General features: G+C 40.7%; 1 protein-coding gene across 1 annotated transcript; it reads right to left on the bottom strand.

The window, feature by feature from the left end:
• Positions 1-44,190: 44,190 nt before the first annotated feature.
• On the bottom strand, positions 44,191-46,614 carry LOC110971085 (cytochrome b-c1 complex subunit Rieske, mitochondrial). The gene is made up of 2 exons (XM_022221406.2): positions 46,346-46,614; positions 44,191-45,287 (listed from the first exon to the last, which is right to left on the bottom strand). The coding sequence occupies exons 1-2, from the start codon at positions 46,554-46,556 to the stop codon at positions 44,677-44,679; spliced, it is 822 nt and encodes a 273-aa protein (XP_022077098.1). The 5' UTR covers positions 46,557-46,614; the 3' UTR covers positions 44,191-44,676.
• Positions 46,615-72,089: the final 25,475 nt, after the last annotated feature.

Below are 72,089 nucleotides of genomic sequence, written 5' to 3'. Positions count from 1 at the left end.
TTATCTTTGTTAGTTCTTAAATTTGTTTTACACTTCCCACTATGTCTAATTTTATCCTTTGTTCAATTTTACACTACAACAGCAGCTCTCTCCTTTCCCCCTCCCCTCTCTGTTCTCCTCAGCTGGGTGTGTGTGTGTGGCTCTGGAGACGGTTGGCAGGTGCAAACTATTCCAATCAGCAGGCCCTGAGCACAAGCAGGTGGGAGTGATCCAGTCAACCACTTCTTCAACCATATAAGCAGACTCCACTCAACAGTTAATGCTGGACTGTGAACCACCAACACATAGATTCCTGCCTGCTCATGCCTTCTCTTGGGTCCACCTGCTCCAAACCTCTGTTGTCTGTTGTCACTTCAGAGTTCTGAAACCCCCGTTCATCCCTCCTCTGCCTCTGGACCTTTCCCCACACCAACCTGGTTCTGACTGCTGCACTGCCATCTCCACCAACCTCTGCCACACCAACACTACATGCCTGCAACCCTTTATGCTGTAGCCTCCCTTACCCTCCTCTCCATAAGTTTCCCTTTAGCTGCTGAGCCAAACTGGTAGTTGCCTTAGCATTTCGTATTTGTATTGTTACTTTTCCTGTAGTGTTCTTTTGTAAAGTATAGTATTGCATTCTTTCCTTAGTGTTACCTATCATAGGTCTGTGTTTCTGGGTTTATTCTGTTTAGTGTCTCGTGTAAAGGGTTAGGGTCCACCAGCCCTCTTGCCACCTTCCATGGGTTCTAGTTGTGACGTTTTGTCACTTCCGTTTGTAGTCATTCTGCGTCTATTGCTGTTATCTTGTTTGATTCTTGATTTGTAAAATAAAAGCCTGTTATCTTTTATTCCCTGTTGCTGTCTCATTTACCCTGCACTTGAGCCTCATGGGGATTCGTAACAGCCAGTCCTTCTCGGCAGGTAAAGAACAGAAAAATATTAGCATCGACAGAAATACTCCGTGAACACTTACTAACGTTAATGTGGATCCAGTATATCTCAAATACAGTACGAATAATCCAATCTCCTAAACAATCATTTGATTATTTCAAAAGCTAGTCATTGTGATTTAAAAAAAACAGATCTGCTTTTATTCCATATGATTTTTATTTTTGTTATTCCAGTGGTTATTTTAGTTTTTCCAAAGTCAGATTTTTACTTTTTTTTATGGAACTTTTCCTGTTCAGTGAAGAAAATGATGGCACAGATAACAGACAATAAAAGTACGGTAGTAAAAATGACTAATTAGCTCGAATAGCATGTAATTCAAACAAGGGAACAGGGCAGTTTGGAAAATTAAAGAATAAGATTGAGGGTTAAAATTAAAGAATTTGAGAGATGACAATTCATAAATGTGTCACTTCATTCTTTAAAAAAAAACAAGCAAAAACTGAACATAATCCAGTCAGCATTTGTTACCTCAATGTATCTGGGAAGTTAATTCAGCGGTATAGCAACTAAGTTTCTAGGAAACAGGATTGAAGTTAGCCGACTGTATGTGGTTTGCTGCCATTAATTTTTATAATAGTGATTGTATTTTCTCTGCAATGCTAACTGTGAATGTAGGCCTTCCATACTGTAGTTCTACAATTTTTATATTTTGATTAAAACATTAATTAGTGCAAACCTAAAAACTTTCACCTAATCTGTGCTATATAGTCTGTAGCTTGCTGATCCTTGTATAATCCTCATATCCTGCATCATGAGGATGGGTTCATCTCTGTTAGTAAGTTACACTGATTGATGGGAAATGATTGTTTGAATCCCTGTTGAGAAAAATGGACCTCAACAACCCTTCAATTTCAGCTTCATCATGTGACAGAGCAGAATGAGCCCCAGCAGTGACATAACCAGTCCTGAGGCAGAAAGCCAATTTCTTCTTAGAGCTCAGCAAGCCCAGATGCAATTTGATGATGGGAAGATTTCTAAGAGGGAGTGGATGAGAGTTACTTGGCTCATACCAAAATTATGCTTTTCTGAAATTTACAATCATGGCAGCCTTTTTCTTTACCTCAGATTCTTGACTCTCTATACCACATCTCACTTTTGATCAGCTACCAGTTTATGATATAATGAATGGTGCATGGAAAACTATTTCTGCATATCCACATTTATAGTTGCTTTGGAAAGTATACAGTCCCCCCTCTTTTACCAGTTTAGTGCATTGTAAATTTAAGTTAAAATGGATCAATCTGGCAACTTCATAATAATTTACAACCAATCAACAACCATCAAAATTTGGAATCTCTCCTTTCAAGAAGTCTTTAGACTGTTTACTGTGGCACTCCAAATGGTGGTTAGACGTGGTTTCGAAAGGGAGACAGCTGTGTATACAAAGTCCCACAAAACTGCATGCCAGGACAGAGAACAATCCATGAAATCTAAGGAACTCTCTATTGATATCTGGAATACAAGTATGGAAGTCCACAGGTGATAACAAGAGTATACAACTAATATTAAACCACTGAGTGTTCCCAGAAGCACAGCCACCTCAATAATTGTAAAACTAAGTTTGGAACCATGCTTCCTGAAGCTGGTTGTCTGGCAAATTTAAGTAACCAAGGAGGTCACAGATAATGTATTTGCTTGAAAAGTCCTCTGCAAAGAGGAAAAACCCACTGAAAGGAAGGCTTGTCAACTCTCCATCAATCAGGCCTTTATGGGAGCCATTCTGATTAAAAAGCTTATGGCATCCTAAGAGTTTTTTGAACAGCATTTTGAAAGGACTTTGATCGTTTGAGTCTCAGATCTGATTAGTCAGAAAGTGAACTACAGTATTTGGGTAGCTTTTAGTATATCCACAGGCATTCATGATATTATCTCTAGATATCATCTCCCTCACACCTTTTGCAGTCATGCAGTCTCATATTATCACACACTTCCACTGCTATGCTTCACTGTCAGGACTAGGCATCACTGTGGTAGTCCGGACCAGGTTAATGCCTAACATGCTGAACCACTTTGGAGCAGAACAAAGTTATCTTGGTCTCATTTGACCTGAGAATGTGCTCCCAATATTCATCAGGTTGTTTTCTATCTCAATTACAACTTCATCAAGATATCGTCTCTTCTCCTGCCTTTCTGTTTTAGCTCGTATCGGATGTGGCCCATCTATAGGCTATAGGCTAACATCTCCCCTTTTTACTTCAGTTGCCTTCTGTGCACACCACACCTTCCCTCCACTGTTATGTCATGCTGTCTGTGAGCTGTTTCTCCCTTGGCTGGCTGTGCACTCCATATATGCCCCACATCTCCCCATCAGCTGTTAAGAGACAAGTGGAAAACACCCTACTGTTCAGTCCAGTGCACCGGTCATCACCAGCTGAGCTGGACCATCTTTATAAATCAAGGTTAAAGCCAACCCAAGGCAGAATGGCTACCAGGACCAGTCATAAAATCTATTCATCCATTTGCTACATAAACGTCATCCTGCAAAGGGTCACAGGAGGATGGAACTCATCCCAGCTGAGAGGTGGGGTGCAAACCTGGACAGGTTGCCGGTAGACCATAGGGCTCAGCCATTACACGCACGCACGCACGCACGCACGCACGCACGCACGCACGCACGCACGCACACTTCACCCTGCCTGTAACAATAACGTTAGTCTTGCCAAGTTAAGAAAAAAAGAACGTAGACTGTGAGACTATCACACATGATTTATGGATTATCTAAACCACTTTACATTAAGGCCATAAAAATTAATACCACTAATGCCCACCGAATGGACACAAAAATCTTGAGCTTGCAGAATTACAACAAGCACAACAGGTCACAGTTAAAGCAGAAAAAATTGGGATTTATGTTATATTGATTTACTGTTTGTCCTTATTTTCTCCTTCAAACAAGTTTGACAAACTTATAGTATGTTTAGTGTGTCTGATCGTCTGACTGCTCAGGTTTGGAACCTCTGTAACTCTTTAGCATTGTTGCCAGTGTTGCTTGAAATCAGTGGCTTTAGGGAATTGAGTGTTATCACAATAGATTAAACGGATGACCACAAAATCCAAATGACCACATTTGAACCTTCTGTGCTTTTTACCAAACTATAGAAACGTATACGCAAAAAGTCGGTTGCCCTTCTTTCTACACTGAGAAGTCTCAAAGGGAGTTACTACAGACAGAGGCCATTTAGATCCAAATGAAGCTGTCAGCAGTGGCGAACTGCCCATTTAATGCGGTCTGTGCAGCACACACTGCAGCAGTCCAAAGTGGACCCTTCAGACTCCTGCTGAGACTGGCCAAGGGCGAGTTAGTGCTCCATTATTCTATCAGTTCACCAGCTGGTGGTCCCTCACCTCCCCAGGCTCTTGGGCACCAACAAAGCTGAATGTTGCCCTGATAACATGCCTCTGCAGAAGCACCGCAGTATGCAACATTCAGTCACAACTGTTGATTTCATTCATATTTTTGACCCAGTCATTCATTTCTTTGATGTGGAGCTGTGTGGTGTCACCTGAGAGGACTCTGGGCTCTCAGGAGTGTGAAGGAAGCCGCAAGGTGACTGAGATGATTCTACACTCCTCCAAGTACACCAAATATGCACAATTCATAAGAGGACTTTCAAATTAGACATTGTGACAGTTCACTACCAACAGATAAAGAAAAATGCGATCAATTCTGGATTTGGTGAGAAATGTTTTTTCCCACTGACATCTGCACACAGGTAATCCAAGATGAGAGCTGCGTAATCAAATAAAAAATATTATCCAATCTACATGTTTCTCATCTTATAGCTGCACAATGACATGGCAGTACTAATGAGAACTATAGGGTTAGGGTTAGACTAATAATGATTGTGCTTCCAGAACCACTGGACCTAAAACTTTATTTGTGAAGGTCATGAAATCTTCTCTACAGAGGGCTAAAGGAACAGAACGCTCCTCAGAGTTGTGATGCTGTCAGCCTGGCTAAAGACCTGAAAAGAAACCTGTGCTTGTTCTTGTTTTCCTATATTAAATATGAATAATAAGCAGTTCTTGTCCTATGAATTGTTTTTGTTACATGTGATATGATAAAATTGCTTTTCCAGGCTAAATGAAATTCTGCTGAATTTGTAGAGTGCCATTATCTTTCCAATCTTTTTCTGCTTATGTATACACTGGGCTTTGCAAAAGTTCTGTTACACGGTTTCATGATCTTTAGAGACGTTTACATGTCAGAGTGAAAAATTCCATGAAATAAACTGAAAGTTCTACCTCATAGGCAGGTGCCCTTAATACAATTTTTTTCTCCGGTGAAGTTGTATCAAGATGGAAGTCAAAAGAGTTGAGATATCTGCTCTCCTTCATGCTGACCACAACAAGTCTGACAGAGCCAAGCAGTTGAACATCAGCCGGATGACAGTCCACAGAGTCACGGAGAGGCTCAAGAATGGTGAAGATCTTTCAGTGATCTTTCAAGAATGGTGAAGACCTGAAAGATCTTCACCATTCTTTAGCCTCTCCACGACTCTGTGGACGGTCATCTGGCTGATGTTCAGCACAAAGGAGAGCAGATATCTCAACTCTTTTGACTTCCATCTTGATACAACTTCACCGGAGAAAAAAATTTGTATTAAGGACACCTGCCTATAAGGTAGAACTTTCAGTTTATTTAATGGAATTTTTCACTCCGACATGTAAACGTCTCTAAAGATCATGAAACCGTGTAACAGAACTTTTGCAAAGACCGGTATATATATAATTTATTGCCTTCTTTTCCAGAGGGGCAACATTTACATTGGTTGGGTTAATCTGAGTTATACATTATGTAATATTTGTAGGAATGTGGGGTTGAACTAAATATTTCAACTTGTTAGTTAAATTTGTTACACCAAAATGTATTTCTCTGGAAAGCACTTTGGCTCAATGGTGGCTGTTTTGAATGTGCTGTAAAAACAATAATGCCTTTATTTGACAAGTAATGGATAAATTCCTTATTTATCGGGCCACAGTTTAACAAAAGCATGAAGAGCTTCCATGTCCACGAAGACAGATGAGGACATAAAGACAGATGTGGTTAATGCTTGCTTTTTGATTAATCTGTGCTGTTAGTAAAATCCTACTCACTTTCAGCCAGAAACCTGTGGGGTTAGACACAAAGACATGTTATAGTGGATTTGTTTAAGCATGTTTTGTCAAAAAATCCAAAGAGTTGAACTCCTCAGGAAAGAATCTGAAGTTATCACGAATACCATAGAAATGTAAAAATCTTCAGCTAAGGGAGATCTTGAAATGTGATCAGAAGCGTCACACCAACTTCCAGACTTACCCTGATATGAGATTATCTTTTGTCCCTTTACTGGCGTTTAGAGCATAATTTTACCTCTTATCTCTGCTGCAGACACCATTGATTTATTTGATGTTTACACTGATGGAATACACTGTTATGTCCCCTCCCACTGGAAGCAGCAGGGAATGTTTTTGACAATTCTGTAGTATCTTATGCTACACCCCGATCATAGCTGAGTTGGTTTTAAGTGGAATGTTCAATGTCGATGTGACAGGACCTCTGTGTGATGTGACAAGTGAGGGAATCTATAGTGCAGGAAAGATGACAGGAGATGTCAGATGAGCAGAAGAAGCCCTCGGCCCTGAAGGGAAGATGTCACTGTAGATTCAGGTGAGGAGCTTCCTCTTCGCTCGTTTTAAGACAAGTGTTCAAACTCTGCTCACCCTGTCGGCCTGCACCCCTCCAGACAGCTGCTCTCCACAGCACAAAGTCAGCCATGAGGAAAGGCCATACAGATGGTGTTTCAGCAGCCAATTCACAATGATGAATGCACAGCAGCTTCATGCATTTAAAGGTCAGTTTTATCCTATGGGAAAGTGTACCTACAAGCTGTTCCCTTGCTGGTATGTTTTCACTGCAACAGTGGGTTTTCTGTGGAATTACATTACACACACCAGACACTTCTTTTCCTGCAGCGTGAAAAGCTCTGCTCTTGCTTTGTGTTTGTTGATGTTGCAAGGACTGTTTGGGTTCAACATTAGCTGCCCTTGAATGTTTGAGTGATAAGAAATCCATCTCACACTTTATGATATTTTTATACAGTTTTGCACTTATTTGACATAAATTGGGAGCCACGGGAGGGGTAAAAGAGGTGGACATGAATAAGGTCTCTTTCACAGAAAACAAATCATGCAAGTCACTGTCCGCAAAAATGAGGGACCGCTTACATGACAGTGTTTCACCCGAAAACACAAAAGTATTTCCTTTGCCTTGTTGGGTTTACATGACAATAGAGTAAAAAAAAAGTCTGGATTTACGTTAGAACACTGGAAGGACTGAAAACGCTGTGGTGTGCATGCCAGACCAGTGGTCAACGATGTAACTTTGTAGAGGCACACCCCATGTGACCACTACTCATTCCTCCACAAACCAGAAGTAGTACAGCCGCCAAAGTAGAAGTGGGCTGATTTTCTGGTGTACTCCGGCTACTCATTCACACTGCGATGGCGGTTGTTGCGTTTAAGAAAAAATCCACTCGAAACAGCTGGAAAGTCAAGATGATATGTGAGATGATATGTGGGAATCACAGACCTAAACACCCACCAGCTCATGTTTCAAATCTCAGCAATACACCCACTGAAAAAAACAGCTCTGGTATTTGTCAGGGAATACGAAAGGAACAGTAAATATGGTATCAAACATGCTTTTAAATGAGGTGGTGGAGGTGGATAAACATGAAATAATTAAACAATATTTTACAAGAACAAAATAAAAGATGGAGGCCCCATCTGAACCTCAGGTGAGCTCAGTTCCACACACTACTGCTCTTAAACAATGTCTTCTGACTTTTAGCATTTTTTTTTAATTTATTTGTTTTTGCTTTTATTGTATGTCTCCTTTTTGTAGTTACATTCTAGTTCTCTAGTGTGACATTCTCAGCTCTGACACAACCGCAGCACTACTTGACTCTGTGGTCGTCTGGAAGGATTGCTGGCTGTACTGTACAAAACACAGCTGCAGGGACAGACGGAAAGATAGTCTGACAATGATTCAGCCACAGCTCAGCCTCAGGCTGTGTCTGTGTATGAACCATTTGCTGTTTGAGTGTCACCTCAATGGGAAATGTCCATTTCAGAATGCTCTTAGGGAGCTGTGGGAGGTTCCTTCTTCAGAACCAAAATACTGCCTGAGGCTACAAGATGTTCTGTTCACCTCCATCCAGCTGCAAAATCCTCCTGCCAACCCTTCCATCGGTCTTTTTACACATACACAATGTCATTTGAAGATTGTGCATCTTATCTTGACTATTTTTTCATAAAAATTAAGGCAGACCATCTGTGATTACTCGCCCCCTGCAGAAACAATATCAACTGTCATATCACTGCAGAACTGTTTGCATTGATCTTTTGTTTTTGGATCAAAGTGGTGAACCCATGTCTAATCCTGACTCATCATTCATGAAAGGCCTCCACTTGACTGTCTTTGGCTGCTGAGTTTTAGTGTCCTGACTGAGAATTATCTTTGGTGCTCTTCTTGTCCCACTCGCAATCAGCAGCCTAAACAATAAGCTCTGCCTCCTTTCTTCTCCATTTTTTGATGTCCCTCTCATTTACTGATTTTCAAAAGGCATCATCTGCAAACAAACGACAACAAAGATTTTAAATGCCAGTTTACACAACAATGGTTTTAGGATGAAACACAAAGATTTGTTGCATGGCAGCCTCCCGTTTACACAGAAACGGCGTTTTAGACGACCTAAGAGGGAAACTTTTGAATACAACACACCCACAATACTGATCCTTTCAAGATGACATGTAATAGATACAATAGAAAAGAGAAGTAAAAGAAGCAAAATACATGAAAGGCATTTTGTATGTTTCAGGGCTCTGTGTGGGCACCTCTGCTCACTAAAGTCACACAAACAAAGGCCTTTTAACTCTGCAGCTTTCATTCTGGACCAGTTTCTGTGCATAAATATGAAGGAAAACTTGAAACCAGTGTAAAGAGTAACTTTATTGAATGTAATGGGCTACATATGACTTATAATACGTAACCCCCCACCCCCCGGATCCGCCAAGTTATATTCCATTTTGTTTCAATAAAACATCAGTTTTAGAGGAACAGAAACGTGTGAGGCTCAGCTTTAGGCATTCAGGGCAAAGCTTTTGCAGTACTTTCACAGCTGTTGTGTTCACTGTTGCTCCAGAGATGAACATAAATGAGAAGCAGGAAGTTTTCTGGAAACAATAACAGATTGGATTTGGACTTGACTTATCCAATCATACTGATTAATGTCCCATAATTACAAACATTTGAGAGGATATACTCTATTTCTTGTGCTGGTGACAAAATTAGAGTTTGTGACCCTGTCTCCTGCGCATGGGCGTAACGGACGCGGGGTACGCGTGGGACATGTCCCCCGCACTTTTTTCAGCCGTTACAACAGCTAAACCCGTTATTAGCATTCAGTAACGTGTTTTCCCGAGCCGTCTTTGAATGCACCATGAGCGCATGCTAACGCAGGTGTTCAACAGGAGACGTGCTGCCGTGCTGAGCAGTGCTGAACGTGCGTCTGGAGTAATGTTTAGCAAACCAGCCAGAGCCAGCAAGAAGCAAAAAACTTTACACAGTTTTTTCCAAACAAACCGTGTAAGTTGTGTGACCTTGTTGGATGCAAACAATGTTAGACTTGTTAGCTAAATGATGACAAGGTAAAACGTAGCAATATATCAATATGTTAAGCTAGTTAACAATAATTCAAATGTGGTTGCCTCTGTTACATTACTGCTAATTAGTTTATTCTTGGAATAAACCCAGTCCTCTTTCATTTCTGGGCAGAAGATGTGCTCACAATTGCTCTCCATGTATTTAAGTCTTTTGGTCCCAAAAGAAGAGAGCCGGGAAAAAAAAGAATAGGCTATCTATGGTATAAATTTACAACTATTTTTTACTCCTTCTCTTTCTAATTCTATCTCAGAATTTTGATTTTCAGATTTTTTAATGATTATTTCCATAACAGAAAGAGCAGAGTCAGACAGGAGATGGACCAGAGGCGGCGGCCAGCAGTAATGTTGACCATGCAGGGTCTGCAGAGGTGAAAAAAATATATAAGTGGCTGAGAAAAAAATATGTATCTATGGGTTAAAGTGATTTTGAGGTTAAATTCTACTGCAATTTTTACTCTTCCTAATGCTATTTCAGAATTTTTCTTAACACATTTTTTAATGTTTATTGCCATAACAGAAAGAGCAGAGTCAGGGAGGAGATGGATCAGAGGCCAGCAGCAGGGACAAGGATGTAGGGTCTTTACAGGTAAGGAGAGATTATAACTTCCTGAAAATAAGATATCTATTGCAGGGAGAAACCAGGCAGTACTGATCATTTCATGTTCAGTGTTTGGCACCTCTGGCTACTTGTCCAGTAGATGTTCAAGGGACATTATTGTCAACTCAACTAGAGTTTGGCCACTAAAACTTTAGATTTTATAGTTTAAAGTTTTATACTTTATAGTTTAAAGAACTAGCCTAGTTGGTCCCCTGGTATTGTACTGTGGCTGTTAGGGATTATGTGGTTCTTTAGCCACTAAGGACGGTGCAATTAAATGTAAGAGAATGATAAATCGCTCTGAAAAATTTGTCCCCCTCACTTCTGAGATGGTGGTTACGCCCATGCTCCTGCACCATTTTTGTAAATTGCCCAGTATATGTTTGAAGTCCTTTAAGGCTGTTGGAAAAGCTCATGAAATTTGTAGTTTTTGCTGTTTGTTTACTACACAATCCTACATACCCTGAAAAGAGAGCCCCCTGAAAGCCACAGTGTAATTCCAATGCCAACTATTAAAATATTTAACAAATTTGACACATAAACAGAAAGGAAAACTATTTGAAAACAATAAAAGTTGCTGCAATGTGTGTGTGTGTGTGTGTGCGTGTGTGTGTGTGTGTGTGTGTGTGTGTGTGTAGATATAAAGTGTGTGAATGAACATGATGAAAGACAGTGATTGCATATTGAGAGCGACGATGCCTCCGTCATGTTTCCAGCCCTTAGTGTGAGTGGAGGAGGATCACTCCATTGAGGGATCATGACTGGCAGCATTAATGAGACTACTTAAGCTTTATACATCAGCGGCTGCTTGTGTTGAGCATGAAAAGGGTCCAACTGCAGAGAGACGCAGAGAAAAGCAAACTTCTATTAGTCTTTATTATGCTGTCATTAGATATCTGCTTCCACCTCAAAGCTATACAGACTCCTCTCACTGAGCTCTCATTTCATGTGACTGCACTGCTGTGCTGCTATGCACACAGTGAGAAGCATGAGGACTCACTCCATTTAAACTCCATCTGTCACCTCGAAGAGGACAGCTTCCATTTTCTTTTCAGTGTGATGTTTCTCATCTGAGAGATGCTCAGGGGGCTTCATGCTTCCACACTGAGCAAGGCTTGTATGGATGTACATAATCTCAAGAATCAAACAGGCACAGCTTGTTCACTAAGTATTCAGACCTCCATTCTTTTTACACACTTCATTGTGTTGCAAATTTTAGTATAAATGGATAAAATTGTCAATTTTGCCGATCTATCTACAATCAATAGCCCATAATGATAAAGTGAAAACTGTGCCGTGGCTCTAAATTCTGGTCAATAGAAACTTGTTTTCTTTAATAGTCTTGAAGCTGTGTGTAGAATTTGGAAATGGACAAAAACTGAGACATTAAGTCCAGGACCGCTCCGTATACCTCCTTGATAAAACTATGGCAGGGCTTAGGTCAGGTCAAGGGTATACAACAATTTGTCAAGCTTTGACTCTTCCCAGGAGCACAATAACTCAATAACTGTGAAATGGAAGAAGCTTCTAACCATCAGGATTCTTACAAACCAAAACCAGCTCCCAAGCAGTGCAGTCTGGATAAACTAATCTAATCAAAGGCCCAGAGACCTCACAGGGATAATCCCAAAACTAAACAAGAGACTTGTTTATCTTACACCAGCAGTTTTCAAAGTGTGAGGCATGCTTCCTCTGGAGGGCACCAGAGAACTTCAGGGGAGGAGCAGCCCAAGAAAAAATAATCAGTTAACTTCAGCAATGCAAAATGTGGCAAAATGGATCGATTTTTAATACAGTGAAAGATGAGACAGAGTCTGGAGAGCAGAAAGTATGACCATGATTAATTAGTTTGGATTTTCATGAACTGGTCCTAAAGATGGGCCATTGCCACAGTGTGTTCCTTTACAAAGAAATGCCAGTCAATATGTTTGGGGACCAAGCCAAAGGAGATTTTTGATAGGAAGCTAAAGGAATTGCAGTCACAGAGGAAAGTAGCTGAGACATTTAGCGCATAAAATGAAACACTATTTCTCCCAGCTGTTAAAGATGCATGGACAGTAATGTCTGAGAATACCATCCAGTGTTGCATCCCAGATATGTATCTGATGTGAAGTAGGAAGGGTGGGATAGTATTCTTTGAGAGTCTTTTCTTCAGTTGAATGACTTTACTGATGTCATCAACTGAGCTAATGGAAGATGTGTGCTACAAGACTTCAGTGTCTTGAATGTTTTGTCATTCTTTGCAGGTTTGCATCACAGCAGAAGAAATGTCACTGTTTAGGAATATGTAACTGATGGTGCAAAGGAAACAAAAGGCCAAGAAAGAAACCTGTTGAAACAGCAGCAAGCAGTGCCCTGCTGCTTTTAGGAAGCACTGTGTCATCCATTGTCAGGCCTTGGAGACCAAGAAGATGCCACAAGAGTTATGTGTTTCTGGATGAAACTGTAAAAATTGTAAACCTAATTAAGTCATGCACCATGAATGCCTCCATGCTCTTTGTCTTCACCAATAAGATTGGTTTTCACTTCCAACAGTTCCCAACCTGGGGCAAGGTCCTCATCTACATGTGTAATTTGTGTGAGAAGTCCTCTTCCTTGCTGAAACTACTCACCACTAGTGAAAGTCATGAACAGGGTTATGGTTTTGGCCTGTGTCGTTCATATTTCTAAGCAACTCTCTGCAGCACAAATGTCTTTTTGTCCTGAGTCAATTCTCTGGATTCTAGAAAATATTGGCTCATGTAGAACAGTGCGCAGATGAAATGTTCCCAACATTGGAACATTGTTGAAGAGACCAGGGCTTCAAATAGACTCCATCCAACAGGTGCTCATTACATTTTTGAAGGGGCAAATACCATAGGTGAGAAAGCCAATCTTGTCCCCAGTGACACCCTGTGATAGCCTAGCTGCGCTAGACCCAGCTCTTAAGACACAAGGGTCTAGGAACGCTCGACAGGGAGGGAGGCGGGCTAAAAGGTTGTCTTTCAAATCACTCTGCAGCAATTGGGTAGGTATACAACCAATCAGCGCAACGAATAGGCTGACGTAGTTCCTAGAGCGCCGGATTGTGGCTAAGTCCCATTAGCTTCCCAACCAGCGGAGCCAACTGCTATATTAAGAATTTGCCATATGGGGTGGGGTGTGGGGGTTTGGTGGGGGCTGGGGCGGGCGGGGTTGGGGTTTGGGTGGCAGGTGGGTCCGCTTGCCCCGGGCTGCCTGGGTCGGTTCTGGCGTGCTGGGGATGTCGGTAGCTCCACCCTCTTGTCTTCGGGGTCCGTGTGGTACACGGTGGCCCCGGTTGCTCTCTGGGGGCACTGCCCCGTGGCTCCTCGGCCTGTGGGGGGGTGCCCTGTCGGCTTGGCACTGCATTGCTGTGATGGCTGTTCTGGGCTTCGGGGTCTTTCACACTTGCATGTGCATGTTTGCTCAGGTCCCACCAGCTCCTGTCGAGTTCCGCTGTTGAGCAGTGATGGGACCCGCCGGAATGTGCTGAGACTCTCTCCAGAGTCTAATTTCACCCTAAACCCTCTCTCCTTTTTCTCTAGTATCTTCCTCTAGTATCTTCTGGCCTATTCCACTCTATACTAACATGGCACCCACAACTATGGTGTTTTGTCTGGCTAATTATTTATTTATTTATTTATTTATTTATTGTTTGTTTGGTTTTCTGTTCTCTTGTGTATGTATTTGCTTGTTTGTCTTATTGATGGGTAATTATTACTTGGGAATAACACAACACCTGATATTCTTCAGATGTAATACCACCGCTTGCTAGTCCCTGTCCCTGTCCATCCCCTCTCGTCCTGTCCACCCCTTTGTTTCCCCTCACATCACCACTGAGGTGTAGCACTGCCCTCCCTGGCTCTTAAACAGGGAAATGTAATAAAAAGTGTCAGCTTAGCTTTCAGGGAGGGCTGGTGATGGTCACACGCATGCACTAAATAATAAGATATTTGGCTGCAAGACCAAAATATGCATTAATCTCATAAACTGTTGACACCCGTTCCATGGAGTTAAACAATGAGAATAAATGCAGACACAAAAAAAAGAGAGAGAGAAAAAAAGGATTTGCCATATCCCGTCGGCATAAGTCCAAATACGTCTTTCTTTTCAATGAAACACTTCAGTGCCGTCCTTCGTTTATCTTTCAAGTTGAATTTTAGCTTCAAATCTTTAAGGGCTGTGGCCAAAGCCGAGTCGAAAGATAACTGTTTATTGTGCGCCGGTCGTTTCTGTCAGAATCGTGGCGCCTCTGTCGTCACTTAGTTACGCCCGCCTTCTGACTCTACACTTCATGGTGATTCGTCCGACCAGTTTTAGGAGCATCCAACCTCGAGCCTTATGGAGAGTAACTAGACCCACCCTGGCAGAGAATTAAATTCGTTGCCGTGGGTTGTCTAGCGCGGCTAGGCTAACCCTATGATGGACTGACCATGAAATAGAAAGAGGCCCTTTTCAACCAATAAACATGGGATTAACTATGTAATTGATTTGGTGAGGACATTGATGGATTCACTGAATTAATAACTAGATGTATACATTTCTATCAAGATAATATTGTACTCACAACAATTCATAGATATCAAAATATATTAAGTCCATCTTTAATGAAAATCCTGTGACTTTAACCACATACAACCAACATTGCTGGGATAAAAACTAAGGACAATGCAGGTGGACAGCTCCCTGCTATCCGAATCACTGACTACCTCACCGGTCAGTCATAGTATGTGGGGCTACAGGGCAGTGTGTCAGTCCAAATGGTGAGTGGAATCCCGGAAGGGGACTGTCCAGACTCTGATTCTGTTCACACATTACAGGACAGACTGTAAATATAGCACAAAGCCATACCATCCACAGAAGTGCTCAGTTGATGTTGTTATTGCTGGATGTATGAGAGGGGGTGAAGATGGTGAGTAAGAAGGAGTCACTAGAGATTTTAATAAATGGTGTGATGGTAAACATCTATAGCTTAACAGTTGTAAAATAAAAGATTTAGTGGACTACAGAAAGAACAAGACACCACTGCACCATATTTCCATTGGAAGTGTGGATGTGGACATGGTACCGACCTATGAAGACCTCAGAGGAACAGAACTGGGCAATAAACTCATCCATGAAAAGTACACAAGTCAACGGTACTTTTTTAAGAGGCTCAAGTCATTCAAAGTGCCCTGAGAAATAGAGACTTTTTTTTTTCAAAAAAAAGAGACAGTCCACTGCCTCTTTTAAATGTTGGACACATTGTGATCTGATGATGTTAGCTGTAAGACTTTGCACCAGAATCAGTAATTTCTTGATTGCCAAGTAAGTGTACGCATAGAAGGCAACTGTCATGGTATCCTTCTGAAAATAAATATAGTTGTCTAAAGTAATAGATAGTCAAATATAATTAATTGCAATAGTTTTTAATTAATGATAATAGTTATTATAATAGTGTTTGTTTACCTTTTGGTGACTTGGAGAAAATAACTACTACAAGTAACTACTAAGGATAACTCGTGTCTTCATTCTGTGTGAGCTGTTTGCCGTACAGGAAACCATTTAGGGAAATAATGCTATGCAAAAGGTCCTACTAACATGTCAGATAATTTAAATAAATACTGAAGTTATTGCTGCTGTGTCACTTGCAGAAACAGTGCATATCCCCTCTTTCCGCTGGAAGACAGTTTGAATCTTACTGCTGCAAGATGGTACAGGTGTTTAGGTGGAACAAAAGAAGGCAACATTCTACTGTACTTTCGTTAACTCAGCGCAAAACGATGTCTGAGAGTTTCATCAGTATGCGAGCTGGTAACACTGTGATACTGAAAGACACGATCTATCTATCTATCTATCTATCTATCTATCTATCTATCTATCTATCTATCTATCTATCTATCTATCTATCTATCACACAGTTTCACAGCAATAGCTATTAGCTCATTTTCAGAATATGTGTTAGACAGAATACATATTCAGTTTGTAATGCCTTTTACAGATTTCAGTAACAGTCCACAGATATTAGTATGAGAGTACTACTTCCTCACCAGGATTTCTTTGTGCTGAATTAAACAATTTGCATGTCAACAGGTTGGTGTACAAAGTCACTGACACTGCAGAACAGAAGTATCGCAGGTTCCCTCTGAGGGACAGTTTTCATGATGTAGGTCTCACTCACAGACTAAATCTTGAGAGGATGATGGCTGTGTGAGAGAAAGTGGAAAGCACAGTCACTGACATCTATAAATAAAAGATGCTGGTCTGTCAGCAGCACAAGGTATCAGCCACTGAATGGCAGCTTGGGGCTCAAGAGGCCACCTGGGATGACAAGATTAAACTACATACTCTAGCTTCATTTCAGTATGTTTAATAGTGAAACTTTTTTTTAAATGTGCACTTTCCACATAGAGGAAAATTCCGCAGAGCAGATGATGCCTCAGCAAATTCATTTCTTTCAGTTGTCTGGTGAGGCTTCTCATTGTTTTGCATTGTAGCACTTTGGAAACGTAATTCTATAACTATTAAACAACTTCATTTGTTTTAAATGAAAATACACTGAAGTATTTTAGTGATTAATGTCTCAGGTCACTGAGTTAAGGTCCTTACACACCGGGAGCGATGCGAATAAAACGATGCGAAATTGCAAAATATTCGGTTGCGAGTTTTGACGCACCTGTCCATACATATGAAGCACGATGCGTTTTTGCGACTTTCCGAAGGGGAGGAAGACGCGTCCCAGGTGGAAGCGAGCAGTCAAAAATGGAGTCTACTTCAACTTCAAGCGATGGCGAATTGCTACTCGTTTTAGTTTCAAAAAAGAAAAAGAAGCGCAGCACATGGGTGCACCCAATACTACAAAAAAGAAGAGAACTTGGTGAGTTCCACTGCTTGGTTCAGGAGTTTAAACTATACCACGGTCGCTTCAGAACTTATTTTCGGATGTCCGTCGGCCAGTTTGAGGTTCTTCTGAAACAGCTAGCTCCAAGTTTGAAGAAGCAAAGGACTAATTTCAGGGAGCTGATTGATCCAGAGCAGCGAGTGGCCGTGTGTCTGAGGTAAGCAACAGTTGTTTATAATGTACGTATTTAATGAGCGGAAAGTTCTGTTTGATTGTTCACAGTTCTAGCTGCGTGTACAAAAAACAAAACAAAACACCCCGCCATTCTGACAGTTTCTTTCAAAGCCTGCACATGTCTGAATCTCAGAGATCACCGATTGTAAGCAGAAATCCCGTGTCACTGACCTGTCACAGCAGCAGCTGGAGCGGAGCTCTCCACAGAGCCCGTGCGTCTTTGCGCACACTGGCATCATAAACAACTAAACATTAATTGCCAGATCTGCCGGAATAACAGCATGTAAGTTAGCACCGGTATTGGCAGCTTCAAGTTCGAGAAAACAACAGTAATTACTGCCAGAAATGCTTTTGTCAAAGAGCACTCGGTTCTTCAACATGTAAACAATTAGCTGGTCAGCCATGTTGAATATGCCGGTGAATGGAACGTCGCAACAACACGCAATCTGATTGGTCAGAAGTGGTCACAAAGAATGCGAAACTTTAGAAAAATCGACCATGATGCAAAAAAATAAATGCCGCAAAATCGCTGAGCGAGAAAACGTTGCCGATGTGAACGAGGGTATTGACAGGATACAGGTTCGAAAAAAAATATTGACGTCCGAAAAAAACGCACGTAAAAAACGCACCCAGTGTGTAAGGACCTTTAGTCTGACAACATTCCATAATCCTCCTGTTAGTGTTAAAACTGTTATAGACATGATGATTCTACTGCAGGCTGCACAGTGGAGTAGTGGTTAGCACTTTCACCTTGCAGCAAGAAGATCCCAAATCTCAGCCTGGGCCTGGGATCTTTCCGCATGGAGTTTGCATGTTCTCCCTGTGCATGCATGGGTTTTCCCCGGGCACTCCGGCTTCCTCCCACAGTCCAAAAATATGCTGAGGTTAATTGATTATTATAAATTGCCTGTAGGTGTGAATGCCAGTGTGATTGTTTGTCTGTATATGTAGCCCTGTGACAGACTGGTGACCTGTCCAGGGTGTAACCTGCCTTCGCCCGAGTCAGCTGGGATAGACTCCAGAACCCCCGCGACCCTAGTGAGGATAAAGCAGTGTATAGAGAATGGATGGATGGTTGCCTGGAAAATCCAGACTGACTTTATTTATGTATTAATATAAATACAAATAAAGGCAGTCTGGCATTGTGATGATAGTAGACGATTTCAAAAAGGAGGGGCTAACGAATGCAGCTTGAACGAGAAAGAACCAATCAGCGTAACACGGATGTGACGCACAAACAAATCGACCTTGAAGTCCATGTAGTCGAAACAACAATGGCATGCAGCCAAGAAAGCGTCGCGGTGAATGATTACTGCCGTTTTTGTCACAAAAATCTGCAAATACATGGGGTACTCTCAAGTACAACACTTATTTTTGAAAAGTCCTTTTTGCTGATTATCTACCTCTTGTTTGCCTCTGGGTAAACTTTCCACTGTATATTTAATAACTACTTATACCTATGTTATGTGATGAGCTGCTTCAGCTGCGTTACATTTTATACTTCCTGATGACTTTCTTCCCTATCGTCATCCCGTTTTGTCTTTTTTCTCTTACTTTGTTCTGATTTACCGGGTGGTAAGGGCGCTGCAGCTTCGTCCTCTCACTCCACCCGCTGTGTGGATTGAAGGATGGAAAACACACATTATTTATCCCCTCAGATGTTGCTGAGGTGCTGAACCAGTATTAATAATATTTTTTTGTTCATTTTGTCCATTATTGAGTAATGGTATGATGGAAATAATAAGTGTCTCCTTTGTTTTGTACGTTAGAGTGCAGCGGCCCTTGCTATTCCCGTTTTACACTACCTCGTTTAAGATTTAATTTTATTGTCTTGTTGTTTTCCTAAACTCAGGGAACAATGTTTAGTACATTTGAAAAGTCATGTAGTGTTACATGGTGAACTGACAGGGTATCTTCTTAGTACTAAACTGTTGTAGTGTGTAATTGCCTAAAAAATGCTTTGAATGTATCGCTGACATTGTGTGCCAGCAGCTCAGAAGTTTGTGCTTCCCTCCACACAGATGGATGCCCCCTCTGGAGTTTTCTCCTCAGGCTCTACGATGTCTGATTTTTACAACAACACTCCCGTGTTTGTTGACTTCTTCATTTTATTTGCGTTAAACCAGAAGTGCTTGCAGCGACATGTCGGTTCAGAAAAGCTTTATAATTGGCCTTAATGTGGAAAGTGTCCCTCAGACGCCCAAACCAAAGCTGAATCTGTCTGAGGGAGGAGCTCCACGTGGGAACGCAACACATGAAGAATGATTGTAGTGAAAGCGATGGAAGTGTTAAATCAGAGACTGAAGTGAAGAAGTGAATGAACACCGTGAAATGTTTCTCTTCTAAAAATCTATATTTTTGTTAGGAGATAATGTACTTCTGAGTACACTTTGTAGTTACTTTTTTTGTTTTGCTTTGCTGTAGAGTAGGTAAAGATTAGCACTTGTCTGCCAAGTAGTTTTGTATTAGAGGCCAATGTGCAGCGGTGACTGTGATGCTATTTACCCAAAGAGTTGTTTGCTAATTGAACTTTATTTTAGTCTCTCAACTAATCTCCGGCAGAAGATTACTGAGGAATGTGAAATAATCGTTAGACCAAAGATAAAGCGCGGCCTTGGAGATCAGTTGAGGTGACGTTCCTCAAAGCCTTGCACATGAGTGGCCTTGACCGGCGGCGTAGAGAGAGCAGAGAGCCGCGGGTTAAGACTCTGAGGAAGCACCGGAAGGATTCACAGGCGCTTGATGACGATTCAGTGACAATTAATAATCAATGTTATGCACACCAACCAAATTATCCTGTCGCAGAGTTCCTCGAAAACTGTTGCAAGCAGATGTCTGTACATTGTAGGGGAATATTATAAGAGATAAATACAGTATATTGTTTAGTATTCTGTGTTGCAGCAGTGCAGGTGTGTGTGTCGCTGTGCACCCGCTGATATTTCACCTTTTTTGTATTCGTGACATTTCCTCGATCAAAATATAAAGTATTTTTAAAATGTATGAGATATTATTCAAATATAATACCTATATGTTTATCCTTTTAATCTCTAACAAGTTGAAATTTATTGCTAGTTTTGAATTATTTTATGATATAAGAGAGATATTAGAAACATCAGTGGGTGCACAGATGTTCCCACATTTTAATCAGAGGATTCTGCAGAGGATTCAATCATGGGGATGAAAAGTAACACAATCACTTTTTCTTTATAAAAGCAAACAATGCAAACCAAAGAATTTTTTTTAAAAAGGTCACCGTTGCATATTGGCAAGAGATCAGTTTAAAGGCGTCCTATCCTAGTGTGAAATGTTGTCATTTTCACTATTCTCATTCACATTTTGTAACTGTATGATGTGTTTTTTTGTGAGAAAGCAGGATGAAAATGTTTCTTAGTCATCCTTTATTTCCACAAAATCAAATTTTTAACCTGTTGTCTTTTCAGGATGGATGTTTTTTGACACAGTGGAGTCGTGTTATCCTGGTAGACGTCTCCATTTTCACTTTTATATGTTCATATATTCTGTATTCTTCGAGCTTTAAAGGCCCAGTCCAGAATCTCAAGCCAAATCACTGTTCAGGTCTTATCATAAATACTTCAGCTTTTCAGGTTTTTCAAACTGAGATAATAAAACGCAACCAGTGGGGCGGTACAGATTCTGAGTTAGGTCTTTAGCAGTTCATGCAGGTACACAAGTGCTACCTTAGGTGTTCCATACAGAGATGAAACATACATTTTTATCTGCTGCTTTTCATCTCATAAATGTGTTACGTTGGAATTGTGCTGCTGTCCGAGCATGTGAATGAAAAGGGACAGAACACAGAGTCTGGTATGAGCTGATAAACTGTGCTCTTTGTTCTGCCTTTTGCAGGAATGTTTAATTAAAATGTGGTGTAGCGCTCATTTACAGTCAGACTCAGAGGGACCCACGGCCGCTCCACCTCCAGGAGAAAGCAGGTTTCAACTCTTGAAATTGATGAATGTATCTTTTTTGTAATTATTATGTTATCTGTTATTTTCTGTTAAATGTTTTTGTTACATTTTGTCTGTGTCAGCAAAATTTCTTGCCAGTTATTTTTTTTCCAAAAATGTTTCGTTAGGAGATTTTAGACGATGGTTAATAATGAAACAGTCTGATTCTCAGTTTAAATAAAAGTACAAAAGCTATCTGATGTCTGCTTCTTTTTCTTTCCAACATGTGTTGTGCTGATTAACCCTCCTGTTGTCTTTGTTTATGAGCACCAAAAAGTATTGTTCCCTTGTCTGAAAAAAATCCAAAAATTCTGCAAAAAAATTCATCAAATTTCTGAAAATTTGCAAAACCTTCAGGAAGAAAATTTCAGTAATTCCTTAAAAGTTTCCCTTAAAAGTTTTATTTTAAAAAAAATACTCCAAATTTGGCAAGAAAGTTCTTGTAAATATTTTTTAAAAATGAATAAAAATCTTCCAAAGAAATCCTAAAAGTATCTAAAATGATTACCTATATGTCAGTAAAACTTCTATTTTCTTTAAGAACCTTGACATAAAAATCAACCAAAATCCAGCGAATTTCACTGGATTTTGGTTGATTTTTTTTGTAAATGTTCTTAAAGAAACATTTTTAACATTTCTTTTATCCACCAAAAAATGTTCAAAGATTTCCCTATAAAGTTGAAAATCTGGACATCACAAGTTTCATTGTGAAAATAGATATTTTTCAACATTTTCAAACTTTAAAATGGGTCAATTTTGACCTGCAATTTTTATTTAAACTACATGTTTTTACACATTTATATGCAGTTCAAAAATGGACAAATGAAAAAATACACGATAAAAACAAATATACTGTTTGGCAACACAACTAACTCATGACATCATCTAACCCACAGAAAGAGGGGAATTTCAAATTAAATTTTAAAACAAATTAAAGAGCATTAAGGGGTTATGAAACATAAAAATACACAATCCAGACACAAATGGAATTACATTAAAACAAAAACATCTTCCCCAGCCTGTCAAATATCTATCCATCCATTCTCTACATACCACTTTATCCTCACTAGGGTCACGGGGGTTGATGGAGCCTATCCCAGCTGACTCAGGCGAAGGTGGGGGACACCCTGGACAGGTCGCCAGTCTGTCACAGGGCTACATATACAGACAAACAATCACACTCACATTCACACCTATGGGCAATTTAGAGTCATCAATTAACCTCAGCATGTTTTTGGACTGTGGGAGGAAGCCGGAGTGCCCGGAGAAAACCCACGCATGGACAGGGAGAACATGCAAACTCTATGCAGAAAGATCCCAGGCCGGGATTTGAACCGGGGATCTTCTTGCTGCAAGGCGAAAGTGCTAACCACTACTCTACTGTGCAGCCCGTAAACTTTATATATAGCTTTGATAAATTCATAAACTAAAAGTGTATATGTTTTTTATGCTGCTATTGTAAATTTCATAGGCTGACATATACCACAGCATACAAAAAACTGTATGTAATGTTATGTTACACATATATGTTTTAGGTAATTTTAGTCGCATGCCATATAAGTAACATATACAGCATGACAGCATAATTTCCCTGCAAATTACATAAACTTTACATGTAGAAAACCTGTACATCATGGTATATATTCATATATGAAAAAGATATGTTTCTAAAAAAGACATATAGTTAAAAACTACAAAGCTTATAGGAAACGTGTGGAAAACATCATTTGCCATGCACTTTCCTTATTTATCACATACATAATTTTTACTTGTTTCATACTTAATTTTATTTAACTATGCTGTATGAAAAGCAGTGGCGTATCCAGGACTTTTTTACCGGGGTGGCCTTAGGGCTGGGTATCAATCTAAAAGTTTCGATACTGGTACCAATTCCGATACCTTCACTTCGATACCGGTTCCTAAACGATACTTTTTTCGATACCAGTTTTACAATATATACTCTAACAGAATGATAATTGTATTCCACATTACTTTTCACATCTTGAGTTTAATTTTCCAGTGATTTCCAGTGCAAAAGAACATTTGCAAGCAATGTACAGTTCAGTACATACTGAGCCACCTTCGCCCCCGGACCCTTCCTGGCCGACCTGGAGCCGGTCGTGGCGCACCGCCACGGAGGAAATGCGCCTGGCGGGGGACGGCCCGCACCCGGCGAGAGGTCCCGCGAGGGGATCCTCCCGCACCGAGCGGCCGCCCCTGACCCGCCGAGTTGAATACCCCGGGCGGACTGCGCGGACCCCACCCGTTTACCTCTTAACGGTTTCACGCCCTCTTGAACTCTCTCTTCAAAGTTCTTTTCAACTTTCCCTTAAGGTACTTGTCGACTATCGGTCTCGTGCCGGTATTTAGCCTTAGATGGAGTTTACCACCCGCTTTGGCATATACTGCACCGCGCACTATTGGCGTCTGTGGCGATGGGCGTGGGAGAGCTCAGCTGCAGAGGGGAGAGGTGTGGAGGAGAGTGTGTGGAAGCAGCGTCAGGTTAATTAGCGCAGCTGGCACCAATTAGACTCACCTGATTCTCTCGGCAGTAACAGACTGAAGCAGAGGACAAAAGACAGACGGACAGAGAGGACGGGGGAACGGACGAGCGGAGAACAGCGGACAGGACGAGGTCCGGTGGAGCGGGCAGCTTACCGAACGAGATCCTGTGGAGAGCCGGCTGACGCCGAGACTGTTTACCGGCGGAGAGCCGGCAGACGTTGAGACTGTTTACCGGACGAGGTCCGGTGTAGCGCCGGGCAAGGAAGAGAGACTGTTTTATTTACATTGAGACGGTGTGGTGAATAAAAGACTTTGTTTGCATTGGCCGAACTGTCGTGGTTATTGTGCTGAGCAGAGCCGCAAACAGGTTCTCCTGTTACAGCGTCCATTTCACAAAAGTAGAGCCACATTTTAGACCTCAGAGGCATCTTTTCCCACTTCGACGACATGCTACACAACTGCAGTAAAGTCAATGTACCTAACATGAAACCTGTCTGTGAATGGGCAGCATGCTTTTTTCCAGCTTGCCGCAATCACGTGTAATGTTACAGCCAGTCACAGGTTTGCTTTATCATAATCACGTGATAAGTACCGAAACATGGAACCGAAAGACGAGGCTTATTTCGATACTCATTACTATCGAAACATTTCGGTCGGTGCCATTAAAGAACCGAAGTTCGGTACTCAGCCCTAGGTGGCCTTGATGGGACACAAAGTTAGTGTGGGGTGGCTATGGCATAGCGGAGTTTAATGCCATGTACGCAGCCGACCACAGTTCAAACCCCAGTACTTTGCTGCATGCGACATCCCCTCTTTCTCCCGTGATTTCCTGTCTCATAAGTGTTGAATAAAGGTGTCTATTCTGGTTTATTTTTAAATTCCATTTCCCATTATTACATGGGCGTAACCACCATCTCAGAAGTGAGGGGGACAAATTTTTCAGAGCGATTTATCATTCTTTTACATTTAATTGCACCGTCCTTAGTGGCTAAAGAACCACATAATCCCTAACAGCCACAGTACAATACCAGGGGACCAACTAGGCTAGTTCTTTAAACTATAAAGTATAAAACTTTAAACTATAAAATCTAAAGTTTTAGTGGCCAAGCTCTAGTTGAGTTGACAACAATGTCCCTTGAACATCTACTGGACGAGTAGCCAAAGGTGCCAAACACTGAACATGAAATGATCAGTACTGCCTGGTTTCTCCCTGCAATAGATATCTTATTTTCAGGAAGTTATAATCTCTCCTTACCTGTAAAGACCCTACATCCTTGTCCCTGCTGCTGGCCTCTGATCCATCTCCTCCCTGACTCTGCTCTTTTTGTTATGGCAATAAACATAAAAAATGTGGTAAGAAAAATTCTGAAATAGCATTAGGAAGAGTAAAAATTGCAGTAGAATTTAACCTCAAAATCACTTTAACCCATAGATACATATTTTTTTCACCTCTGCAGACCCTACATGGTCAACATTACTGCTGGCCGCCGCCTCTGGTCCATCTCCTGCTGACTCTGCTCTTTGTTATGGAAATAATCATTAAAAAATCTGAAAATCAAAATTCTGAGATAGAATCTGAAAGAGAAGCAGTAAAAATAGTTGTAAATTTAACCGCTTTTATACCATAGATAGCCTATTCTTTTTTCTCCTCCCTGACTCTCCTCTTTTGGGACCAAAAGACTTAAATACATGGAGAGCAATTGTGAGCGCATCTTCTGCCCAGAAATGAAAGAGGACTGGGTTTATTTCAACAATAAACTAATTAGCAGTAATGTAACAGAGGCAACCACATTTAAATTACTGTTAACTAGCTTAACATATTGATATATTGCCACGTTTTACCTTGTCATCATTTAGCTAACAAGTCTAACATTGTTTGCATTCAACAAGGTCACACAACTTATACGGTTTGTTTGGAAAGAACTGTGTAAAGTTTTTTGCTTCTTGCTGGCTCTGGCTGGTTTGCTAAACATTACTCCAGACGCACGTTCAGCACTGCTCAGCCAGCCCGGTCAGCACAGCAGCACGTCTCCTGTGGAACACCTGCGTTCGCATGCGCTCATGGTGCATTCAAAGACGGCTCGGGAAAACACGTTACTGGATGCTAATAACGGGTTTAGCTGTTGTAACGGCTGAAAAAAGTGCGGGGGACAGAGGGGACAGATGTGGAAAGTGCGGGGGACATGTCCCACGCGTATCCCGCGTCCGTTACGTCCATGTGACCAACAACCTATCAGATCTGGGGTGGCCGCATGGGTGGCCAATGAGATTTCAGGGGTGGCCCCGGCCACCCCAGGCCACCCCCTAAAATCGCCATTGATGAAAAGAATGCAAAAGTGGTAACTTTCAAGAGTTCATCATAGTATGAGACTTATAAGCACAAAACATATAAAACATAAAGATTTATTACTGGAATTGATGGAACTTCTTATGTTTTTTATATTTCTTTTCCATATGGGTAGTCATTTACCACATTAACTGTGTCTACACTGGATTTATCATTCATTTAATGGGATTTTCATTGGGAAAAAAACTTTTCTTTAAAAATAAAGGACATTTCTAAGTGACCCCAAACTTTTGAACAGTGGTGTTTCCTATATTGTGTCTCTTTGTGGTTGTTTTCTGTATGTCCTTAGGCTGTTTTGTGTCTCTGTATTTTCCTCTTACATCTCTAATTGCTTATTTTGTGTTTTTTAATTGTTGTTTTGTGTAAAAAAGATAAATTGTTCACACTTTCTGAAGCTGAGCTCCGATTTTCACCTTGTGTATTTTTGAATTCTGAAACAGAAAAAAAAACATTCTAAACAGAATTGTGTCATCAGGGCAGATCTGCAGCTTGTAGATGATCTGTCGTCATTCTCCAGCAACACTGAGAGACACATCCACATGTTTGGGACAAGAGTGATTTGAAGACGACCAAAACTTGAGCATTCAGCAACTGTGAGGACTAAGCTTCATCTCAACCTCTCTGAAACCAGGAAGAGAACATCAGACTGAAACATGTCATCGTGGCCAACCTCAGATATCTCTGGTGCATCAGGTAAATGAAGCTCAACACTAGCACGGTGATAAACTTGTCCTCTATGAAAATACACTTACACACCTAAATGTAGCAGAGGACAGAGCAGCTCCAGGTCACATTCTTTATGAAAATCCTGGAAAATCCTCGTCTGTTTTATTTAAGAGCAGCGTTTGCTACAGATTGTTGTTCAGATACAATGAAAAAAGTAGAACAAAATAAGAGCAAATTACAATATTAAAGAAAAAGACATCTTGTTCATAGTGAATCTCCAGTTTAGTTGTGTCTTCATGTGTACTTTTGCAGAGCTGTAACTTCTAAATGTGTCACTGCAGGGTTTTCACTTCACTAGTTAGTCACATAACATTTTATTTCATGTGTTTTTTAAGCATTATATCTTAATTTCAGGTAACTTCACATTATAGAAGATACTGTAAGGTGATTGTTTCTGTTTTTTATCTGAATTTGTAATGCCATTCTTTTTTGCCTGCTGCAAACACTGCTGTTTTTTTTTTTGTTTTTTTGTTTTGTTTTTTTTCTCTTTCTGGAACCTGCTCCTCTGAAAGTGGCTGCAAAGTTTGGTGTTTCTTAACTGTTTTTGCTGTATTTTTTTCATATTTTTGTCATTTTTTGTTGGCTGCTGATAGAGGTTTTTGCTGGGAGAATGCAGTCTCCTGTGTTTTACTGAAACCTGTTTGAATCAAAACAACTCAGACTCAGCTGTGGGTCTACCTGGCTTCACTCTCATAAGGTCAGACAGAGATGCTAAAGCTAGTGGTAAGAAGAAAGGAGGTGGTCTGGCTTTATTTGTTAACCAGGGATGGTGTAACTCCTCACACAGAACTGTTAAGGAGAAGCTGTGTTGTCTAAATATCAAACTGTTGGCAGCTGCACTTCGGCCATATTATGTTCCACGGGGGTTCAGTCATATCATAACAATATACATCCCACCCAAGACTTGGTTCCGTGTCATTTTTTGCATGACACTGTTGCTAGGATACAGACTCAACATCCTGAGCCACTTGTAACACAGTTTTTCTCAGTCACTTTGGTTCATTTCTCAGATCAGAATTGAAATTGAAATTGAACTACTTGTTCAATCTTCACATCATTGTGTCACTTGTGCACATCAAAAAAGCAGTTTCTCATTTCTCTGAACAAGCTGCAAATGCTTTGGTTCATCCATGCAAATGATCCTGTACAATCCTCTGCTGTTTTCTACTTTATCAGTTGCTTATATCATGTTGATCAAAATGTATTCTAACGGGTCTCCGTTGAATAGTCTCACCCTCCTCAACATTTAGGCATTAGTTCATCACATCAGTCTTTAGTTGCAAAATGATTGAACAAGTTGTCATAATATGTCAAGGATGTTTCTATACATTTCCATTAGACTTTTTTTTCTAAATCTGTCCTGATTGGTAAATTGCTCCCAGGTGAATCTGGACTTTCTCTACGAAGGGAAATGTGTGAAGGGTTAGGGTTTTCTGGAACTGCTCAAAGACACAAGAGAAGATATTTGTGATGTGGTGAGAATTTGTGGCTGAACAGACAGGAACGTCAGGAGGTGTTGGAAGACTGCACTGTAGTTCCTACAGCACAATTCCCTAAGGATATTGTCCTATGTTCACATTTCTGCTTTTGTTTTGTTGTGTTTTACAGACGTGGTCTGTCAAATTACAGTAAAAACAGTAAAAGTGTAAAAGTGAATCTTGTCCAGTCTATGGCAATCAATCTCCCACATACACTAAGGTGGAACTTACAATTTAAAATAGATGTCATCAAAGCTTTATCCATAGTTTACATCAGAACATCCTCACGGAGTACACTAGAATGACAACATGACTCAGCAATGTGACCATCTGATCCACACAATGACAACATTACTGGTCATTCTGATCCACTGACATGTTCATTGACACATATGTTTACATTTGAGAGATGAACTAAGGATTTTGAGCAAGAGACTGGCTTTTGCAGGTAATTCATGGTGTTTTGCTATTTGTACGAATTGTTTTGAGAAATGCACTTACTGTTTGGCAAATGTCGAGGATGATTGGAGAAATGTACCAAAGCGACTGAGAAAAACTGAAATATCAGGAGATTTCAACCATGTCGCCTCTCCTCTCACCTGACTGGATTTACACAGTTTTTTAACTGCCCTACCAGAGAAAAAAGAACCCTAGACCTGCTGTATGTCAGTGTGAAAGAAGCTTACAGAGCTACTGCCTTACCACCACTGGGCAGGTCAGATCATAACTTGATTTATCTGCAGACCTGTTACAACCTTGTTTGCTGAGACAGCCTGCAACTACAGTCATTAATGAGCAGTACTGGGGCTCCATTCCTGCTCACACTGCATACATCTGGAGTTCCAAATCCAGCACTGAGTCCTGCCCGACATTCAGGAAAATACTCTGATGACACTGCTATCATCGGCAGTATCAGAAGATGGACATGGAAGCTGAATACAGAGATCTGATAAGTGCCCATTCAGTGACTGGATCACAAAAAACTGCTACTCAACTGCCCTCAAAGGACAAAGGAAATGATCATAGATTTCCGCAGATCCAAACCCCCTCTTCAGCCAGTCAACACTTGTTGGTGTGGACATGGATGAGTGACATTCATTATTAAATATTCTAGGTGTCCACCTTGATAATAAGTTGGACTGGTCTACAAACATAGACAACATAGTCAACTTTATTGGCCTCAGAGACTTTGATCAATTAGACATGTGCAGTAAGAGATGCTGCACGATGTTTTATCAGTCTGTGGGTAGCAAGTGGTCCTGTTTCTATGCTGGCAGTCTGCTGGGGCGACGGCAGTATAAGAACAAGGATGCAAGACATCTGATAAACTGATTAAAAAAGCTGCTCTGTGGTTGGAATCACATTGAACTCATTGGAGGATGAGGTGGAGAGACGGACACTTAGAAAGATGGAGGCCATTCTGACAAACCGGATCACATTTGCCTCATGAGCAAAGAAACATTGATGGTGGACGGCTCCTATCCCTGCGCTGCAGGACTGAAAAGATTCAGAAATCTTCTTACCATCAGCAATTAGACTATTTACTTTTAAAATAAACAGATGAACCCCAGGCAATTGAATTTCCCTTCGGGATTAATACAGGCTATTGTATTGTTTGCTCTAATGTTCCATTTAAATTACAGGAATCAACTTGAAGTCAAGTGGTTTGACGTTTATCTGATCTCTCTATTATTTCAAATGTGTTTATTTAAAAGGGTCAACGAGACATTTCTCGCTAATGTTCATGATGTGTTGACTGAATGGTCCTCACATGTTGAACAATATTTTTCTCCACAGTCGCATCCAACAGCACCTGAGGTCCAGCTGGGTCAAACGCTGCTCAGCAGCTCGTTCTCGACTACTTGGTTCTGGACTTCATTGGTGAGGGCTGCTTTGGAAAAGTAGCCAGATGCTGTGACATGGACACCGAACAAGACAGTGGCTGTCAAGATCCTCAAAAAGACTGATTTGCCCAGGACACTGAAAAAGAGGTACAAATTTTGACTCTTTTTGATTATATTTCCATACTCAGGTGTTGATTCTCCAGCAGAATATGTACCATGAGCTGCTGATATTTTCTGTTGATATAATGTAGATTACATCCTCCTATTTTCTCCCCAGCTCTCCATGTTGAAAGCGATCAGTGTCCTCAATCCAGACCTCACTAATGTGGTCAAGTTCTTTGAGCACTTTGAACACATCGGGCACACCTGTCTAGCATTTGAGATGCTGGAGAGAAGTCTCTATGACCGATTCATGAAAAAAACTATCGACCATTTCTCTCCGGGAGATCCACCCTACTGCAAAGCAGGTTTGTTTGATTGTACTATAGAACCAATCCTCTATTTTTATGCTGATCAGTGAATACAACCATAGCCCTACCTCTAATCCTGCACTGCAACATGTGGTCGACTAAATCCCAAACCTGTCCATTCTTGTTTTGTCCCTGCAGCTGATGGTTGCTTTGGATGCCTTGAAGGGTCTTGGTATCCTCCACGCAGACATCAAACCGGACAACGTCATGTTTCAATATGCAGGACCAGCCCCTCAGGCGTCAAATTAATCGACTTTGGTCAAGCCATGTCAGCCTCCAAAATCCAGGCTGGGCTGGAAATTCAGCCATGGGGGTACAGGTGGGTTCCTCCTGAATGGCTCAGATGTTTTTCTGGATGAGAAGTCTAAACTTCCACCTGGTTCCGTTTGGCCTCAAACCTCGCCAACAGATGTCTCATATTGACTCTTGTCTTCCTTCCTCAGGCTCCAGAAGTTGTCCTCGGCCTCCCGTTCACTGAGGCTGTTGATGTGGGGGCGTCGGCTGCATCCTGGCCTTCCTCTACCTCGCTGACAACCCCTTCCCTGTTGACTGCCTCTGCTTCAGAACAATATCTAGAACCAAGTGGAAGTCTCATGCACAACATCACCTGATGTGAATGTGAATTTATGTGTATATTATATTTGCAGATGAAATGCATTGTTGACGTTTGGGTCTGCCTGACGACCACCTGCTCCACGCTGGAATAAACACCAAGTTCTTCTTCACTGAGCAGGAGGCTGCTGATGGTCCAACTTGGAGATTGATGGTAGAGTAACAAGTTTGTCTCAATTGTTGTTGGTGAAATATTTTTGTCAGCTATTCTAAAGAGTTTTCATACATTTGTGTTTTTCCTTAAGCACCAGAAGAATACTCAGATGTCAACGGCATTGAACAAAGCCATGGAGCCAACTCGGTGGTGCTGCCCAGCCCCTCTGGAGGAGCTGGTAGTGTAGGTGCTCTCTGCTGTGTTGTATAGCTTAGACTGAATAAGCTCCAGTTATTGATTTCTCTCTGAAAGGTGAGAGCTGATCAGCTAACCTGACTCTGTTTCCAAATGCAGATCTATCCGAGAAAAGGCTGTGTTGAATTTGAGGACAGACTTGCTTTTGTGGACTTTCCTGAAACAACTGCTGCCATCTTGACGGGGATCAAAGAATCTCTCCCCGTGAAGCTCTGCAGCACCCATTTATCACCATGTCCCACCTGCCTGTGAACCCTATCAGCATAGAATAGTAAGTTTACAACCAATAGTAGAGAACACATGAGGCTGGATGATCTGATGGAGTTAGTGATTAACTGATTTTTTATTTTTATCCAGTTTGATCACCTCGAAAGCTCTAATGAGCATCTGCCCGGTGGAGGACTCAGCAGACAAGCTGACATCTCAGAAGCCTCTAAACCTGGACTTTCCTGGACTTCTGATGGAGCTTTGACTCCAATGATGAAGAACCACCTCTCTGGTCCAAAGACGAAGAAACACTCCTCTGGTCTTCTGATGGTGAAAGAATCACTTGTCTCGACTTCCTAATGTAGTTTTTGACTCCTATGATGAAGAACCACATCCCATGTCTTCTGATGGAGATACATCCAGAGACCTCAGAGCCTCAGCCTCCTCTGGTTCTGGCAGAAAAATGCTGAACAGGATTCAGAACTTCTTCAGAAGACTCAGGGCTGCCTTTAGCTGCTGCTGGCGTCCCACAGTCAAGGACTGACTGCATTTACTTATTTGAGTTTCCTTTCTGGTTCCTTATTCAGTTTTGTTTTTGTTCTATATTTAGTTGACTTTGGGAACCTTATTTGAGCTTTGTTTCATATTGAGTTTATCTTTATGTTTCTTATTTGAATTTATTGTTTTGCTTCCCTGCATGCTTTATTGAATAAATGAATCCACATGCTGTTAAGCATAAGGGAAATACAATTTCTCACACAGTCTTCATTACCGCTACAAGTCAACAAGAAATAGACACCTGTTGTTTTGAGCAGCGATTCCCAAACCGTGGTACAAACACTTAAGGTGGTTTGTCTGCAGTATCAGCGATTAGTAGAAAGATTAGCTCAACTGAAACAACTGATGCTAAACTTTTATTGAACTATTTATGGGTCTGAATGAGCTTGAGAGGAAGGATAACAGTGAACTGTAATGATGGACAGATAAAAGGAATGCAGAGATGAGTAACTGAAATGAGTGGATAAATGGTTCAAATAGGTACCCATAGGTATGAGAGCTACACCTCCTGACCTGGTGTTTATTCTTACTTCAGCAATCTGTCTGAGGATTTTTATCTATGACCATTCATGAATAAGAATGCTAAAACACATATTTTATTCTGTAGCACGGCAAAAACAAGGCATCACACCGGGTTTGACTCGGTTCTACCAGCTTCTTTAACTCAGGACCTTCTCTCATTCACAGTTTGTTCATCGCGTCTTCCCAGCAAACAAAAATCTGTTCCTGAGGTGCATGTAAAATGCTTTTTTCTGTCCCTGCTGCCTCAAACCTTCCTTCAGTCCTCTGTCCTGCTGTTTGTATAGACAACCGTTAACTTACCTCGTCAGTCAATCCATGACAACTATTCCACAAATGTCTGCGTTACATGGAAACTAATGTCTGCTAAAGCTACAGTACGCAGAAATCTAGATTTTGTAATGGCCAAGTCAGAGGTCATGCTTAGGTAAATCAGTGATTGTAAATGAGCTTATATGGCTGTAACGTATGACTGAGGACCTGTCCAAGATCTTTCACCCTAAGTCAGATGGGAAAGACTTCACAGGATAATGAGATGTATCAGAACTTATACCCAACTTTACAAGTCACTGAAAACATAAACTCTAAATAAATAATGATGTCAAATTGGTTTTCAGAACAATGCTGTCCTGATATGAACATGAGCTCCACACAGGCTCTGGTTCACAGCTGAACTCCTAGTTAGTGCAGGTAGTTTATTTGTTAGAATGAAGTTCATCCTGAACTCTGAACACAGTGGTAAGGAGGCCTGTAAGGGTCAGGAGAGGAAGGCAACCTCTACATGCTCAGTGTGACATAAAACAATACCATCAGTGGATAAACAAGTTGTAAAAATTACAGCCACCAGAGCTTTCTGTGTAAAAACACTCCATTAAATATTTAGGATCATACAACAATAAAATAATTTATCTCTTAGGTAAAAAAACATTTATTACCTTTGTAGTTTCACAAGAATGCACTTAAAACCACAGTATTGTTACCAAAAAACAGACGGTCCAGTCTGTGAGACAGGAGAGTATTGTGACAGACAGAAATAACATACGAGCTCCATGCTGGGACTGAACACACTGGCTGATAAAAGACAGCATAAATCATCTAAAATTTGGCGTCAGACTGGATGGGAAAGAGGGTATGGCATGGAGGTAGCCTATAGAAATTAATATTTAAAATATTTCCTATCCATCTCTCTTCAGTCCAGTTAAAACATCTCTGCTCGTAGGTTTTGGTCATCACAGGTTGTGGTCATCAGTGTTCAGGCAGTGGAAGAAATGCCAACAGAAGAATGAGCTCATGTCGTCAGATCTCCTCTGATCCATTCAACCACCATTTTGGCGACGTCTCGTCCTGCATCCAAGACGAAGACGTGGCGGAAGCCGTTCTCACACAGTCTGAAGTCTCCATGAGGGAAGTTTCATTTGATGTCGTGATAGTACTGAACAGGGCACCAGTGGTCTGTAGCTCCGTCATAAAAAATGAGCTGAAACTGTGGACATAGAGTTTACTGCTGATGTGGATTTCTACATTTATACACATCTAAAGAACATGCCACAAGTAAACTATTCACTGATAATACAAGCAAGCGTCTGTCTTTTTATGTACTTAAAGACTACTAGCTGTTAGCTGGCAGCGAACTACAGGCAAGTGCAGAGAAATATTCCAATGTGATCATACAGGTGTGCATTTTCCCACCTTGTCCAGATTTTTCTTGATAGTTATGTTGTCTCTTTCCAGAACTTTCCTCATCTCCTGACCCCCCATGTACATAGCGTTGGCTACAAGCAGACACAAAAGTCACAGGTTTAATCTTTGCTGTTTTTCAGAACTTTCAGAAAAACAAAGGTTTTAAGATTTTGAAAATGAATAAAGCAGCAACTATCTGCCACTGTAGATAAAGTGAATCGCATCTTCAGGAGAGAATATGTCACGCTCCCTCTATATGTGCTGAAATCTGAGCTTCTATGCTTCCATACTGTGCACAGTGGATGTTAGTATATTATCAGTCAGGTCTACACAGCCCAAAATGAACACGTGCTTTCTAACGGACACTTAAACTTTTTAGCCGACGTGCTTTTTAAAACTTTAGCTATTATCTCACAACGCAGCACAAAGTCATTATAATGTTTATTTAGGTGGTTTTTACTAGTACTTCTTGTTGTGGGAGAGCTTGCTTTGTCACGCTTCCTTGTTTACTTTTTTTTTTCGCAGCCGCAAGGTTTGTTTCCGCGGGGTTTGCTCCACCCCTGCCGAGACGGTTTCACCACCGCACTGGCTCACGGGAAATGTAGTTCTCACAGTTCAAAGAAGCCTTTGTGCTCCGTGTTGAGCAGACTACCTTAAAACTACATTTCCCATCTGCTGTCGGCCTGCACTGTTTTTAACGGATAACCTGGGCTCAGGTAGCCTAGCCGCGCTAGACCCATGCTCTGAAGAAGCAAGGGTCTAGGCACGCTCGACAGGGAGGGAGGCGGGCTAAAAGGTTGTCTATCAAATCACTCTGCAGCAATTGGGTAGGTATACAACCAATCAGCTGTGGGTTGTCTAGCACGGCTAGGCTAGTTGCTTCCAGTTGTTTCTGTCAGAATCGTCGCTCCTCTGTCGTCACTTAGTTATGCCCGCCTTCTGACTCTACACTTCATGGTGATTCGTCCGGCCAGTTTTAGGAGAATCCAACCCAGGCGTAAACTAACCGTGACGTCACCCGTTGGTTTCAACGCTGAGAAAATGAAGCCCGGATTTTACTACTTCCTGGTCGCCGTTTTGGATTTTTTGGAGCCAGTGACGTATAAAGCGTCATCAAACAGGCTGGCCCGGAGAGCAACTAGGGGCAGGACTCTCTTATCCCACCCACATTTTACCGCAGAGGCTTCTGTTGCTGTCTATCAAGTATAGCCATGCCCCCTGGCTCCGCCAACTTTAACGATTTATTTAAAATTCAGTATTGATTTATTTTAAGATCGGCCACCTGATCTCTCATTTTGAGCATGAAAACTAACGGGGAAAAAATCCTGAGCTGTAGAAAATCAGTCTATCAAATTTTATTTTTTCCAAAAATGAATTGGGGTCTATGGAGCAAAAGCTTTTTGGAGCCAACCCTAGCGGACGGCGTGATATTGCAAGTTTTTGACACTTCCGGGTGGGGTTCAATTCTGGAGCCAGATGCTACGTCCACTGTATATACAGTCTATGATCCAACCTCGAGCCTTATGGAGGGTAACTAGACCCACCCTAGCAGAGAATTAAATTCTTTGCCGTGGGTTGTCTAGCGCGGCTAGGCGAGGGCTCAGGCATACTGCAGTAACCGTGGGGCTGCTTGCAAACAGCTGCCTCGTCGTTGGCACAAAACACCGGTCAGTTAAGTGTTTTTCTCAGTTTTTAAAACTTTGGCATCGTTAAAGGGCGGATAAATAATAACAGCCGCCGTCGACGGGGCACTAATTATATCTTCCGATGGTGTTTAGAGAGGTGACGTTAATAACAAACCTGGCAACTTAGTTGAATAGCAGCGAAACAGTCGCCAAATGTCGATATTTGATGTAAACAGTCGACGCTAAAGTCCGCTGCCGTGAAAAGATTATCGGTTCACCGCTGAGATCTCTGTTCCTGAGCTAAATGGGGCTGTTTCGAGAGTCAGGCCACGCTGGTTGGCATCATATGAGGGCTGCTAGTGAAGCTTCTCACCACCAGAGGCTGCTGTTTCTGCTGTTTGATTGTTTATACAGAAATATTTAAATGGAGAAGACAAGCTGGGAATGAATGACTGAACTGGACATTAGGGGATAAAGGCTGGCTAGAAATGTAACATGTAATCGGATACCTGACACTGCCTACTACACATCTTGGCCTGCCTGAATTTAAAAAAAAAAAATCATTATGGCATTTTTCAGATTGTGACATATTAATCTGCATTATCATTTCACAGCCACACACTCAATGTCTCAAATGTTCCTAATCTCTTCTAGACTCCTGTATATCGCTGACAGAAATGTCAGAGACATCAAGTGATGCAGAGTCGTCCTGTGGCTGGACCATCATCAGTAATGAGGTACAAATCCATACTGTTTTCTTTTGTTGTTGTGTAACTTCTTAAATTTGTCAGTGGCAGCAACATTTTATTACAATATAAGCTGTTTAGAAATAAGTTGAACACAACTTCAGTAAATTGTTGGTCATGTTAAAGAGTTTCCTCTCATCACAGGAGCTGTTGTCTCTCTTTTGTATTGATGAGACACCATTCCTTTGGACTTAGACAAACTTTATTGATCCTCAGAAGTAAATTCTGTTTAACAACAGTCTGGTAAACAACCAGACAACACACAAAATTAGGGTCAGATCCAAACTGTCCAGTATGTACAGTGGCTTAATCAGCCCTTTTTCAACTGCAACAGAGTTACACGTGAACTGGTCACCAGAAATCCCTGTATCTACAAGAACAGTTTGTCAAATTCTCTCACGCGGTGTTCTCCATAGTCAAATTAGTGTATAGAAACCAGCATTAAACAGAAGACAACAAAAAATCGTGTTGCATTTTTCAAGGTCCACAGCTTGCAGGAAGGATGGACAATGAAAAGTGGCAGAAGGTTGATTTTTCTGATGAATCATCCATTGAACTGCATCCCAATCAACGCAAATCCTGCAGAAGCCGCACTGACCCAAGATTCACCAAGAAAACAGTCAAGTTTGGTGAAAGAAAAACCATGGTTTGAGGTTACATCCAGTATGTGGTGTAGGAGAGCTCTGCAGAGCGGATGGAAACATCAACAGCCTGAAGTATCAAGAAATTTGTGCTGCACATTACATCCCAAACTATAAGAGAGGGCAAATTCTGCAGCCGAATGGCGTTCCTTCTCATACTTCAGCCTCCACATCAAAGTTCCTGAAAGCAAAGAATGTCCAGGAGCTCCAGGATTGGCCAACTCAGTCACCAGACATGAACATTATTGAGCATGTCTGGAGTAAGATGGAGGAGGAGGCTTGGAAGATGAAACCGAAGAATCCTGCTGCACTCTGGGAGCCCTGCAAGACTGTTTTCTTTGCCATTTAAGATGACTTCATCAATAAGTTATTTGAGTCAATGATGAGACGTATGGATGCAGTCCTCCAAGCTCTGGAAGTCATACACAATATTAATTCTTTTTTTGCAAGACATCATGACTTAATGTTCTGATGTTTTTATAGCATATTTGTGTATTCAGAATAAAGTATATGTATAATTTCAATATTATTTTTGTATGCGACAAGACTTTTGTCCAAGCAAAATCTGACCTTTCTGTCCTAATAAAATGCTAAAACTCAATGAATAATACAAAACTTTATTTTGGCATAATAAATATACTCTAGAGGGCTTTGTTATTCATATGAGCCATTTCTGATTCCAATCGATCAACTACAAGTCCAGTTATTTGTTGTTCCTACAACTTAAGAGAAGCAACAAGACTTTTGTCAGGGACTGTACAGCTGCTGACAGTCACACATGTGAAGTTTCTTTGAATGCTCTTGCCCTTCTTATAGGAAAACTGCTGAACAGATCATCCCAGAACTCTAGCCAGCAATATTTTCTGCATATGTCATGTTACCACTGACCATTTCCCACCTTATCCAGAAGGCAAGTGACCACAATTAACCAACAGCTCTTCTCCGTTCTGTCAATGAGATCACACTGATACAATAAAAGTTAGTATCAGCTAGTTGATTGATCTGTCCACATAAATGTCATGTTACAACCCAACAGACTGCATCAGACATGTAGCACTAATAACTGTTTTGATATGTAAGTTACATCTGCAACTTGCAGTGCTGTGAGAAAGTTTGCAGGTATCTTCAGTTTTTGCATATTTGTCACACATAAATGTTTTAGATCATCAAACTAATTTTACTGGAACAGTGGTGAACCTTTCCAGGAGTGGCCTGACTACCACCATAGCTCCAAGAATGCATCAAAATCTCATCCAGGAGGTCACAAAAGAACCAAGACACACATCAAAAGATCTGCAGACCTCACTGGCTTCAATTAAGGTCTATCTACATGATCACACAATAAGGAAGAAACTGGGAGAAAATGGCATCATGGAAGAGCTATAGGATTAAACCACTACTGACCAAAAACATTTACAAAAAAATATCCAATGAGCCCAAAGACTTTTGGGATAACATCCTGTGGACTGATAAGTCAAAGATGGAACTTTTTGGAAGACGTGGGTCCGTTACATCTGGAGTAAAGCTAAAGCTGAATTCCACAACAAGAACATGATACCAACAGTGAAACTTGGTAGTGGCAGTATGATGGTTTGGGGCTGCTTTGCTTCCACAGGACCTGGAATGAGACACAGAGTTGGCAGAGCCCACAGAGGAGACCGGTAAAGTACAGTGTTAAATGTATTAAATATATAAATGGACTTGTTTTATATATATATATATATATATATATAAAAATAAAAAGCAGTCGACTGATGTTTTTTTGTGCTCAGTCACTCCAGAGTTGGAAACGCTGGCTGACGAGGAGGTTCCAACCACAGCGTGTCCTGTCACCGTGAACGAAGGCCTGGCTGTCCCCAGTACATCACGAGACCATGGTACATCCAGGAGTGGTCGGGTCCTGACAGAGTCCTACAAACACAAAGGGACACCATCGGTGCCATAAATAAAGTGTGGGATGAGCTCCAGTAATGCACAACATGTGTTAGGTCAGCCCGGTCTCACGGGGATTCGTGAAACTGTCATGTCAGTTTTTGTTTCGGTTTCGTGCGCACCAACACGATGTCATGTTTTTCGTGCCGCTCACCACGAGCGAAACCCGCTGTGGTAATCACATCTGAAAGTGGTTTATACCGGCGGATTCATGACGATCTAAGCTGTCCATCGGCGTTTGCGGTGGCCGCTGCGGATATACAAGCTCTGTGCTTTCTGTCAATCCTGGCCGGATCATTGACTCACATGTTGTCACAGACTCTGTCCCCCACCAAACCTACCACCTCTGGACTGCTTCTGTTTATGGACTCTTCTGCTCCCCCCCCCCACCCCCGTTGTGGATTCTCCCCTCTTGGACTTTGTTGTGCTCCTGTCAATTTTTGGACTTTCCCCAGCCTGCCTTGCCCCTTGGTTTACAGTTTCCTCATAGTGTGAGTACCTCTCCTTAGGTCTGTTGTATTAAGCTGTTTTGTGTCGTAGCATTAGTATAGTTTGGTTTTTGCTCTGCCTCCCCAGTTCTGGTCTTGGTTTATAGAATAATTTGGATTCTCATTTAATAAAACCTCTTTCCTGATCATTAGTCTGCCTGTCTGTTTGTCTGCGCCTGGGTTCTCCAACCCCCGTAACACTTATAGCAACATGAGCGCAGTCAAGTGTGCCGATTGCATTTGGGAAACCGGACATTGCTGCAAATTTCCATTTAATGTTGGCCTGTTCACCCACAGTGTAAGGAAACCTGATGTATCGACTGGTCATATTTATAATGCCATTCAAAACAGCTGACATTATTGCACTGAGGGATGGTTGTGATAGCCCAAACCTAAAGGACATCATTGAATTGTATATCAGATCCAAAGGGAATTTCAACAAAAAAGGAAAAAAAATCTTATATATACTTAATGTAAGACATACCTGTCGGCCAATTCCCACTGGAAGGAGCCGGTGGCCAGAAACCCCAGAGTGGTCAGTACCTGGGTATGTACCGGGATGGCGTGGTTTCAGCGGGTGGGTTGGTCTAAGACAGAGCCCAGTTCAGCACAAAGATCCAAGAGCACTGCTCTAGGGAATCTAAATCGGCTTATTAGCCAGTCATCATCATGGGCCAGGAAATCTCTGTGGTCCCTAAAAACTCTCCATTCTGAGCCTACCATTTATGTGAGCTTCCAGCAATGCCAGCTCATTCATTGTGCCACATTATACACGGCTGTCACCTGCTATTTATCCGCTTGACCAGCGATTGGACAGATTGTCACATGCCTTTTCCCAATTAGTAATCAATCAGTGCCACTCATCGCTCTGTATCATTTGAAGATGAAAGTTTCATATATGGGGCTACATAGTGGTTAGCACTTAGGCCTTGTAGCAAGAAGATCCCTGGTTCAAACCCCGGCCTAGGATCTTTCTGCATGGAGTTTGCATGCGTGGGTTTTCTCCTGGCACTCCGGCTTCCTCCCACAGTCCAAAAATATGCTGAGGTTAATTGGTTACTCTAAATTGTCCGTAGGTGTGAATGTGATTGTCTGTATACACTCAACAAAATATAAATGCAACACTTTTGTTTTTGCTCCCATTTTTTGAGATAAACTCAAAGATGTAAAACTTTTTCCCACATACACAATATCACCATTTCTCTCAAATATACAGGGCTTAAAGTGAGAAAAAATCCTGAGCCTTAACTTCTAAGATCCAATTTATAGTGTCAATAAACGTATTTAAATGTGTTTTAAAACGCACTAAAACACAATATATATGAGATTCTATTAATTCAGAGCAAATATGAGGTCATCTGGTGGAAATAATGCCCATTATGATCCCACTATTTTATTGTTGCTCAAATGTAAAACCTTACTCGGCCAAAACTTAAGGCATTTTAGAAAGTGCCCCAAGTCAGATTTTTTTTGTGTTGATGTTTCAATACCACATCATTATAATTGCAAAGATTTATTTTAGTGTAAAGGGGAAAAATCATGAAAACCAAGTACATGTATTATTAATAACTTTTAATAATTTTTATCTCTTCAGTAGATTTAACAAGAACTCAAAACAACACCAACCACAACAAAACTGCTACAAAACTATGCTGCTTTCCTTCATACGGCACAATTTTTACTTACAACATTATCTCAAGTGTCAGTCTCAAGAGAATATTAAGTGCTTGGAGAATACTGTTTGAAAAAGTCATTTCTTTTTTCGTTTTTGCTTTGTTTGTGAATTTTCTGAACATTTTCTTTTTAACATGTTCAAAATGTTGTTTGTTGAAATAAACTGCAAAACACAGACAACAGAATTAACTTGTTTAATATTCTCTGGAACACTACAAGAGAATAAACTGTCATATGTCACTTGCTATACCAACTTTGTATTTAATCAGGTAATAAAAGTACTAGTATTAACTCTTTAATGCAATTTTAGTTATTGCCTCACAATATAAATAAGTTGATCATGACGCTGACTCTCTCAAACTCTGTAACTAGCAAAGAAATTCGGGCCTTCCTGATCTGGTTTATCTGGGTCCTGGCGGCAACGGACTGCTCATGCTGAAGAACTTCTACTCTGGCGTTTTCCTCTGGAGTCAGCCCATTTCTCACAAAGAACTGATTAAGAAGCCCTCTGTAGCACATAACCACACATACGCATGTTAGTAACTGCTCATTTGATAAACCTCAATAATCTGTGTGATTAGTTTAAATCATTTGATTTTCAAATTGAACTGACACACATTTTGTTTGTTTTTGATAAGGGAAAAAATGTATTCACTGTATAATTTGTTCAGTTGGCTTTCAATTTAAATGTTTCTATTTTTTATCTATATTTTGGGAAGAAAAAACGGTGAAAGCAGCCTAAGAACATTCTTATTTAACTACCTATCCATTATTCATTTCACACAACCCATACGTTCATTCTGTTCTTACTAACAATATTTGCTTGAGATTGGAGAGTTTTTGTTTGTGGCTAGACATCATTCGGATGCATAAGGTCAGAAAATCTGCTGAGAGCTATTTAACTCATTATTACAAACATCCTATATGTCCTCAAATAAAAAAGGTTAATATCACCTAAGCTACATTCAGTTTGTGCATATTTAACTAAACAGATGTTCTGAGGAAAATAATGGAACAAATCCGTATGGCTTGATGTTTGATTTTTTTCCCTTTCAAAATAAAAGCCAGCAAACTAAATAGCTGTTTCCTTTTTTCCTTTTGCCGTTGTAAAACACATAGAAAATGTTTAAAGATTAAGAAATCAAACAAAATCAACAACTTCTGTTTTTGTTACTTTTTTAAATTCAATACATAAGCCCGTTTGTTTTTATTTTGTGGCGAAACCATGGGGATTGTGGGACATGCACGCACATCGCCACTGACGCACTTACGCCAATGGGGCGAGTCAACGCACCGCGGCTCAGGGATCGCGGCAGCGGCTGCGGTAGCGGCAGCGACTGCTCTCTTTGTTAATCAGCAGAGACACATCCTCTCTCCTCTGTCACACAAAGTCTGAGCAAACTTTAGTATCTGCGTCTTTGGGCTAAACACAAGCTCCAACGCTATTGACCAGTGATCAGCTGCTCGATTCTTCACCGCACCACTCACAGATTGGAGCTCCGTGCGCTCTGGAGAGACCAGGCAGCCACAGGGCTGGGACACACGTGGAATGGGTATACAGTCCAAGCAGAAATAAAATAAATAATATGCAATATATATCAATGTGTTTCCAGTAATTCCCTTTAAATATAATTACAAAAAACACCAACAAATTTTGCAAATTTGGATTTTGTTTGTGGGATACTGTTATTTCTTATCAGTGGCTCAGCAGCACTGACGATGCCGAACCAAGAGGGCGCGGCATATCGTGCGCCCAGCAGTCGATGCGCACTCGCAGTTAGAAAACTGTAATTGTATAAAAGTTCTATCAGAAAGCCGCATGCCTGGACAGAAGGTGTATATTTTTTAATGTAGGATTTGGAGTTTGATTGATTAAAGCGGAGCAACTGAATGCACAATGACGCACATGCTTGGAGCCTTCTGGACGGAGATGGATGAAATTTTTTCAATGGTACATTTCCATGCGCCGGAAAACTTTAAGCCCTGAATATAGTTCACAAATCTGTGTAAATCTGTGATAGTGAGCACTTCTCCTTTGCTGAGATAATCCACATGCGTGTGCTGATTTAAATTGGCAGGAGACCTAGTACTAAAAATAGTATGAGTATATGGTGGTCATATCAGTGGAAAACAGGCTGGGAGTTTTTTCCTCTGGAAAAAGGTCCTGAGATAGAGGGTGAAAGAATCATAGAAGGTGATGTGAAGACTGACAAAACCCAAATTTCAGAAGTGAGCATGGTTGTTTACTTCACCATTTTTGCGAGTATCTGTTTCTGCCTGACCACACTAAACCGCAGGGTCAGTTTTCGATTCAACAGAGTATCAGCAACATTTCCAAAGTCTTAATTTTAGGGTTGCTAATGCATCAGAGCAGTGTAAACACTAGGCTTAAATATAGCACAGATTACAGATGTTAAAATGAAAATGTATTAGTGTTTGTAAATTTTTCAGAAGACAGTCTGCAAAGAAATTACTGTTTTATCACAATATAATTTGTTTAAGCAAAGAAAGCTTAGCACACACTCTGCTGTCAAATAAAATAGAGATCTTTATTAATCAGACATGAACACAACATTTGCTCTCTGATAATTAGATGTTCATAACTTAACAAGATAAGCAGTTGTATAAATTTCATGTTTACATCATATTCAGTGGAGAGGAAAAAGAAAAGAGGATGGCATCTTCCATGGCTTTGCCTTTTTAACTGTAAATGATCTGTATGCAAGGATTTAAAAGCCAGAATAAAACACAGACATCTGCTGCTGCTTGTTTTCATTTGTAAAGTGACCGCATGACATTAAATACAACCGGAAAGAACAAGAAACACTGAAGATGTGCTGTCATGCTTCAGTGAGATGCAGCAGAGAATTTACCGCCATCACATGCCCCGGTTGTAACAACCTGCAAAAAGCTGATGGGGACACCTCAACATGTCCTCATTACACCGAGTACACATTAATTATGATTCTGACAGACTGACAGCTGTACTATAGAGCCATCTCAGTCTGAGTGCCATTTATCCCACCACCAGTATGTCATCGTCTTGGAACTCATAGTAAGGGACCTCTAGGTTGAGAGGGGCAGGACCTTTCCTGATGCGGCCAGAAGCGTCGTAGTGCGAACCGTGGCAGGGGCAGTAGTAACCTCCATAGTCTCCGGCATTGGCGATGGGCACACAGCCCAGATGTGTACACACTCCAAGGACGATGACCCATTTTGGGTTGATGACCCGATCCTTGTCATGCTCAGGGTCTCGCAGTTCTGCGAGGTTGACGGCAACCTCTGTAGCGATCTCTTTCTCCGTGCGGTGACGTACGAAAAGCGGTTTGCCTCGCCACTTGAAGGTCATGTTCTTGCCTTCTGGTATGTCGCTCAACTTTATTTCAACCTTGGACATAGCCAACACGTCAGCTGATGCACTCATGGAGGACACAAACTGAGTGACCACCGTCTTGGCAGCATAAACGCCCACCACGGCTGTGGCCCCAGTGACCAAGTAGGAGAAGGTTCTCCTGGATTCACTACTCTCCTGGGATGACTTGTTGGGGTCAAGCACCTCTGGACGCCTGTAGTCAGAGAAATCTGGTATCCTGATGTCTGTGTGGGCGTACCTGAGACCTGCACAGCCTGCAAAAACAAAAAAAAGTCAGAAATTAACTAATTAGACATTAATTTGGCCCACTAATGACAACAAACTGTTCACCTTGTATAAATTTGTTTGTTTATTGGGGTGAGCCATCTCACCAAAACATTATAGGAATCTCTTTAGGTAGAATCACAAACCACAATCAAAATGACAATCTCCATGCAGTTTTAGGTGAAGTCATGTGATTACATGATTTTCTATGCATATGGTGGCCTGAAAAGGTTCTAAATGCAAGTATTTTTTCCTCAAAGTTCAATGACTGATAAGCAGCTATTCCCAGCCCTTACTGTCTCAAATATCACTGTCTACAGATACCACTGCTGTGGTAGTCATTGATGTCATTCAGCTGCCTCTTCAGTATGTCTCGCTTGCTGTAGCATAACACTAAGTCCACTATCTTGAAGTGCAACTGGCCATCTCATTATTAGCAAACTAAATGGCACAACTGTTCTGAATATGAAACGGTTCTCCACCTGCTGCAGTTTCTGGTTGGAGTGAATCCTGGTACATCTCACAGAGAGCACAACCATACCGTAAGCAGTGTAGTTCAAGTCAGTCTGTCGATAGGATGAGAGACTAAAGGCAGCTGAATAATCACCACAACAGCAGCTTGATTTTTTTTTTTTTTTTTACATATACCGGTTTATGCTAACCGCCGACAATATCTGATAGCCAGTTAAACTAGAATACTGGAACGGTAACGATAGTCGGTGAAGTGCATGAATGCAATTTGTCAAAGTTCTGCAGCTGATGTTCCGACCCACAGAGAAGCTGTCAGTTCCCATTAATCTCAGTTGTTGACCTCAAGTGTAGCCACTGATTAGCCACCTAAGCTAGCACGTAGCTAGCTAGCTTTGTGAAACGGATGTTTACGTTAGCAATTCAGGACTAGGTGGAAATTATCCGTAATAAACGTGAGAAGACGGCACTTTTATGGAAAACAAACTCCGTGGTGTTTACGTCGCAACGCACATTCTGAAACAGCAGAATATTGCTTCAGTCGGCTAAGCTAACGCTAGCAGTCAATGACGAGACTTACCATTGATGCTAACTGTCACAGCAGGCCCAGTATGTGGGCTTTGACCGGCTAGTGACTCGCGGCAAAGGAATGGTTTCTTCGGGTTCAGTAGAATCTTCTCTCCTTTAACAACAACCCCAGGCACCAGAGCTTTCAGGGGCCCGGCGACAGCAAAAGCTGTAGCCTGCATATAAGGGGAAAATGCCCCTGAACGGGCAGCTACCGACATCATGTTTGCTCCTACGACCTTGTCTGCCTTGGTGCGCACGGAACGAGTTAACGTAAGTACATGCGTAATCACGTTGCATGTCACGTGACAGCGAACTAATCCGTTGGGCCTGAACGCCAATCAGAAAATATTAATTATCAAATATCAAAAAGAAATAAAAGTAGAAATCAGTACATGTGATTTTTTTTAATTTAATGCTTTTTTCTTTTTTCTTTGTATTATTTTCTATACTGAAGATTGACACTTTTTGTTTACAACACAATTTCATATGTATTCTTTTATAATCTATCTATCTATCTGTCTGTCTATCTATCTGTCTGTCTGTCTCTCTGTCTGTCTGTCTATCTATCTATATATATATGTATAATGTCAGTGATATTTTACTGACAGAAAAAAAAATTACAGAAATGATTAGTTGACTTTAGGAAGGAACACACTTGTCCAATATAACATAGTTACAAACATTTGAAAACAAATTCTCACATATCCCACCATCCATTTGGGACAGTCATATCAGAGATGAAATGCTAGTTACAGAAAGTGTAGCAAAGCTTCAAATGTTAGACTAAACCTTTTGCTATAACTCAGGGAGCTTCCTGAAGTCTCAAACAATGTTTATTGTTGCGGCATATTTTTCTTTTCACTTGTTGTATCCATTTGACGTCAGTGTTTTCTGCAAGTTTTTTAATGAAGTTTGTTGTGTTGAGGTTTCCAGTACTGCTACCACTTGCATAAATTACACTTGGATGTTTTCCTTTTTTCAGTTCTTGAGTTAAAAATACAGTAACTCCACACTGTTGACAGACTGCTGACAGATGTCACTCAACTGCAAAATGCTCAAATCTCTCTTTCCAGTGCATCACTCAATTGGTGTCATTTACATGATACTTTTGGCTAATAGATTGTATTGTGTTCTTTTTTCCTTTTTTTGCTACTATATGATCAGACCTATACTAATACTGCATGCATGCTTGGATCGGCACATCCGTTATTCATCACATTAAAAAGCTAACAGCTTCACCTCTGACCCTCTAGCTGCAGCTGTCTGACTGCCTGTAAGTATTATTCTGGCACAGCTGGATACTGCTGAGAGCTGAGGGATTACACCCCCACAGCTTCACCACAACTGTTATCTCTTCAAATCCCAAAGAGGCCAACGTCCATATAGTTCACATATAAATACACAAGACTCCTGAACATACATTTATGCTCTGTTAAGAATTCCATTAATCTCTAAATAATATGAATTACTATGAAATACAGGACACATACCTATTATCTGAGTTACAAAATTCATGATCTGAAGAGAAATATCCATATTTATGCTAGGTAGGGAAGGGCCTAGAGGAAAACAAAAAAGATAAGAATTTAATAATTTTTATAATATTGCATCATTAAATTGAAAGCTTTTTGAAAACATTCACTTTTGTCACGTCAAATCAAGACAAGGAACATCAATGACCAGAAACAGCAGTCCTGCTCTACTCTAATCTTATTGATTTCTTTCTGTCATAATACACAATTAACAACAGCATGCGCTGTTCATAGGCCGCAGTACTTTATTAACTTCTTATCCTAACTACAAATGTTACATTCAATTCATACTAGAAAGATGAGAGCACAAATTAGTAAAGTGGGAATTCTTCCAAAGTAAAGGCACTGTATAGTGTCATCAACACTGTAAAAAAAATCAAAAGGACAAAAATATGTGTACATAAAAATTGATGGTACTGAAGATGGGATTTAAGGAAGAACGTTCCATCTGCTGCCCTTATTGATTTGGGAGGGTAACATCTTCATTTTTAGCACAGAGCTGCAGTGGCAAATGCATGACAAGTGATAACTGAGAGGAGGAGGGAAACAGAATGTTTTTGGACAAGAAATATGCAGATATGTTGGTTTTACAAGTTGCAGGAGAATTGTATGTTTCTTTACAAGCATTAGTTATGTCACCTTACCCTTTATGTTATAAAGGAAATTGGATTAATATTTACTCCGCCAAGAAACGCGGTGGAGTGATGTGACGATCAGCATACCTTTGTCTGCATGTCTGTCTGTTAGCAACATTACTCAAAAATGGATTAATGGACGTGGATGAATTTTTCAGGGAAGGTCAGAAATGACACAAGGACCAAGCGATTAAATTTTGGCAGTGATGTGGCTTATAGTCTGGATCCACGGATTTGTTTAAGATGTCTATCATTGCAAGGCAGTGGCATGGAGCCACTGTAACTATGACAACAAGTGAACACTACGTCAGCTGCCTGCTGATGATCACATGATTGCGAGCCTACTACAAATCGACCATTGCAGACTTATTGGAACCTCTCTGTTGGAAATGATACAAAAACTGAGCAGCCTTGGTGGAGTACTGCGCTGTCTGAGTGCTTTTCTTCTTAATCGTGTAATATAGTGTACCTGAGAAATATGGCACTGCTTAAAATGAATACAGAGTTTATTTTACACAATTGATGTCAGCATCAGAGAGCAAAGAGGCTCCAAATTCCATAAGATAAAATACAATTTAAAACAGTGATTTTATTAATGCCTCTTTTGATTAGGTTGCTAAACTAGGAAAGTCTTGCTTTATCTACAAGTCTGTATTTATTTTAACCTCAACATGAGATAACAATGAACTTGTTTGAAGCTACTGTAGTAAAAATACCTCCATCAACAGCAGTTTGCTTTTCCAGGGCAACAGACTCCAGCTATTCCACTTTGTGGCACTCCATAGACCACTTGGCCCTTATGACCGCCGCCAAGGAGGTTATGTAATTCCAAATTTTAACAAGAATTCAGGCAACCTTTGTTACTCTGTCAGATGAGATTTAAACTATTGTTGACTTGAATACTGTAGTCCTCTAAGAAAAGTCATTGTACCAGTTCTTGATACTCTTTACATTACTACATTTCATTGTGACAATGCCCTCTACTGAAGGAAGACAGATAACATACATAAAGCCAGGGAGGTGTTGGGGCAGATTAATGGATCAACAGAACATTGAACTTTAACGTGAAACACTGCTGCTTGTTTCCTGTTTCAGATCAATAGCCAACATTGCTTCTTTTAACCAAGTCTGTTTATAACCTTCACCACTTGTTTTTTTTTTTTATAACCATTAATGTTTTCTGATCCTAAAAATGCACTTGCTTTAATTATAACCTTTATTTGTCCTTTCATTGCATTGACTGGTACTGTTTAAAATTGTATTAGTGACTACAAAACAGTTCTGTCTGGCACTCTAGACTTTAGTTGCTCAATGAGCAAAACTAAACCAAACAGGTTACATTTGAAAGCAGTCTTAGAGTCTTAGAGTGTATTTCAGTGGAGGGAGTTACAGCCCCCAAAATATGTTTTCTCATTTAGTCTTTAGTGATGGCAGTGGTTAGCACAGTCTGAATTATTGTTTACAAAATCACTAATGGAAGTTCAGTGAGGTGGATGTGTGGTCACCATAAAGGTCAATGTTTCACCTAATGCTCATCGGAACATTCATATTTATTATGAGTCTTTTCTCTTTTTGTTTTGTCTAAACAATTTAGTATTTTTTGGCCACAAACAGTTTAGTACACCTGACCTTTTGATGAACTGTATCCATTGAGTCTATCTGCTCTGTAATTTCACTCATCTTGATAGCATTACTCACAGAGCACAGGAAGATTTGAGAGATTGTTCAGTATAAGTAAAAGATCTCATCTCCTAACAGCCACCCCATCCTGCTGATATGAATCACAGAAGAGCTTCCCCCTCCATCATATCAGTCTATATAGATTTGCTTTATAATACATTTCTCCACAGAGGGCTAAGGGCACCTTCAGTGGCACTTCCTGTCCTCTCAGACATGGAGTACCATGGCATGTGGAAGTGAGTTAGCCGTCAAAGGGGGACAACAGCAGAGATTGCAAACTATTTGCAGAGTGCCCAGGGGAAGGAAGTAGAGTGATTAGTGAAAAAGTCGTAAAGGGGCTAGGAAACTTTTATTGCTGCTGTGATTTATGGATTATGGGTTTTTAATGGTTTGCTGTATATGCCTGCAGATTTTTTCTAGGGGAAAGGGGTCTGTATCTTCCTGCATGGCTACAGGGTGCAAAGAAAAATGACACTTCAATTTTCCATCCTGTAACAAGGTCAACTACACTGTGCCCTTGTTTCTCGCTTTTGCTCTGAGATAGCTGAAATTAATTCAGTTTTGATGTATTCTAAAAATCACTGATATTATGAAATACTTAGTGTAATATGTTGGTCTTTGCTATACAGCTGGAGTCAACAGTAAATTCTGACCATAGGTCAGTTTTCTCTCTGGGACCAATAGTTTCCACAAGTAGCATGTTTCAATAAGTCATTATTGTCAGTAATGTTAAAATAAAATCAGTTTGTCAACTGTATGTGATGTTATTTCTCATGACTCTCAAGGTCAGACTATGAGATTAGTAGCTGCTCCTGTTAATTTTTTTTTTTTAAAACGTGACTTATGTGACTTACTATGTATGCAGCTGTACTGCATATTTTCTTTTGCACCAAGGTGAAATAGATGTAAATGATAATAAACAGCAGCCAGATATAGTTGTAGCTCAATGTGGATCATGTTGTGGTTAAAGCTAAAGCCTGTAAAAATATCATTAACGTGTCTTTTCTTTTAGAGAGCCTTTTGTATATGTTCAGGAGTTGCAGATGTGCTGTGGTTACTTCACTGGGAACATGTCTGTTATTTAATATTTGGTAAGTAGACTAATACAACCCCTTCAGCAAAGAGGAGCTAAAAATGTCTATGAAGCATGACAGAACATCTCTGCAGAGATGCATATTCTAACTAATGTACAAGTAATCACTGAAAGGTAAAACAATGCTAAATCAATTGACATTTAAGTGATATTGCAGATTTGTACTCACTTCTGTTGTTTACTATATTAGGATTTGCATGAGATTCATCGGGGCTTCATAGGGGCTGCTCAGTGGCTTGATGGTTAGCACTGGCGAGATCCCCAGTTCGTGTCCTGGCCTTCCCGAGATCTTTCTGCATGAAGTTTGCATGTTCTCCCTGTGCATGTGTGGGTTTTCTCCAGGTATTCCGGTTTCCTCCCACAGTCTGAAAACATGCTCAGGTTGATTGGTGATTCTAAATTGTCTGTAGATTTGAATGTGTGAGTGTGACTGTTTGACTCTGTGTATCCCGGTGATAGACTGGTGACCTGTCCAGGGTGTCCCCTGATTTCACTCTAAGTCAGCTTGGATAGACTCCAGCTCCCTGTGACTCTGATGAGGATTAAGTGTTGTAGAGATAATGGATGGATGGATAAGCTTCATATTTACATTGAGAAAAGTAAAGTAAACATGCTTTGAAGGTGAAAATTTTAACTTTCACCAGGGACAAATATTTTTGCCACAGAGCACTCTATGCCTGTCTATGACTGCTCTACAGAAGCTGTCAATGCAACACAAATGTCAATAGCCCAGAAAGCCTATAAACTCCATATAACAGTCCCATTTTGGAAGGCTCACAAGGCAGTCGACCAGGATGAGTCCTGCTTGCGACCCAGCGATCTGGTGGGAACAGTGGCATCCGGATGGGCAGGTCTTGGGAGCAACCCAAGACCTTGCTACAACAGGGCCCGCTGAAAGGAAAGGTGTCAGTTGATTCAGGAGGAGGTCCGAGAAGGTGTGGAGGAAGCCCGCTGCAATAGGACAGTAGGGATGTGGCAGCAGGGGGCGTGGACCCGATGGAAGGAAGCAGCTGACCGAAAGACGTCATGTACAGATCTATGGCAATCTGAGCCACACTGAATCGAGTTCCTCATTCAGTTGGTGTATGATGTCCTCACACGGCCGTCCAACCTCTTAAGCTGGGGCTTGGCCAAGAATCCACTGTGCCCTCTCTGCCAGAGAGCTGGATCGCTGGAGCACATCCTGAGCTGCTGGCCTAGGGCACGAGGACAGGGGCGTTACCGCTGAACATGACCAAGTGCTGTGGGTCATCGCAGAGGCAATCAGCATAGGGATCTCCACCAGTAAACACCAACAACCAACAAAGCAGTCCATCGCCTTTGTTAAGGGTGGAGAGAAGCCCCAGCAGCTCCGGAGCCAAGCAGGGGGGCTGCTGACAACAGCTCGGAAATGGCAGCTGAAAGTCAACCTAGTGAGACAACTCAAATTCCTGGAGAAAATTGTAGTGACCACACTCAAGCCAGACATGGTCCTGGTGTCAGAAACAACAAGGCAAGTGGTCCTGCTGGAGTTGATTGTTCCCTGGGAAGACCAGATGGAGGAAGCCTTCAAGAGGAAGAGGGCGAAGTATGAGGAGCTGGCAGGCGAATGCTGAAGCAGGGGATGGAGGACCCGATGCAACCCCATCGAGGTAGGGTGCTGAGGATTCGACGGCCAGTCTCTCATCAGGGCACTCAAGATGCTGGGAGTGAAGGGACTGCGCAACAGAAAAGCCATCAGAAACATCACTGACGCTGCAGAAAAGGCGTCCAGATGGCTGTGGATCAAGCAGGGCGATCTGTGGACCACACATGCTACTTAGACACAAGCCAGGACTTGATCATCCTGGCTGGGTCGCCTAGGCGAGGGTGTCTGATGGTGTGAGACCTGAAACACCCAGTGAACCCAGGAGTCATCACTGATGATGTGTCTAAGCAGCACCAAAAGTGTATATTAGAACGAAGAGATGGCTGTATATGAATAGTGCTACAGAGATGGAGTAGGTATCTCAGCAATGAGCAGATTGCAGCACATATTTGTGGAAACCTCATCTTCTTGTATGCCAACACTTGTGGATCAAGGTACAAACCCAGCTGCACTGCTGACAGACCAATAAAAACTGAGGGGATACTGCGTCCCAGAGGCTGCAGGTCTGTGTATCAGCTCAATTCTGATACTTATAGAGATTACATTATTTTATAGCTGGCTGTGTGACAGGCTGTGACACATTTTTTTGATACTCTGTAAACACAAAACTCAGCCTACCATGACAAACAAACACTTTAGAATTCCATGGAGAGGTTTCCTCCAATAAAAAACTATTATTTGTTAAAAACATGAACAATATAGTCTCATATGTCTTGCTTGAAGCAGATGCTGTCTCTTTTTAAGTTAATCATAAAACATCCTACAATTACAAGCCAATGACAGATTTGTAGAAAAATGAAACATTTCTTCAAGAAGTTAGGTGGTGGAATAGACATACTGACTTATTTACATTTTTTGTAACTTTATATTTTTATTGTGAATCAGATTATTTTACTTGTGTGGCATGTGAAATTTGTGTCCTTTTAATTCTAAAATCCCACAGAGTAAAGAAGCTGTGGGGCTGCAGCTGTGCTGTGTTTATTATATACTCTAAAGTCACTTCTGGTCCCATGTGTATGAAGGTAAGTTGAGTATTATGAGCCGCTGAACATGCACAGAAAATGTGACATATCTTATGATGCATGATGATGCAAAATAACAAATAAAGTAAAAACAACGTGATCTGCAGGTCACTGAGTAAGGGATGTGTCATGTAGCGGAATACTAGACAGCTGTTCACTGAAAAACATTTTTGTCCACAAAAGTCACATGTAGTCTCCTTGTTGCACAGGGCACTAGAGACCTCACATGCAGCAAAGATGATGATTAGTGGTAAGAAGAGTGCATTTTGTTTCTTCTTGTGTAAGTCAGGGTACAGCAATACGCCAACTTTTACATCAACTCCAGTGAGTTGCTGTCTGTTGGTTATTGGGCCAAGATGTGTTGTTGACTAAGAACCTGTAAAAACTCCCAGCAGCAGGCAGACCTGTAACCTCAACTTGGACTACAGTAAATATTCATTTAATTGAACCACAAAGTGTGTAACAGTCATAGACTAGAATATTTTACCCAAGCAAAATTACTCATGTACTCATGTAGTTAAATTTTAATTTGTCGGCTCACATGGGGCCCAGCATGTTCAGTATGAACCTGGCCTGGACTACCATAGTGAAAGTGTAGTCCTGACAGTGTCCTTCACCCACTGCTTCCCTGATAACTGTGGGGCTGTATTTTTAAGATTGTAAATCTGAACTGTTAGCTTTTAATTTTACACCAGTTAAAATACTCCACTGTTCAATGTAGAAGTAATACAATTATTGTAAGGTGATACGATTTTAAATCATTTCACATTTGGGCGATATTGCACAGGGATGTACTCACTTCTGTTATACACTTTAAATACAGTTAAATACACGTGACATGTACTCCTGGAATACTTAGCCACTTCAGAAGGTATCAGTATCCACGTTACTGGAGCTTCACCCACATTATTTCCATTCTCACTTCTCTCACTAACTGCCTATCTACACCTTCTACTCTTCATCCAGCTGCCTCAGTTTTTCTTTTCCATCACAAATTCCTCTCTTCATCCACTCTCACAACCAGTTATTGGTCATACTTATTAGAGCTGAAGGCCCATCGAGGAGAGGAAACTGCCCAGACTAGCAGCTCTTCCAGTGCCCTGACAGGTCACGTTTACCTCTCGACCCAGGCTGTGCTTTGCACTCATCTCACAGCCTGCTAATAGTTTCTGGGACTACAAACTCCCAAATGTCCACATGGTATACAAGTGTCCACAGAGAGCTCAGACACCATCCTTTTCATTAAAAGAGATTAGAAAACAGAAAACAGATTTTATCCACTCTAGACTCATACCTTGTCTTTCTTTTTCATGCCTTTTGATAAATCTTATAATGTATAACAGCCAAATATAATTGAATACCAGGTTTAAAATTAAATATGCTACAGATAATGTGTCTATTCTATACAGGCTGCATGTAGATGGAGATGATCTTACATGTCCAATGATTTGTGCCATTTTCAGTTGACTTGACTTGCAGCAAAGAAGCAAAGCAGTCATGCAAGTAACAAGTGACCCAAAAATGGATGTGAGTGTGCATTTTTGTTTTGGTTTGAGCCAAACTCCCCTCAGAGTACTTCCTTTTTTGGATGGTAACTTTGTTCCTAAGAGCTGAATTTTAAAGTGCAGGAGGTTTTAACTGGATCCCAGACAGGAGCACACAGTCCCTGCTGCCCTCTGCAGAGAGGAGCTCAGCAACCTGTTATCATGGAGGTCCTGAGTCTGACGACAACACTCACGCACGCATGCACGCACAAGCACACACACACACACACGCACCTTGGAATATTTTGGGCGAGTGTTTTGACTTGAGCCTGCTTCACATCTTTAGGGAACTGGAGACTTTTTCTTCAGAGTCGTCAGGGCTTTTAAAGTCACTCACCACAGTTAAATATGTCTCAGCATTTTAAAAACACCTTCCAGTGCACCTTGAGGAAGAGGAATATGTTGCATGGAATCCAGGGAATAAGCTGACTAACAGGCTAAAGCCTTAAAGCACATGCACACCTTGTCAGAGACAGCAGCCTCGGTAGACTGCAGTGTTTGTGACGTCCACCGCAGGAAAGTGCTGTTTTTAAAAACAGAGTTTCTGTTCAGCCGTGGGACTAAACAGACAACATTTGACCTCTTCATTGATTAATTAGGTATCCCAGTTGACTAAGAATCAAGGAATGGGAAAAAGAGTGTGTCTATGAAATGTACCTTCCTTTCAGGTTCATGTGTTCAAACTGAAAATAGCCCATAGTCATTGTAAATTATAATTTGTTCTACTGAATTTAAGTGATTATGTTTTTACTTTTCTGCTCTTTATCTGGACTGTACAGGGGCTTGGTGGTTAGCACCGTCACCTCACAGCTAGCAGATCCCTGGATCATGTTCCGGCCTTCCTGCGATCTTTCTGCATAGAGTTTGCATGTTCTCCCTGTGCATGTGTGGGTTTTCTCCAGGTTCTCTGACTTCCTCCCACTGTCCAAAAATATGCTGAGGTGAATTGGTGATTCTAAATTGGCCGTAGGTGTGAGTATGAGTGTGATTTTTTGTCTCTATGGCCACGGTTACATGAAGTTTATTAATTCGGAATTAACTCATTCGGAATTAAAGTTTTGTGCTTCGTGTTTACATGGAAATATTTATTTCGAATTAAGGTTTACATGGCCCTTCAACACTTGAGCATTGGAAAGAATTCTGATTGGACAGGGAGCGGATGTGACGTATCCATTTTTACCGGAAGAAAACTAATTCCATTTGCCGTGGCATTTCTTTTCCCCAACAAAATGGAGGAACAACTAATAAGCACGCTTTTAGCTTTGCTTTTTATTGTCATTTTGAAACAGCAACTCGACAATGGCGTATTGCTTCTGTTGAAGTTGCAAGAATGTGCTCGCGCCAGTAAGGTCGTAGAACGTGTACATCGTTGTATCATCGCTACATGAGGAGCCAAGCATAACCAGAATTAACTAAAGCGGAATTAATTGTATAAATGAATCAAACGTACACAGGAATTAGTTTATTCAGAATTAACATTGGAATATACTAGGTAGTTTATTCAGAATTAAGTTTATTTGGAATTAACTTTTTAATTCGGAATTAAGTGTTTACAAGGAGATTTTAAAGCGGAATTAACTTTAATTCCGAATTAAAGAGGAATTTCAGGTCTCATGTAAACGTACTGTATGTGTAGCCCTGTGATAGACTGGTGACCTGTCCAAGGCGTCTCCTGCCTTCACTCTAAGTCAGCTGGGATAAACTCCAGTCCTTCCGTGACCCTAATGAATTAAGCGGTGTATAGGTAATGGATGGATGGATGTTCTTTATCAAGTGAGTTTCCTGCAACTCATTTCAAGACTGGCAGATGTCCACAGTGAGTCTCATAGGAACTTAAACACAATAATGTAAAAAACATAATAGTGTTGTTGGGTATTAATCTGATTCACTGGATGTTGAGTTTGAGCATGAATCTGCCATTTCTCCATCTGCTATCCTGCATTCCCCACCCCAGCCCCTCCTGCTATCCTCCACTTCCTTTATCGAGACTGTCCTCCTTGAAAAAACAACCACATAGGTCGTCTGTACACGCCCTTATTACGACCGAGTGTTTTGAAGTTAAGTGACCTCTCACGGTTGAGTAAATATCAACACTCCGGTGTCTCAGCTGAAACGTCACCATGAACAAACTTTGACCGAACACTAACCCTAACCACAACCCTAAACCCGTCTTGCGAAAGTGAGGGGTATAGCCGTTTCGCGAATTAAATCCCGTACAGCCTTCCTGTCTCCCGTAAGGGCGCTAACCTAAATACGCTCTCATGGGTCGTATTCAGGGGCACTGTACATACGACCTGTGTGGTCGTATGAGTTTGAGGGCTTGTTGTTATCCCCACTCTCACCTCAACAGGTTGAGCCTGGTTCTGTCAGGGTTTATTTTTTGGTTCTTTCACACTGTTACCAGCTGCTTGCTCATAGGGAATCCAAAGGAAACTTTGGATTGTTTGCTTCTCTGTTGGTAAGATCCTCTCCTCACTATGTTAAGTGTTATAAGATGGCATATGTTGTAAACAGGCGCTGTATAAAAAAAAAAAAATAGAATTGCATTGAACTGAAAGGAATCTCTTCTGTGCATTTTCAAGCAGTTTTTTCCTCTTCTTCCATTACCTGTGTGTTACCGTTTTAAAATTTGCTTCTATGTGGGAAACAACAACCTCCAAGCAGCAACCTACATGTGGAATATCTGTGGTCTTGGACTGTGCAATAAGGCAGCACTGCTTGTTTTTTTTTTTTTGTTTTTTTTTTTTTTTTTGTTGTCTTTGGTAAAATATCTATTTTCGTGATGATGCTCACCTTCCTACCACCAAATAATTTTCCTGTCAATCTTTTTGCAGGGAGACCATCACTGGATCCTGAACTTCACCAGAGATGACTGTGATTGCTTTCAAGAAATACAAACAAGAGTGTTTGTCCCTAGTAGAATGATAAAGGTGCAGTCAGATCATGCGCCAACACAGACATTGTTGTAGCGATTGATTTGGCTATGGAAAAACAATACTCATCTGATCCTTCATGATGGCTTATATCCAGTTTGTATTCAAATAGAGTATTTAGTGTTTCAGAGATGTGTTAATGATTATTTCAAAGAATTCACTGTTCGTGAATGTCAGTTCCCCTTACACATGTTGCCTCAGAAACCACTAATACTAAAATGAAACACTACCGTGCCCAAGCTTCTGTTAGCCAGTGAGCTTTATTAAATTCTTGTGAATTAGAACCAAGTGCAGTTGCCATTGTTATTGTCCTGTACTTGAGCATATCATGAAACCTAAGTTCCTTGAAGTACCATGGCATATCATAGACAAGGGTGAGAGCCTGGGCCCCACAAGGCAGAGTTGGTAATCCAGAATTCAACAAACAACCCACAAATAACACTGTTTGCTATAACCTTCCAGTAAATCAGATATCTCTAAACGGTCCCTCCAGGAATTCGCGATGTTGCGATCGCGTGAAATCAACCAATCTCCGCGAATTATGCACGGCCTTGCAATTTTGTCCAATCACCGCAACTTTACCGCAATTTTGGCCTGCCTCCTGTGAGCTCCACCGATCAGAGCAGTCCCCAGCGCAAACCTAATGCACGTACGTCACCGAATTCACTTCCTTGTTTATGGTTTGAGGATGCAGACATGTGGGATACTAATGTCACTCATTTACCAACAAAAATTACTGCTGAAGACCGTGATAAACAATAATCCACTGATGTTCTTCACCAAAGCGGAGCTAAACTGCAATACTGTGGTGGAATACAAAAAAGAAAAAAATCATCGATTGATACACTCAAGAAAACATGAAATGGCAGAAATGATCAGACAACAGACCGCATAAATCACCATGATGGAAAATGTTGCATCCAGATCCGTTAGAGCACTGAAAGAATGAAGGTAAATTAGATTATTTATTCCCCCTAAGAACACGGCGGAGTTATGCGACAATCAGCATGTGGGAATCCTTCCTCTGTTACCAACATCACTCAAAAACAGACTCAGGGATTTAAATGAAGTTTTCAGGGCCGGTTAGAAATGACACAAGGACCAAGTGATTAGACTTCAGTAGTGATACGGCTTAAAGTTTGGATCCACGGATTTGTTAAGGATTTCCCATTGAGGTAGCAGCACGATAACCATGGCACCAGGTGAACGCTACCTCAGCGGCCCGCTGATGATCACATAATTGTGATCCTACAACAAATCTACCACTGTGGACGTATCGGAAATGATACAAGGAAAAACTGATTAAATTGTGGGGTTGTCTCCGAGTCCCATCAATTCCCGTCGCCGGCTACATATTTAGGCCACGCGATTCGGTATGTACACATGCAGAACACACACCAGTCTTGGTGGAGGACTGCGCTCTCTCAGTGCTGTTCTTGGTAGTTGACGTGACAAGCCGTGAGCGCATGTGTGTGAACACGTGTGTGCCAGGATATGAAATTAACTTTTTAAGCCACTGGCAGATATGTCCGAATAGGATTCATTCAATAGTAAATTAGCATTTTGTGCCGCAAATCTACCAACCACTTCATGTTAAACCAGTATCTGGCTGCTGCTAATTTCCCACCGTGGTGTGCCAGCTTTTGTGGAAATGGGTTGGAACACAAAATAATTAATTTCGGAATAAATATTGTCAATTACAGGGTTGAAACATGTTCTACAAGCTGGGAAAAAAAAAAAAAAAAAAGCAGCTTTTTAGCAGTCGTCACTGTCTCCCGCAATTTCATCACAATAAATAAGCTTAAAACATCGCAACTTTTATCGCAATTTTTCAGAAAAGCTGCTGCGAATTCAGGCATTTTAGGCCGCAACAATCACGAAAAATGGCCACAAAATCCTGGAAGGACTGTCTAAAGTAGGCTGAGCACAAACTGGATATTCCTTCATACATGAAGATTATTCCAGACTGCAGGATTGACCTGATTTAGTTTTAAGTGGGTCTTCCTAATAAACTGGACATCATTTTTCAAAAACATGACATACCTTTTTGTCTACCAAAGCAAAAAAAATAATTGGTTATGGATTATTCACATGCAAAGAATATATAACCAGTATATACATTTAACATTGACTGTTATGAACGGGGCATTTAGAACCCATGCAGCAGGCAACAGACAGGTGAATTATTAAGGAGTTTTAATTATATAACACAAAATCACTCCCAACGGGCGGCAAACAGAACAGGGAAACAAAACTAAACTAATGGTGATGGGTCTACGAACATGGTAGGGCTAACTGAACTGAAACGGGGAGAGGTGACTCACGCAGTGTCCAGGGGATCGGGAGACGAGGTGGGGGGGCAGAGCTGAGGGAACCAGTGGCGGAGACGTGGCGAGGACTGAGGAGCAGGCAGACTGGGAGCAGACGGAGGAGGGGTGCAGAGTGGACGAGGGATTCCGGGGTGAGAAGGGAAAACAGAGCCTGCAGGGTAATCCACAGAAGCAGAGTCCAGACAGCGGTGTGCAAACAACGGAGTGCAGCTTGTATCCAGCGTGGAGCATATGGCGTGAGCTTGAGGCAAGAACACGAGGTACTGACAGAGTCCACAGAGGTGCGTGTCTGGCGGAGGATCGCGTGCAATGGCCCAGCAGAGTGCTGTTGGCAGAGCCAGGCTTTTGAGCAGAGCTTGATTGCAAATTTGAGCCGGCTGTGCTCTCAGCCAGAGCACTGGAGCGGGAGGGGCATGACATTGACTTAACCTTTTGCTTTTATATATGTCTGTTGCTTCACTAGTTTCCCAGCAACGAGGACATTAGTGACACATTAAAAATGAGGTGCTTCCTTCTCAGCTGCAGTCCTTATGGTGAAGACTTCAATCACACAGGAGAGCCATCTGTTCCCTGCTGTGACCAGGAAGGACAGAAACAGAGACTGTTAGTAAAGAACAGAAATGAGTAGAAAGAAAGAAAGTTCTGCCTGCAGCTTAATTACACCTATTAAGCATATTGGCAAGCACAAGTTAATTCTCAAACAACCAAGTGAAGGCAATAAAATTCTCTGACCTTGTGCTGTAAAAGCTCTTTGGTATAGTGTTCATTAAAGTAAGACAGAACCATTTTCAATACTCTGAATATACCACTTTCATTTTTAATGTCTGACTCAATCCACCTCAGCATGGAGGATGCCAGTGTTGCACAAATGTCTGGACAGATGTTCTGTCAGAATGTTTCTGATCACTTGCTCTTTGTTGGAGGAGTTGTGTTGCTTTGCCGTTCTCTATAAAATACCCCAGAGGTGTTCTATTGAATTCCAGTCAGGTTACATAATTGCCCAGATCATAGTAATCACATTTTTCTTTATTAGAAACCCTTTGTGATTTTGGCATCGTGCTTCAGATCATTATCATACTAGAATATTCTTCTTCAAGCTTCTTCGGATTGGAATTCATCTTATCAGCCAGTGTTTCATTACATCCACGAACAGTTATGGCGCCACCTATAGAGCTGTGAAAAAAAATATTTGCTCCCTTTTTGAATATTTCCCCCCTTAAATATTTAAGACCATCAAACAAATTTAGAAATCAGACAAAGATAATTAAAGTAAACACAAAATTTAGTTTTTAAATGACGATTTAATGTTTTAAGGGGGACAAAAAAGCTATTTTAACCTATCGGAAGCTGTATGAAAAAGTAATTCCCCCCCTTGTTGTGAATTAACTGTGGCTAATCACATTTTTTGGAAAGCAAGTTCAATTTCATAGACCACACCCAAGCCTGATTACCTCCAGACCTATTTAACAAGAAAGGAACAAAGGAACCCAGAGCAACATTTAAAGAACTGCAGGCCTTCCTTGCCTCAGTTAAGGTCAACAGCAAGGAAGCGACTGGGCAAAGATGGAATCCATGGCAGAATTCCAAGGTGAAAACCACTGCTGACCAAAAAGAACATAAAGGCTTGTCTTACTTTTACAAACAAAAATCTGAATGATCCCCAAGAGTTTTGCGAGAACATTCTATGGACTGATGAGATGAAAGTTTAACTTTTTAGAAGGTGTGTGTCTCGTTACATCTGGCGTAAAAGTAACATTTCAGAAAAGGTACATCACACCAACAGTACAATATGCTGGTCGTAGTGTGATGGTCTGGGCCTGCTTTGCTGCTTCAGGAGCTGGAAGACTTGCTGTGATTGATGGAATTCCGCTTTCGACTGGAAAATCCTGAAGGAGAATGTTTGGTCATCAGTTTGTGACTCAAGCTGAAGTGCACTTGGTTTTCTGCAGCAGGACAATGATCCAAAACACACCAGCAAGTTGACTTCTGAATGGCTTGATAAAAAACAAAATGAAGGTTTTGGAGTTGCCTAGTCAAAGTCCAGACTTGAATCCGATTGAAATGCTGTGACATGATCTGAAAAAGGCCATTCATGCTTGAAAATCCTCCAGTGTTGCTGAATTAAAACAATTCTGCAAAGACAAGTGGGCAAAAATATCTCCACAGTGATGTGAAAGACTCATTGTCACTTATAGAAAACATTATATTTCAGCTGTTACTGAGGGTGGTATAACCAGTTATTAGGTTTAGGGGACAATTACTTTTTCACACAGGGCCAGGTAGCTTCAAATAGCTTTTTTCCCCTAATAAATAAAATCATCATTTTGTATTTTGTCTCTATTTGGGTTATCTCTGTCTGATTTTTACATTTGTTTGATCTTCAACATTAAAGTGGGGCAAAATATGCAAAAAATAAGATTTTGTGAAAGGGGCAAATACTTTTCCACAGCACTGTATAAATTGCCATTTTCCAAACACCTTTTTGCACTCATGCAGCCTGAAATCATCACACTCCCACCTTTATGCTGCACTGTCAGGACCATGCCTTTACTGTTGCAGTCCTGGCCAGGTTGATAAGAAAAGCTGCTGGATTCCATCTGAGCTGAACAAATGTATCTTGTTGTAATGTACCACACAACGGATTGCAACATCATCAGGCTTCTTTTAATGTTCTTTAGCAAAGTTATATTTAGTGCTGAAGAACCTAGAGGTTGACATTATTTTGTGTCCTTCACACTGTTAGAGCTGTCACACAAACATTGATTTCCACAGATAAACTCTGTGCCAAGTCTGAGACATTTCCCCCATCTATTTTTGATTGTAAGAAGATTACTCTCTGTGGGATCATTTTAGGAAGTCGTGTGCTGGAAGCTTAAAAACCAAAACAATTCACAGCAAAACAAACAAAAAAAATTATGATACAGATCATTTTTGTTCGATGTAGGTCAGTAGAAACACAACAGTGAATGTTTAATCATGACTTGATGGACTCATTGGGGTTGTATCTGACTGTGACTTCACATCATAATAAACAACTCGTGCTGTCTGCTACATGCACAGGGCAGTGCTGTTGTTTTGTCATAATTAATGACTTGTCTGGTTCTCGAACTTGACTATGAATTTCATCCTCACTCTCATTCACTTGACAACACACGCATGCTTGCATGTGCACACTTCTCCTTTGTCCCCAGGCAATACATCTATATTAATTTAATGCAATCTGACTTTCTAATTACGCTAATGGCCTGAGCCAGAGCCATGAGGAATGTATTATTCAGACAAAATATATTTTTCAGCATTCCCCAAAGTGACTGATTGTCTCCTGAGGATGTCTGGCAGTATCATTATAATCAATGGCATCAGTCCGGTTTGATTTTAGAACAGAGTCCCTTGCTCTTTTAACTGCCCACTGTAACTCACAAGGTCTGGTGGTCTGCAGTGTTAGAAAAAGAAATAAACTCAGCATACATCTGCCTATTTTCTTTTATTAGTTATCTGTAACAATATAAACCACAGTAGTTTGTGTCCACTGAAGGAAGAATTAACATTGGAAACAATAAGATAAACATCTTCCTAATCAAATATACTAAGTATAAGCCCAAACCTACTGAACACACAGACACATGACATAAATGAGTGGAGAACATGACAAATGCTGGAGTCTCTGTATAGTATGCTGAATGAGTGAATTCGCTGAATGCTTTGATGGGAATGAAAATTATGTGAAGCACATGTGAAAGCCCTCACAGTTTCCAGTATTCATTATTGATAAATGATGGAGAGTGTATTCATATTGAAGCGCATACATAATAAGTATTCTCAGTGAGCTGAAATTGTTTCACTGCGTGTAAAGTTATTTTTTGTAAATTAAGTTTAAATTAGCAATTAGGGCTGTAATTTCCTATTACAGTGGATTCATAATGGAGTCATACTCGTTCACTTTATGTCCATGGTTTTTCCATCAATCTAAACAGACTGGAGTCAGAGAGGTGACCAAGAACCGAAATGTCAGTCACTTCTGATGCAGACATTCCTACTGGTGCAGCAGAAAACAATAAATCGAGTCCTGCTGGGAAGGACAGATCCATTCATGATGGAAGACGGTGGGAAAATGTTAGAGGACAAAGTCAGAGTCAGAAATGTATAAAAACTGTGGGACAGTGAGGTTTACCCTGAAAGAAACAATGTTAAAAATCCTAGTGACATTATCTTGTTTGGGTGTTGCTTTGGTATCTCTAGATCTGTAGATGATACTAACACCATATTTGTCTCAAAAACTGATCTCACCAGCATGGACTTTGTCTGGGGTTACACTGAGAGACAGAAGAAGTAATTCAGTTTCTTATGTCAGATATTTAATCAACTGCTGCAAATTAAACTACACATCATACTTGACATAGCCAGGGTTGCTTTGTATGAGCTGGGTTAACCAAACCTTGAACCCAATGAAAGATAATGGATATCAGTCAGAGACAATTATCATGATGATGGTCATGAGTTTTCTCTGTAAACCAGATTGTCTTCATCAGACTCTGGGCGAACTCCCATAAAAGTAGCTGTTCACTGCATCATGTAACTGGTCTCGAAGAGAAAATGGACCACTGGTGTTGCTTTCTACTTCAGTGAAAGGTTGTCATATTGGGAAGAAGATAAATTGAAAAAAGATATTATGGGCAACATTTACTTTCTACTGTTTATTTCCTATGTGACAACTATACATTGCAGAACTCTTCACCTTGATACAGCATATGAAATATTATACTAAAGAAGTGCATTTATGTCTGATGCTGCCCCACAATAAAGAATACAAAATATTAACTTAAGTTTTGGGAAAATCAAGGTGGACTGAATGTTACTGATTTATTATGTGATCAATATTAACTGACTAGTCAGTCCTGTAATTGGTATGTAGTTGCCATGTCTTTATCATTTTTTTAATCTATGAAAATGAGGTGTAAAATCCATCCATCCATCCATCTATACACCGCTTAATCCTTATTAGGGTCATGGGGGACTGGAGCCTGTCCCAGCTGACTTGGGGTGAAGACAGGGGACACTCTGTTCAGGTCACCAGTCTATCACAGGGCTACATACAGAGACAACCAATCACACTCACATTCACACCTACGGCCAATTTAGAATCACCAGTTAACTTCAGCATGTTTTGGACAGTGGGAGGAAGCTGGAATAGCCAGAGAGAACATGCAAACTCCACACGGAAAGATCCCAGGCCCAGGTCAGGACTCAAGCCAGGGATCTTTTAGCTGTAAGGCGATATACTGATCTCGGACCAGTCAGAGATTACTGCACTCTGCACTGTGTTCAATCAATACACAGTCATGGAAAAAAAATCATTAGACCACCCTTACTTTCTTCAATTTCTTGTTCATTTCAGTGGCACCACTAAAGGTATATTACCTGAACAATTCAATGAACAAGACAAAAAAAAAATGCAGCTGATTACATAATACTTTACATACATAATGTCCTATTTGACATGCTTAAGCTTAATTGTATTCTCCGGGTACATAAGAGGCCATTTCATGTCATAAGCAGCACTGCACCTGCAAAGGCCTAGAATGGTTTCCTGCTTATATTCAAGCCGTAGCACAACTCAGAAGTCAGCTCTCACATAATGCCTAAAACAAAAGAATTATGTGAAGCCACAAAGGCAGCCATCTTGGCACCACTGGAAATTAACATGAGTGAGAGACAGGTAGTCAAAAAACTGCAGATCTCCAGGACAGACATTCATTATACCAAGAAAAAGCAAGCTGAACGTGATACTATCAAATTGCTAGCTGGTCGAGATGAGCATGCACGCATCCGTTCCTGTCAGGAATCGTCATCAGACCTCCAGGGACCTTAAACATCAGTGGGCACTGTCCGAAAATATGACTTGTTTGGCAAGGACAGTTCAAAACTGACTTCTTGAATCTGGTCTGAAGTCACACAGGGCACAGAAGAAGCCATTCATCAACAAAAGGCAGAGGAAAGCCTGGTTACTCTTTGCTGGGGGTCACAAGGATTGGACTGTTGATGACTGGGATAAGGTTCTCTTCAGTGATGAATCCAATTTTCAGTTGATGCCCACTCCAGCCAACTGATTGATAGGAGGAAGCCTGGGGAAGCCTGGAGAAGCCGACAAACCAGTCTGTCTTACTGTCCCTACTGTAAAACATGGGAGTGGATCAGTGACGATCTGGGGTTGTTTCAGTATGGGTGGAACAATTGTGTGAAGGGCAAATGAACCAGGTCATGTACAGGGTTACTCTTGAAAACAGTCTTTTTCCATCAGCTGGAAAACTCTTTCCTGCCTCAAATGACTGGATTTTCCAACAAGACAATGCACCTTGCCACACGGCAAGGTCAGTTAAAGCCTGGATGGAAAACCAGAACATTGAACCATGCCTTGGCTTGCTCAATCACTCGATCTAAATCCATTTGAAAACCTGTGGAAAATCATCAAACGCAAAATGGAGAACCACAAGCTCAAAAACGAAGCAAATTTGTTTGAATTTGTGCCACAGAAATGGGCTGAACAAAGTCAGAAGCTGTTGGAGAGCATACCAAGAAACATGACTGCAGTCATCAAAAACAATGGTTATACAATCAAGTACTAAGTCCTGTTTGTATCATGTGTCTAAAACAGACAGAAAAGAAAAGATGGACTGCCTAAAGGCACTGCTTTTGGCTGTACAATGCCATGGCTATTGTACAGCCATGAATGATGATGAGATGAATGATTGAACTTTGATTTCTTTGATTCATGGTGGTTTTGGTTATTATCAAGAAAACTATGGAAATGGCTGGATATCAGCTCTTAAATTAAACTCTTATTTTTGTTGTATCATATTTGTCCAAACAAATGTACCTTTAGTTGGAACAGGCATTAAAGAGAACAAGAAATTGAAGAAAACAATGGTAGTTTAATATTATAATATTATAATATTTTTTCCATGACTGTAAGCTGCCACCACTGTTTGAAAGCCAAATTCTGACAGCAGAAAAAGGAAACAGTGAATCTTCTGCTGAAGCTTCAGTCTATATTCTGTTATGAATGGATGTGACTGCAGTTGGATAATAGAGTGCCAGCAGACCTGGGATCTGCAGACTGGCCTTCTAATAGATTGTGCATGAAAGCATAAAATAATAAATTAAAAAAAGTAGTGTGATGAATGCTTTAAAATGGAATGGCTGTTTCCCCCCAAAATTAAGACTACTCCAACAACTAAAATTTACGTTATTCAAGTGCATGCAATGGAGTAAATGTTACTCCTTACATGAACCTCAGGCAGATGTTTTAGTAGAGAAAAGAGATGTAAAGCACTATGTAGTAGTATGTATTGTAAGGAAAATACATAGTATGTAATATATAATCAGTAATTATTCTATTATATATGTTTGAAAATGTTGTCATTGCTAACTGGTTTGGAATAAGCAAATCATCTGACCATACCAACGGAAAAATGAAAATTCAGTGTGGCTCCATGAGGAATTCTAAATGAAGAAGCAGAAAACAGTGTAGACAGTGGTAGAATAATTATTTTAATTTATTTTTATGTAAAAACATTTGAACAGTTGGACCATAGCAATACTGTGGCTAAATTGAACTGCTTATGCATTTTTTTCTTTTGCATGAAAAAAAAAAAACTTTTCTCAGAATCCTCCAGGACATGTCCTGAGGGGTGAATAATAATCCAAAACACAATGTTTCAGTGTTTAGCTGTTTTACATATTGTCAGATTCCTTTCTTTTACTCTTCCATCCATCCATCCATTCTCTATACACTGCTTTATCCTCACTAGGGTCGTGGGGGGGTGCTGGAGCACCGTTTTAACTTTTTTTTACACAAATTTTTACCGATTTTAACTCTTTTAACACACTTTTTTTTGCCAAAGTCTGAAACTTTTAACCCCAGTGTCATGAATTATGTATTTACCACATTTTAACTTTTAACAAATCACAATACTATTTCCATTAAATCTGCAATGTACACAGTGTTCTGAAAAACATAACTGTTTATTACAGATTCTCCTAACGCACATTCTAACCTATCACAGGGGCATCAGCCTCTCAGAAGCTGGGGATGCAGGGATACAAATCAGTGAGAACATTCTCTGTTTACCAGGGTGGAAGTATGAAGCTGAGGTTGTTGGAGTTGTACGATGTGAAATGTCCTCATGTCAGTCCAGCTGAGCACAGATTTAGCGACCTGACAGTGTGATTGATTCTTGTTGTGTTTCAAGCTGATATATTTTCTGCTGATCTGGCAACACATATTGCAGCTGAGACCACCTTTTTTCCCCCCTGTAGCCTTGACATGTGAGCTGAAACATTGAAGTTGGACTCAGTGAGAAAGGCTTTAGAACTGTCAAAACCATAGACCACAATTGATTTTCTGTGATGTTGTGTTTAGTCCAGCAGGGTCCAGTAGAATATCTCTAACCTGCATTCTACTTTATTCAAATGACCAAAGGAGGCTCAATTGTCTGTTAACCTTTTTTTTGTTTTAAACCAATAGAAAATAAGACATGATGTGATCAGGCAGCATTTGAAGCCATGTGTAGAATATACAATTTTGATGTGATCTTTCTACAATTTCTTTTGTCAGATGTTCAACTTGTACTTTCATCTGCTCCCTTTGTTCTTTCTCTGACAACACAGATCAAAGTTTCACTGTACCTTTCATCACACATTTTGGTTACACTGCAATAAAGTATTAAACTGAACATTAGATGCTTGTGTCAGGGCCACAGCTTTGGGCTCACGATAGTGGCAGTTCTCTCCACTCCCCCTTCCTCTGTTCCAGCTCAGGTGTGTTCATGTGGCACGGGAAGTGGCAGGTGTGCATCATCAGCCAATCAGCCTGATCAGCATGAGCAGGTGGGAGCGATCCAGTCACCACTCTTCAACCAGAAAAGCAGGCTGCAGTCACTACTCAACTCTGGACTGTGAACAACCACCAGTTAGTCCGAGTCTTTGTTCTGTCTCACTCTCCTGGTTTCTGTTGATCCTGGCTAACTTGTTCTGCTCCTTCCAGTCTGGTCTCCCACCTGCTCGTACCTTGCCTTGGACCCCCACAACATTCTCATCTCCGCCACCCTCCAGATTCCTGGACTTTCCAGCCCGTGCATCGGACAGCCATCCCCGGAAAACCGCCTGTCTTCCCACACGCTGCCACCTACTTCTACCATGCCACACACCACACCAGCACCTCCTCCACCTTCCTATTCTGGACCCTCCACTTACAGCCGCTGCTCCTCCTGTCAGCTAAGTTCCTCCACTTCAGAGCCAAACTGTTAGTATGGTGTATTGTTAGTTGTTATTGATAGTGTTGCATAGGTTTGTATGGTTCTTGTTATTCCTGGTTTATCTCACCAGTTGATACTTGAGTCATTCCATGTCAATTCAACAAATGCTTGTTGCACCACTTTCTCAGATCCTCCCAAAATTTTTTTTGGGCTTTATTTGGGTAATTTTATGAACAAATGCAAAGTATTATGGTTATAAACATACAGTATAAGCAGTAATGATCTAATCTAATACCCATAGTCAGTCCAAACTTAATCCTCGCCTATGATTTTAGGGTTTTAAACTACTAAAAAAGCAATTTATACTCCTTTTACATGGTCAGAATTTTTTCCCCTTCCAAAACTTTTACCCTTCTGGTGAGAAAAGTATAGAAATGAATGAAAATAAAAAAATACTGGACTGTGGAATTTCCCAAAATATCCTTATTATTTCATGGGCGACTTTATTTTGGGTTTTTCATGCCTCTATTTTAGGACTTATTCTTGTGAAAAGACATTGAAAGAATGAGTTTTCTTCTTTACTAATGAAAGTTGCATAAGGTAAAAGTTTTAAAACATTAAAATAAAGCTTATTTATTGATTTATAGGCTGTTGAACTCAGGTGTAGACCCAAAATAGCCTAACTTTAGGCATTAAAAAGTGCATGTGGGATACATGGTACGCGGTTCAAATTTTTTTTGGAGGAACTAGTATGTGTGAACTTACTTTCATATTTGTTTCTTGTGCCAAAGATGAGCAACTGCTGAATCAATTTACTATACATTTTGATCCTCGTTTTTGTTTTTAGGAACCATTTACATGACCAACTAAAGATGAAAGATGAATCTGAAGCATCAGCATCGTAGTATAAGTTACAAAGGGCATATCTGAAGTTAATTATTATATAGACATTGTTTTTTCTTTCATACAGTAACTGAATAAGAAGAAATGGCATCACTCCCAGACTGCATTCTCAGGACAGCCTCAGTATCGTATTTGACTTATCAGCTGAATTTGAAGATTTGCAAGTGAAATTCATGCACCCAAAAGGTCCCAGCAAGAAGTTCACATGGCCTAGAAAGGATGACGTAGTGTGGGTGCCTACAGCCCACATCCTCTGTCCAATCACTGCTCCTTCAACACGCCGTGGTGGACAGTACCACATATCTGGTGCAGATGATGGCCTGATTTCAGAGAAATTCAAGCAGTTCAAAGGACAGAAATAGTGGTGTGATAAGTTGGGGACAAATTACATGTTTTACATGGGACCTAAGGCAATATAACTCATTTTAACTGCAATATATTAGTTAGAATTCCTAAAAAAACGCCTATAAAACATAGTGCATTTCTTGGTTAAATTGGCCATGAAGGATTCAAGAAACAATGTTGATACTTCAGATATCAATTATTCGGATGTTTATTGTTATACAGACAAAGTTTCATGTTTCTACTCCATGTCCCACATTGGTTTCTGTGCCAATATATGTATGGTGTTTTTCAGTCTGTTTCATAAATAGGCATCGTTTTGAGGTCTAAGGAGACTAGCTAGCTCTTGGATATTTTTAGGTTAGAGAGAACTTTTAAGGTACTTTGAGATTTTTATAACATATGAACCTTGTTACTTATTAAAATTTGTGAAAAAATGCCTAAATTCTTGAAAAATGCCATTTTCGCCAAATTTTTAAATTGCCCTGTACCACAGAGAAATGGGTATATTCATTCCAAATTTTTTTTTCCTGCTCTATTGTTAAGGTGTTTGAACCCTTCAGATCACTTGTAAGTCTATATCATCAGTCAGTTCCCAATATTATCTTCCTAAATCAAGCCTTTCTACCTAACATATCAATTTCCGAGTGGAAAAATAGGGATTTAAATATTTTATAACTTAGCAAATAGCAATCATATGATGTTAAAACTTTGCAGGTAATCTATTCTTATGTTGGGATAGTTAAAAAAAAAGTTTGGAGATGATCAGAGGAGGTCATGCAACAAAATTTCCTCAGATTTGTTGAAATGAGATGGAATGACTCACTTAAGTTTGTATAGCTCTTGTTATCCTGTCATT

This window comes from Acanthochromis polyacanthus, chromosome 2 (genome assembly GCF_021347895.1).
Source record: "Acanthochromis polyacanthus isolate Apoly-LR-REF ecotype Palm Island chromosome 2, KAUST_Apoly_ChrSc, whole genome shotgun sequence".
Taxonomy (NCBI): Eukaryota; Metazoa; Chordata; class Actinopteri; family Pomacentridae; genus Acanthochromis; species Acanthochromis polyacanthus.
This window is presented reverse-complemented; position numbering and strand designations above follow the sequence as displayed.

Coding starts and splice junctions, on each gene's coding strand:
- LOC110971085 (XM_022221406.2), bottom strand. CDS start 46,556: ATGATGTCGGTAGCTGCCCGTTCAGGGGCATTTTCCCCTTATATGCAG. Junction 45,288..46,345: donor TGTGACAGTTAGCATCAATG/GTAAGTCTCGTC, acceptor TTGTTTTTGCAG/GCTGTGCAGGTCTCAGGTAC.